General features: G+C 39.3%; 1 protein-coding gene across 1 annotated transcript; it reads right to left on the bottom strand.

Moving 5' to 3' along the window:
• Positions 1-33,122: 33,122 nt before the first annotated feature.
• On the bottom strand, positions 33,123-69,324 carry CERK (ceramide kinase). The gene is made up of 13 exons (XM_054178476.1): positions 69,071-69,324; positions 61,529-61,642; positions 60,206-60,328; positions 58,219-58,344; positions 57,624-57,687; positions 53,422-53,567; positions 45,797-45,871; positions 42,908-43,060; positions 42,019-42,124; positions 39,708-39,778; positions 35,439-35,644; positions 34,986-35,194; positions 33,123-34,141 (listed from the first exon to the last, which is right to left on the bottom strand). Exons 1-13 carry the CDS (start codon positions 69,207-69,209, stop codon positions 34,042-34,044), a joined length of 1,632 nt encoding a protein of 543 aa, XP_054034451.1. The 5' UTR covers positions 69,210-69,324; the 3' UTR covers positions 33,123-34,041.
• Positions 69,325-72,089: the final 2,765 nt, after the last annotated feature.

Here is a 72,089-nt window from a genome sequence, read left to right as displayed (position 1 = left end):
AGGAGACAAGATGTTTGAGTGACAGCTGCAGCATTTTTGCCAGACCATTCACTAACACATGGACTTTTCTATTGTCTTCCATGCATTGTGTCTGTTTATGAATTGAAGAAGTGCTCAATTTTCTGTTCTCTGTGTGCCCATGGGCAGGTCTCAGCCAGGCTCTGGACATCTGCAGCTCCAGCCTCTGAACACACCAGAGTCCTCCAGGACCTTCAAGAGCAGATTGCACCTGCAGAAAGTCTGGGTTTAGTTTAAACCTTTTTCTGACCTACAGTGATTATCTAGCCTATCACCATGGCATCTGAATGTCTTCCAGAAAGACAGAGAATGATAAAGTCAGCACCCAGCTTTCACTGGTTTCAGTGTCTCCTCTCTCATATGTATCATTTCACTTTACAAGTAAGATGCCTCCTTTTCTAGAGGACACCGGGCTATAGTTTTCTAAACATTTTTCCCCTCACACATTCTAGGTAGCCTCTTGTCACTCAGTGTTCAACATCTGTACAGCCTTCCATGAGAGGCTGATAGACATACACAAGACAAAGCCCAGCAGGAATCTCCTGGAATGGTTTTGAAGTGAGAAGCACCATTACACAGTACCACTGGTGAGCAGAGAAGAAATTAGCTGTCACTTCATTTAAGAGTTTGAAGGGTTGAACTTCAAGTCAGAGACTTGAAACTGTGAAATGACGAACGTCTCACAAAAGCAATTGTTAACCGACTGAGAGGTGAGAAGGAGGGAGGGAGAGTACGTGGGCTGAGAGCTGAGCAGAGCACAGGTGCTTCTGCTTAGGAGCTGCCTGACTGATGTGTTTGTGATGTCTCATAATTAACACCTAGCAGTTTTTAAGCTGATAGTAGGCGCTTGTATCGATTAGGACAATTTGCTAATTCTATGTCTGTGTCAGCTATGTCTCTCTAAAATTAGGATAAAACATTTACCAAAAGAGTAACATTAATGTGCTTGAGTGCTCTGAGTCTTTTCACATATCATGATGTCTGGAGCGCTACTGAGAGCTATAAACACAGCCACAAAACACCCTCTGTGGTACCCTTGGGTGTCCATCTTAGACCATCTAGCTGCTTCCACAGAGGAGCACAGATTTGTAAGAAAATGGGGATCTTGCACTGTCCTCATGGGCCACATACAAATGTCATCCAAACCCTTGAGATTTTTACACGACATTGGATACTTGTGTTTAGGCAACTGGATCAAGACACAAACGTCCTAGATTTTACACCCTTGACAATGTGGAAGAGGTTTTCTTTACATCCTGTAGAGCAGTCCTTGCATGACAGACACTGACATGAGCAGCTACAGGAGTTCAGGTTACCAAGACAGCTCACCAGTGCCCTGACCTTGTTTGGTTCCCAACACTTGGCTGGTCTTCTCTCACACTTACAACTTTGCATTGCTCCATCAGTAAGTCTTTGGAATTTATTTATAGTCAGAGGTAAAATAAGTTGAGGAAAAAAATCCTTAAAAGCTAAAAGCAATTAATTACAGGTTAAACCAAGGATATAAACCAAACTTTTCAGTGGAGGAATTTGCATGGGCTCTGAATTTATGGACAAGACATTTATGTCAGTGGGACTAAGGTGCATTCATAAGTTGCTAAATTACACATCACAGTTCATGTGCTTTCATTAACCAAATGACATTCTGCATACGTTTTACTTTACTTGAAAGTGGGATCCATTTTTGAAATGCTAAAGGAGGAGTAAACTTTTCCCCTTTTCTTCTCTCCAAAGGAAGAGAAAAATAGGTGTTTGGGCTGAACATTCACAATTGATTTTCAGTCTTGAATTACTTTGTAAAAGTTAATACCTATTAGTGTATCTCAGACAGAGCTTTTTAAGAACAAGAGGCCTGATTAAAAAGGGAGTGAGCTAGTAATGGTTCTGTAGGGTAAGTCAGGAGCAGCTATCATGGTCAGGCCAAATAATCTTGCCTTCTGCACTAGAAATGAAGTTACAGCTAATGATGAATTTGACAAATGGTAATAATTATCAAGCTCAATTTATCTGTTCTAATCTCAGTCAGAGACCAAAGTAGCAATTACTGTTGTTCCTAGTCGAATGATGGGGGTTGCTCTGCTCTAATTCCTACCAGCATCATAATAGCCCAGAGATAATGATAACAGAATTACAGACTTTGTTCAAATGTTGTCAGAGTGGGCTGAGTCATTACACTATTGCACTACATACATAAGACATGTTGGAAATACTGAAGGGAAAAAAATAAAAAAGAAGAGGAAAAAAGTAAAAATTCTAAATAAAATCAATTATTAATTGGTTGTTTAATTTGCCCTTAATGCATGAACCAATTTCAGGCGATTCTGCTTAAGCAACACTTTGGCAGGTTTAATGTGTGTGTCGTATTTGTTCTACAAATGTTTGTCTAGCCCCAGCCAGCACATTCCAGTTGTGTAGAAAGGAATCAAGGTGCCATTTTTCATTTCTTTGTTATTTACTTCAGTAATAATATATTTTAAATTTTAGGATTACACAAATGATGTGGGTAAAACATCTAGTCCCTTTTGCAATTACCTCTGCAAAGGCCAAGAAATGTATAATGTTTCCTTATCAAGTAGAATTTTTTGCAGAGCATTTATATCATAATAAAGGATTTCCTTTTTCTTCTTTTGGCTCTGTAATTGACTTGGCTCCTTACAGTCTTTGGCAAACATGACATTAATTAGATTTACAGATCATACTAAATTGCAAGGTGTTGCAAAACCCAGGATAGATGGCAAAATAATAAAATGAGAACTGCAGAATTTAGAGATATAAGTAGGCAATAAAATGAGATTCAGTCTGGAAAAAAGCAGGCAGGGAACAATGAAAGCAAAATGTAGAAACTGTACAGCAATAAGCTACATGAAAAGCACCAGTGAAATTAAAGATTGTAAAAAACCCAGGCTATTGGTTATAAGTTTAGACTGCAATTGTCATCTGGTTGTAAATGCCAGCCCCATAAGCAGGTAGTTTGAGAAGAGACCTATATCCATCCTGTGCTGTACCAGTACCAATCTAAGCTGAGTAGAAATCCGTTTATGCTTGGGCAGTTAAAATTCAGTCTAAGGTCCATTTTATTAATTAGTCTTTATTGCAACATACACTGCTGCAGTGCCTTAAATATGCCAGTTATACACACCCCTCTTCTGAAGCAGCTGGCTGTATAAAACAGGTACAAAAAATGATGATTCAGAACTGGAAAACCACCGCAAAATGAAGACCACATAAAGAAAATAAGAAGAAATACGCAATATCATCACTAGTACAAAACTAGTAGATAGTTCTCTGTCAGTCACAGTTGTATGTACTGTTGCAAATGAGAATGTATGCAAAGATAGAAGGTGCCAGGCTCATAGCCCAGCATGAGAAAATCTAATAAACAAACATCTTCACTGACAGTGAGAACAGTCAGCATGGATTTGCCAATGGCAAGTCATGCTTGACCAATTTGATAAACCCCTGAGATAAAATGACTGGCCTGGTAGCTGAGGAGAGAGCAATGGAATCTGTCTACTTGAACTTTGGTGAGGCTGTGGACACTGTCTGCTGCAAGATCCTCATAAAGAAGATGATGATGTATGCGCTGCATGAACAGACAATGAGGTGGGATGAAAAGTTGCTGAATAGTAAGGCCCAGCATGTCATGATCAGTAGCATGAAGCCCTGTTGGAGATCATCCATTTGTGGTGTATTGCAGGGGGTCAATAATGCATCCAAACCTGTTGAACATCTCCAATGATTTGAATGCTGGGACAAAGTGTACCTGCACCAGCTTTGCTGATGATGCATAGCTGGGAGAAGTAGCTAATATGTCAGAAGGATGTGCAGCCACACAGAGAGGCTTTGACAGGCTGGAGACATGGGTTTGTGTGAAGCTCAAGAAGGCAAAAAAGTCCTGCATCTGAGAGGAACAACCACAGGCCACATCCACCCAAATGGAAATCAGTTTGGCATAAAAGGCATGGCATCTTGGTGGACATCAAGCTAAACATAAGGTACCAATATGGCCTTGTGGTAAAGGTGGTAAACAGTATCCTGGGCTGCACTAGGCAATTGCCAGCAGCTTGAGGGAGGTGATCCTTCTGCTTTCTTCAGCACTAGTGAGGCCACACCTGGAGTTCAGTGACTAGTTCTTGGATCCCCAGTATGAGACGTGTGGGGCTTGCAGGATAGAGTTTAACAAAAGGCAGAAAAAATGATGGGTATGATAGGGAGTGTCTTTCATATGTGGAGTCTTCATCCCTGGAGATTCAAAAGCTGTCTGGCCATGGATCTGGGCAGCCAGCTCTAGGTGGCCTTGCTTCAGCAGGGAAGTTGGACCAAAGGTCCAACCAGATGTCCCCTCCAACCTCAACCATTCTGTGATTCTCTGACAGCACAATATTGAATCTCTGGGAGAGTAATATTTGGTAGTCATACACAACACTGCTATGGATATAACTTGAATATTCAGTCACAGGAGATGATCTCTTTGTTAGCTGGTTTTAAGATATTTCAGTTAAAACTTCTATTTAAGAAGTTGGGTTTGTATGTGTGTATTTTGAATTAAAAATTCTGAATCATATGAATCAGCCATAACAACATGATCTTTCTTATCCAGGATATGATGAACACAAATCAGAGAAGAAAATGTTCTGCATTTATTTGAAGCAAAACACCCAAGCAATTTTTAGGGATTATTGAAGTAATCTTTACATTTTCAGTGCATACAGGAAAGTGGGATTGATTCAGATTAGTGTATTAAGATACTGTACCTTTTTTTTTTCATACACAGATAGCTATCATCCCCATAAATGCCTGAAAATAGTTTTCTTTAAACCTGTGCATATCTAGTTTCACCAAGCAATTCAGGCCTCTGATAAACTTTATCCAAGCTGCATTCTATATCCATTAGAGGGAGATTGCAATATATTCAATTTTGGGGGGGAAAAATAGTTTTTATTTTCTACACTGCACCATAAAGTGTCATCAGAAAATTTCTTCTGCTGATAGCATCTGAAGTCCTGATGGGTTTTTCATTCTGTATCCAAAGGACCCTGTACTTCCAGCCTGGATGTGCAGTATCTGGGAAAATGGTAGGTGCATATCTATGTGCAAGCACATTCTTTGTCTTCTCTGTCCATCTTTTGCAGTTCATGCTGCAGTTTTCTAGCAGAGGGCTTTGTTCCAGAGATCCTTGTTGGTTTTACCTGCTCTTGGCCAAGCTCTGCTTTTGAACTCAGCTTTTTGAGCTCTGCCTTTGAACTCAGGTGGTGCCCATGATACTGCCAAGGGCTGCCTGATGCTGGTGGGCTGATGTACTGGGTGCTGAGAGCCTCCCTGAGATGGTCCCTAACTTTGGTGTTACTCCACATTGAGTAGCCTCTGGAGAACACTGAAGCCTCAGCAATGTCACCATTTCTTAAATATTAGCTGTTTATTTCTCATTTTTCTTACTGACTGATATTTTGAAAAGCAGGAATGTGGAGAGCTATAGAGTTTTATAGCATTGAGTAAATTGAAAGACAGATCGATTTACCTTTCCTATAATACAATGTTTCAGGTTTTTTTCAAATCAGAATAAATTTCCCTCTTAAAAAACTGTTTTAATGTGTCAAGAAGGAATGGTGTAGGACATGCTTCTTCAGAAAATTTAGCTATTGAAATAATCTCTTTGTACTATCTAATATATGTCATTAGGTTGTTTATGAAGAGTAGAAACACCTGAATAGACCTCATACTCAAAAGTCTTTGGATTGCTTTTCTAAACTGCAGAATATGCTGAAAACTAAAGAAAGTTATAAACCAAAAGGTGTGTTTCCAAAGCTGGAAAACACTTCAGCAAAACCCCAAGTATCCTCAGAACATGAATTTCTAAACACACAAAGCAGCACCTATATTTATACTTATTCATGAAAGAGATATTAACTGCGCTTCTCTTTAATTTATAGTGGAGATGTAATTTTTATTTGATGAAAAAGAAAAAAAAACCCCAAACTGCAAAGAAAGTTGACTTCTTAAAAACTGTATTTCTCTTCCCTGTTAAAGTAGTGGAATTTGTACAGTACAGAGTAAATTTGTGGTATGCCCAGGAGAAAGTTTTGCCACTGTAGGTGCCCCAGGAGATAAAAGCAGTCCTGCTGCAGTGGGAGCTCCACCAGTAGATGCCTCCCAATGTTAGCACAGTAGCTTGGGCAGCTGGGCACAACCCAGGCTGGGAGAACACAAGGATACATTGCATTTTCCTACATCTGTGTGTTCACCACCCTTCTTTCTATTTTAAAAGACCTGGTGGGGACCTTTTATCTGTTTTGCAAGATTTCTGCTGTAATCTCACGGAAAGCAGCAGTATTGCAAGTCTCCCTGAGAAGAGAGGGGCAGAATGCTGCCAGGGCTGTTTAGCGTGGCACATCTCCCACAGGAATCAGGCAAAGGGCATTTAATTGGGGTGAAATATATTTTGGGGTGAAATATATTTTGAGTCGAATGGTCTCTCTGAGGGATGTATGTTTCACTGCAGTGCCATTACTCAGATACATGAATCAAACCTGACTGTTGAAACCCCTCCTTGGAGATTTGTCAGAACTAAGCCTCCCAGTGAACCTGCTGGGTTTTGTTTGTTCCCAGTTTCTATAAATGAAACCACCACTCTTTGAATCAAAGACATGTGGGTGTCAGATAGTGTGTCTCATCTCTACAGGGGGAACAGATATACAAGAGCAATCTTTAAGTGTTTGTGGAAATTATATACTTACATCATCCATGTGTGAGTGGGAGAAAACACCTCACCTTCTTCCTTCCTGCAGTCATTCAGACTAATGCTTACTGAGGCTCACGTTTGCTGTAACTGTTATTAAGGCATCACCAACAAAAGAGCAATTGAAAAGTGGACATGACCCTTCAAATAAAGACAGATTTGATACAGCAGCATATTATGCAACTGATTTTCACAGAACTATACAGAACTATTTAAAAAAAAAAAAAGGATGGACAGTGTCACAACAGAAATCGCTTTTGATGAGTAGCCTGGAGCAAATTAGCAGGCTGGACAAAGTATGGATCTACTATGCGTTTCAATACATCGCCGAAATGTAATCTCTTCACCCACGTTGTTAAAGCCAGACCTGAAGTCTGCTAGATCTCAGACTAGAGATCAGATCCCCATTGTTAGCAGATAACTTTATTTTTCAGAATTAGATTCTACATGGGTGAATAGAGAATAGCAGGAGAGGATGGCACTCATTTTTACAGATGTCATTTCTGGAATGTACCTGCTGACACTCCAATAGAGGTTTGAAGCAGTGCGAGCTTAATTTAAAGAAGCAGCAAGTTAAACTCTCCTTTGAGGCTGGAAGTGGATTTGCTCATTTCATTAAGCATCAGAGCTTGTTTGACAAGTAAGTGAAGTCTGTCTGCAGTATCGACTAATCAGGATTATCATGTTCCTGGGGAGAAGATCCAGACTGAGCTGGAAGCTATTTTCCTGGTGTTTGTGTCCATGTGCACTTAAAAGACATATGTTAGGTAATAGGCTGGACCTGTGAGACAACTGCATGGATGACGATAATAAGAAGTACTTTATTTCTTTGCCACACATCAGATCCAGCAGAAACTACACTTTTCTAAATCACAGTTGTCACCCTGCCAGGCAAAATACAACCAGAGTCACAGTGCACTGTATTAAACACACTGGAGGCATGTGGTCAGCCAAGGTTTAACAGAGACAAAAGCGGCGAGGGCAAGAGCCCTGCAGCAGGGAGAGATGGAGGGACACAGCCCTTGAGGCAAGCCCAAAGGTTATTTGATTAGGTACTGTCAGCCACCCTTCTCCCAGCCTCCACTCCTGTGATACTCTGTAACCAAGTCAGATGCTAAGGAAGACCTCGCATTTCATGCGTACTGGTCTGATTTGCCTTTCTGAGAAAGACCAAACCCACAGCAGCTTCTTTGACCTTCCTCCAGTACTGAGTGACTAAGTCATGTCCTTAAAGCCACATGTGGTCTCAGCACAGGCTGTTTGATTGACAAAGACTTTGTGAAGCATATTCCTGTGCTGCACAGCACCATTGGCCACACTAGGTATCAGAGATGAGGAATGCTCCACACTTTGGGAAGCTGCTGTGCAGCCAGTCTAGCTCTCACTGCCATGGGGGACACCACCACCTCTTCTGTGGAGTTTGCCAGTGCTTTTACCCAGCAGCAGCTGCCTTTCTGCAGCACAGAGAGGTTACTTTCTGAAGATGTTAAGATACCATTAAAGCACAGCCTGAACTATCCAGGCTTTAATTCAGCCCTGTGGCTTCCTGGGGGCTTCTGGCTTCAGCACTTTACTCTTCCAGCTCCAGGCAGCCCTGTTCATTAGCGGTGACAACATTTTCTGTCAAGCATTTTTGCATCTGTCTTTCCAAGCAACGATGGTTCCAGAAGGAGCAACATTTTAAATCTGTGTTAGCTTCATGTTAGCTGCTGGGAGGTGAAAGCCTACTGGCAATCTAGTTCTATCCCATCTTTCTTGATCAATTCCATAACCTCAGTGAAAGAGTAAATTACATTAAAATATATGATATTGCACCCCTGACTGATGCTGATTTCTCCCGGAAACTTTGCCTGCTGTGTATGTTTGAAATATGTGGTGTGTTTGATGAGGGCTGGGCCTTGCTCCCGGCTAGCCGTTCCTAACTCCCATGAACTGCTATGGGGAGCACACCAGCCTAGGGCTTATCAGAGCTGTGTGTGCTGACGGGGAGCTGCTCACTTGCCAAACAGCAACGACATCAGCATTTCTGTATGTCTGTGCTAATGACTGCTACTAGTACAGTCCTCTGACAGAATCATCAAACTGGCACAAACTGGGCTCCCTTATTCCCTGATGTATTCATTCCTTAGTCTCACAGCAATACTGAGGACTGGAACTTAATCACAGAAAACTTGGAGGACTGTTAGAAACCTGGCAGCCAGATTTAAATTAAAACAAACAAACAAACAAACAAAAAACAACAAACAAAAAACCCCAAGCAAACAAACAGAAACCCCCAACAACCGCAACAAACAACAAACAAAACCACAACCCCCCAAAACACTAAAATATGGAGAAAATACAGGTAAGAATTTTCTGTGTGTTTCCATATCTGTGAAAAGTGCTTGTTAAGGCTACCTCTGGGAAGCAAAAGAAAAGCAGTCAAGTATTGAAATTAAAGTGCACGGTCACGCTATCCCAGCTAATTATAGGAGAGCTCCTGGCCATCCTGGGTTACATATGGAGCCCTGTACAAAAAGCATTTACTTGCTAAACACAATCTGAAGGTTTTGAAATTAAATAGAAATTACTTTAATGAAAACTAAGGAGAAAAATAAAGGGGGGTACTGAGTGTATGAAGTCCTCTTAACTACCTGGAGTTGAGAAGTTATGATGAATTACAGGCTAATTCATTTCTTGAATTAATGGTTATTATTTTCTGAGTGCCCACCTCAGTGGATCATGAAGCTTTTCTCCAATGCTAATATTTCTACTGTAAGGATTAGGATGTAAGCAGTGTTGAAAAGAATACAAATTGCATATTAAAATCTTTGTATCAGACAAGTTTCATCTTCATTCTCACCTACAGATTCATCTTTGCCACACTTGTTAGCTAAAATAATTTTCAGGATTCTTTAATCTTGCACATAGCCTTACAGACTTTTCAGAAGAGGCTATTTCCTATTTTTAGTATCTGAACATTTCAGATATTCTTCTTAGGCAATTTTAGATGCAATTGATGGAATGTTTTGGAGTTTTTCACTGATGATCATGATGCTAAATCTGATCCACCCAGCATATATGTCTGTGTTGCTGTCAGCTGGTAGCTAATAGCTAAGATTCAGTGAAATTTGGATTCATATAGAGATATGGAAAAACTGTCTCCTTCCCTAGCTCTTGCCTCTGCCAACCACAACATACTCCAGCAGTGCCAGGGAAGTGTTGTGTGAGCAGGAGTATTACATGTTGCACAAAAGACATATTTCTCTGGAGAAAGATAGGCAGAGTGAATGTGATGGGTTTGTAACCGTCAAATTGCTTCATGCACTGTGGGAAGGCTTTTGGGTTTGACATTGATGAGTAAGGTGTAAGATCTGATACAGAACAAAGCAAGTATTGAAATGGACTGTCTGCAAACACCTGCATTGGATTTAATAACTGCAGAGTTTACAGAAAGCACAAGGGAGTGGGAAGTGCATCAAAGTAAATTCACTCAAACATAAAGAATTTGCACAGAATCTTCAATATTTTTCATCTGTAGAAATGGCTGGATTTTTATCCTATTCAAATTAACCAACCCAAGTATTGATGACACCCAGAGTCCAGGAGAAAGACCTCCAGGTAAATCCCATTCAGAAGAGGCCCATGTTGGACCATTCAGATGTTTGTCTTCTCATGGACAAGTTCTGGTGGTTTGTACGCAGGTATGATCCATGTGTGACAGTTGTGAAAATGGAAGAGTTATAGGTGTTTCTGTTTTGCAACATACCTTGAAGACAGCCTCTGTGAATATCTTCTTCATCTTATGAGTTACGGTACTATGTCAGTACCTTGCCCCTTTCTTTCATAAAAAATAAAATACAAATCAAAGCTTATTTTTCTCCATCTGAAAGAATAATTTTAACAAATCTTATTTTCCTCTTTAAGCTCATCCAGGTTGGATGAGGCCTTTTGAGAGCTGGTCTAGTGGAAGGTGTCCCTGTTTGTGGCAGGGTGGTTGGAACTAAATGATCTTTAAGGTCCTTTCCAAACGAAACCATTCTGTGAATCTATGAATCTCCCACCTTAGAGGTGCATGAGTCTCTTTTGTCCAGATGCCTTCTACAGCAGCCTGGTGCACCATGCAAGCATTGCAACAGAGAAGAAAAGCTCATCTGCTTTAATCGGACCATCTCCTGAAATTGCAGCCCCTGCTCATTTTCTCACAGAAGCAGATCAAGTCTGTAGCCACCTCCCATTGTGTAGAATTTGGCTAATGTAAGAGACTGCTAAAGAAAACTTCAGCCTTCCCTTGTGATCTCCTTCATTCTGATGAAGAAGATTTTGGGTGAAAGGAGGAAGGTTACTATATTAACATAGATGAGTAGTTTTACATGAGCTAGAGTTTGCAGGCAATGTTTTAGATTTTGGGGTGTTAGTTATCAACAAGACGGAAAACAGACACTGCAAAATAAGTCAAATTTTGCTGAAAATGCCAGAGGTGGAAATATCCTCAGGTGGAAGTACAACAGGAACAGGTAATAAAGCAATGTCTTTCAAAAGTTGAGTTCTACAATGTTATTCATAAGAAGATATCATCTATGATTTTCATATATTTTTCCTCACATACTTGCTTATATTTTTTAATCTTACTGTACTGAATAAAAGGAGAAGATGGATATGATACCAGCTGTGCTCAGAGTACTTAAAAAATGCTGCTCACCTCAAGGGAAAAACAGCTATCCTTCTTGCAAGAAATTGGAAAGTCCAGGTGATCCTGGGTTGGGTATATGGCAATGAATTTGAATGTATTTAGCACTATGGAGGCTCGGTTCTGACTTGAGCTTCTTCATACCATAATGAAGTCCATAGGGTATTGGTGCAGCTTATTGATAGCACAATTAGTTTATTTTCCATAATTTGGATCTGGAAGTACATTTCCTTTTTTTTTTTTCTTTTGATCCTAAATACAGTTTCTCATATTAAGAATAGGTCTGTTAAGGAATTCAAATCAGGTATTGTTGTCAATTCATGTACATTTATTTACTTTTCTTTTTTTTTCAAATAAAGAATATGCCATTCAATGACTCAAATAGAATTTTCTACCAAAATATTACAAGTAGAATCTATGAAGTCCTGATGCATTATTTTTTTATCCAGAATGAGTTCCTGCTATGCAGTGACACTGAGTCTTCTGAGTATCAACAGCATCTTGCCTGTGACATCTGACTGTCATGCTGTAGTGAAGAATATCTGGGTGATACTATGAATATGTTTATGGGTGGTTTATTTTAGGAGCTAGGGTGACAAATCTGTGTTCCTTTTTTACACTCTAAAATGAGCAGTTCTGTGCTTTAAGAAAATAAAGGGAGGAAAGTATTTTAATATCCCATACAGAGTTGCTTCTGGTTTAGGAGCAAAATGTGTTTATTTTCCTTTACAGTTCTACGGACCTCAGGAAAGTCTTTTAACCTTGGCAGTGCTCTACAGTACTGCACATTAAAGCTGTCAGAAACCAAACTAATTAAAATGAAAAGCTGCTCACTTCTTTTTCTGTATAAGGTTAAGGGGAAAATATATATATATGCACAATTACTGGTGAAATTAGGGCACTGAGCATAATTTAAAACTATGGGAAGGCTAGAAACATTATGAATATGAAAACTTTGTTGTACCAATTATGGCCTGCATGCAGGCCTGGGTACCAACCTACCTGGGAAGATGATGACAAATTATTGAGAACTTTAAGAACAATAAAATGCAAAACATAAGGGCTAAAGAAGATGATCCATAGAGAATGTCTGTAAGAGCTAAATATTTTAAGATGCTCCACATAGTGTCCAAAACTGCTGTAACTGTTTACACACACTTAAAAGATGAAAACAATGAGGCATTAGTGTGATTGTTTAGAACACTTCTCAGGGATGTAATCGCTCATAAAGGTAGGAAACTGAGCAGAGCAGGGCACCTGCTGAAGGAGTGGTATTAGCAGCAGTGTTATTACTACACACACATCTTTGAAACACATGGAAATGATGGTTAAGACACAGAGTGAGGAGACCGGGAGACAGTCATGGTTTCCCCACAGGTTATTCAGTAGGGTTTGGGGTTAATTTCCTATTTCTCTCTAGTTTTGTGCTCTTTCCTGTGTAAAATAGAGGTAGTAATACTCATTGGCTGTGTTAGAGTGACAGGAATCTGCAGCAGTTTCACAGTCCCTTGAAACTCTTTGTCAATAAAGATCTCAGTGAAGGGTGAAGAGCAGAGCCAGCACTGGTTGTTAGTACTGGTCTGATGCCGGACCTGGCAAATCATTATGGGAAGTAGATTTTCATACTTTAAAGCAGAAAGCATAAGGATTCTCTTGGCAAGGGGTGTTCAGGTGACAGAAATTAACAAACAATTAACAAAAAACCCTGTTTTGAGTACCGAGTCTTAAAACCCTACACCAATCTTTGTCATACAAAGGAGTTATCTCACACCAACTCTTTTCAACTAAACATGAGAAAAACATGATTTGAAATTGCACAGTCAAATAAACAAGTGGCAGCAGTTTTGAAAAGCAGGCAGCAGAACTGTTTTGTGGGGTTTTTTTCTATGAACCTGCAACCACAAGGCCTAAGAAGTTTTTCTAGAAAGAGGAATACAAACTCAACTTTCAATTAATTGATAAAAATGAACTTTCCCCCCAGATGGCCAGGTGAAAAATGGGAAGGAATGCTGAGCTCATCTCTACAGATGATCAATACTTGATTCCTCTTGATAAATATGCTCAGACATTGGAAATAATTGCCTAAGCTCTACAATGCCATTATGTATTTGAAAAACTAGCTATAGAAAATGTAAATCAGTGGGAGAACAAATTAGGGAGTACATTATCATTAAAAGCTGCATGTTCACATAGATAAAGCAAAGCCACCAAGGGCTGGGCCACACAAGTCTGAAGAAATGACTGTTCAATATTGCATACTCACATTCTACATGTTTGCTTATTTAGAATCATAACAATTTAGTAATCTCATTACTCAAGATTAAAAACCTGGATGTATGCATTTAGCACTCAGAATAAAAGCTGCCACAATGAAATAATTTCTCCCATTTCATCCGGTCCATCACAAGGAATCCACAACAGCTGATGAGGTGGAAAGCCTATTCATATTATCTTCCTCAGCTTCACAGTTGAAGTATGTACTAGCAAGGCAAACAAATAATTAGTACAACAACTGAGGTCTCTTGGATGCAACTTGGAGCAGGGATTGTATTTTCCAGCCTCATGAAATCCTGGTGCAGTGAAGCCCTTTTGGCACTTTGAAATGACTAATTAATAGTCATTAAATCTCTGCCTGAATGCTGAGGCCATTAGTAAAAATTAGCAAAGTGGCTGAAAGAAGAAAGTAGGTGGTCATAGAAATGTAGCTGAGTGCCCTGGGTCTGGTATGCTGCAGAGACAGAGCACTGTCACAGCCCTGATTCTGCACACTGCTGGTTCAGCATCAGAGAGTAAGCCCTAGGGACATCAGATGTGGGGAAGGACAACATCCTGCTCAACTTCTTTAGATCAATCTGCACATAACCGTCCTCTGTTGAGTTTGGTTTTGCCACCTCTCTCAGTCCTTCAAGACTCAATCAGCAGAGCTCACACACAGATCTCTGACTGATGATATATAGCAGCATATTTTGTGATGGGGTATTAAATTACAGCAACACATTATGTTTGAATTTATCATACACCTTTGACCACTTTATCTGCTTCTCAAACCTGATCACCTAGAATTTATTTCAGCAGTCTCCAAATACAAATGCCTCCCTACAGCTAATACTCCCTCTTTTTCATTTCAGACATGGAGTTTTGCTGAAAATGACACCTGTGTGAGCTATTGTCAAGGTAAAAATCAGTGCTACTACAGCGACAAATTTTCTTTGCCTAGAAATGTCAGAGCTTTAATGCCCCATTTATACTATATTGGGCATGTCTAGAAATGGAAAATCTTATGCCAGGGGAAAGAAAAAATCTCCAGTCTCCCACATCTAGAAGGCTTTGAGATATCTGACTATTAAAGTACAAATTATTTTTAAGAATATAAATCCTATTTTTGAAACGTTACAACTACTTCTGGGCTCAGAATATCGGGACTAGTAATCATGAAAGCTGTTGGCTCTTGAGATGGGAAGATATGAATAATACACCTTCTAGGATATCAAAAATATCTCCAAAACTTTCTAAGTAGGTTCTTTAAACTTTACTTTCTCATTGGTTGGTTGTTTCTCTCTAACTAGCTCATGACTGACTTAGTTCTCGCAACCACAGGAACAAAACTGCAGACGAACACCCTGATTTTTGCCTGCAGCAAATAAATGCGAGATGTTTAACTGGCGTTGCTCCCCAGACAGTACATAGTCGCTGAGTTGTTCTTCTAGACTTTCCAAAGTCTTGTTCTGTATAAACTGGAACAAATAACAGACCATAATGCTCTAAGATTAATTTTTAATTTTTGCATTGTGAGCATGGCTTGGGGCAGGAAGAGGGAATAAATATAAGTGAATATTGCCTCTGCATCAGGACCAGCACCGGTGCCTCTTCCTCAATTAGAAGGTGGTGGATTTGTATTCACAGAAAACTCAGCAAACTTGTTCTAAAGATCTGCATGTCTCAGGGCCTTCCAAAATTAGGTAGTAAGCATTAGAAGCAGATAGCAGTTGGAATAAGTAGAAAATATTTCACAATGGTATGTGTTATTCGGAACTACAGGTGAATCAATCAGCTGGTCATTACTTAATGTTTTCCCAGTAACATGGCATTTTAACTCACCAGTGTCTCACTAACAACATCCTTACTAATGTATGACTGTTTCTTGCTCTTATGATCTTGCTTCACATCAGAAATATTGTTCCAAGGTCTTTGAAATATGGTGTATTTCCTGCTTCCCCTGCAGAACAGCTTTATTGCTCTGCAAGAATTAGGTTGGTTCCTGCCATGCTTTGAAGGCAAAGTAATGTGATACTAAACAAAACTTCTTACATCAGTTAAAAATGGGAAAATATATCTGTGCAGGCTGACAGATTGTTATGTTGTGATTTATCTGGAATAGAAACATCAAGTCAATCTACTTACGCTATCATACCACAGCAGTCATCAGATCATCCTGTCTGCCTTTGACACTTAAACAAGCATAAATCAGCAAGACCACCTGGGCAGTTAAGGTGCAGAAATGACTGTGTGAAGATGAGAGGAGCACATCAGCCTTAAAGCACTTGGACAGTGATGCACCCCAGTACCTTTTCAGATGCAATTTCCTGACTGCCTCCTCTGCAGAACCATCACTTCACCTTATTGACAAGCATCTAACCCATGTAACTCCGCATTTCTGAAGGTAGTCTTCTGAGACAGAGAGGCTGTTTACATTGGCACTTCTGCTGCACACTGCTACGCTTTACATGTCTTGCCAGATATTTGTGATACCCCAAATGACAGGTGTGTGTCTTAATAAGTTCTACCAGAGGCAAGAATTAGTAGACTAGGGAGCCCGCAGCAGTGGAAGCATCTGGTAGGAAGAAAATACTGTCTTGTACTCTGTCAAGTGTAATTAGAGTTGCCAGTTGTTATTGCTGCTAGCACTTAGTTAAGCAAGTTTCTCTGATAAGAAACTATCTGACAAAGACATGTAAACTTATTAATAACATAATAACAAAATAGTACTACTGAACATTGGAGCCAAGTGGTCTCTGACCACCTTCTTTTGGTTATGCAAAGAGTGGAGGCTGTGATGCTTAGTGTCAAAGTTACTTATTTGAAGATGTTACATGAGATTTCTGATTAGCAAAGTGTTACAAATTATACTGAAAACACAATAAAAATGTAAATTGCATTTAGTAAAAAATCTAGCTATTGCCATCACAGTTCAATGACAATATCAATGTGATTCCCATTACCAGTCCTTCTAATGTGCTCACTGCCATGATGGGAGATATTCCCAGTCACTGAGAAGGAATGTGTAGCCTGAAGCCAACTCAGCATCATTGCTGTCTTTGAAATACTTTTGCTACTTGTCTATTTTTTATACAATATGTGAGCTTTCTTCCACTGCTGGCTTATACTGGTCAGTCTCAAGCTATCAACCACTATGAAGAAGAGACACAGGTTTCAGCAAGTTAAAAAAAAATACACTAAAAATGCTCTCAGAATAATTTGCTTGCAGCAGCAAACATTGAAGGAAGCTGGTGATAAGGGTTCTACAGTCTAATTAATAAGGATAAACATTTGTTGTTTTTAATTGTATCTGGCAGTGCATTTGATTTTCCTCTTCCCAGAACACAGCACAGAGGGGCCCTGGCAATCCATACCTCAGCAGCCTCTGAAGATCTCACACTGAGAGAGCAGCAGTGCACCACATCCAGCTGCTGCAAACAGTATCTCAGCTGTTGTTTTAGATGACCCCTACATTCTAATTACTTGGTAATTTTAACTAACTATAAATATTTGTTGCAGTGTTGCTATAACAGCGTGTCATTTTACAACTATTTCTTTGTTCCATGAATTTTCATTGAAAGTATTTAGAAAGAACAAAAAATAATACAAAGAAGTGAAGATGTATTTTGCTGTTTTCTTGACTAATCTAAATGATGGTTCTTACACAACAGTCCACAGCTGGACACTTGTATGCCCAGTGCAGCCCATGTCCTGTGAGGTGCTTGTCTTAATTTTGAGAGCTGGGCTGAATAGCTGGTGGGAGACAAGAAGCATCAATAGAAACCTTTGAGCACAGGGTTTAAGGAAGAGGAACAGATTAAGAACATATTTTGAAAGTGATGGCTGTAGAGAAAATGTGTATTAGCCAGACACGAACCGTATGCAAGTAATGAATTCCTGCAGTAATCACAGAAAACAGCAACCTGTCCCCCACCCTTAGCCCCATGAAGCTGCAGGGAGTATTACTGACATCTGGTTTGTGAGGTCAAAACACCCACATGAAATATTTTTTAAGAACAGGAACAAAGTAGTGAAAATTGATGAGCTGAAATGACATAATAAACCCTAAAATAAAGAATACAATCCTGACACTTTTGCCTTGAAATGGTCCAGTCTCTTCAAGACATTGTAGACTGCATTATTTGAGTTAGAATTATTTGTCTGATTTATAGGAACTCACAGAGTCAATAAAAGTCTGTGATATTTGTATTATTTGTGAGAGAATATAATTCTTCTGTGTTCCTTTTAAGGGTAGACTTTGGCCCCAGGCTAGGTACATGCCAAGCCAATGCTAGTACCTTCCTTTGGCATGGTTGGGGCAGGCAGCACCTCTGAGCTTTATGCTGCTCTTTGAGCTATGGGCAAGCTTTCAGAGACATTTCATCAAGTTGTATTGGCAGAGAAAAAATATCACAAGCAATCTACTCTGTACATGAGTACAGAGTACACTACAATAACAAAGAATGTCTCTTCTGGAATAAAAGACAAAGACAAAAAATGGCTGAAATGTATTAAGAGTATTATGAACTGTATGTGGACCCAGTGACTGAGTTGCAACTGCCCTAGTTTAGGATTCCAAAGTAAACTGCTCCCTCTGGGTATGTGTCTACATTTAGTTAAGATGTAATTGACTACAGATCTAATTTCCCTGGATTTCTAATAACACCCTAGATGTCTAGACATTCATTTCAAGTAGCTCAGTCCCACTTAGGCTCATTTACTATCTAGCATCCCCATGCCTGAGAAGTGACTGCTAGCTAGCACCATGGCTTGACACTTTCATCCCCTGTCTTTCTCCAGCTCAATGCACACACCCTCTTCTCTCACAAGTGCCCAGCAGGCAGAGAAGGTGCACAGCAGTCAGAAAAGTGGCTGGCCACAGACCTGAAAGTCATGCCACAATTATCCATCCTGAAAGTCCAATTAAGGATGGGGATGCCTGACATGTTGCCTTCCCAGTCACAACTGCTACTCAAGCATCAGTCTCTGGAGAGCAGAGCAGTCTCCAAAGCACACATTCCATGTTGAGTTACCAAGGCTCTGTCCTTCACCTTTATTGCAATTTCCATGTTTTCAGACTATCCCTGGAAAGAGAAGGCAATGTGCACACACTGTGGGCTTTAGCTCTCCTGGAATAATTTGTGGCCAAGAGAAGGAAGGGAAAATGGGGGATATTTAGAGGTTATGGAGGAAATAAAGAATTTCCTATACTCAAATCCTCACTCCTCTAGAGGAACTGCATACAGAAGAGCTCAAGGAGGAAATATTCCTTGGCAGCATGCTCAGCTGCATTAGAGAGTCACACTAGACCTTCATACTCCAACCCAGTTGCATTTCTGGCAAGCCTTCCCTTCCCATGCTGTGCCATGGAATCATAGACATACAATTGCCTTTACAGACCACACTGGATCTATTTTCCCACTTGGAGGAAGCTTCCATGCCTTCAATCTCCCAGGCACACAAACAAGCCATGCAAGCAGCCTGTGGATCCCTCCAGGCCAGAATTTGTGAGTGACCACCAGCTCATCTTGTCCTGTGCTCAGATGCACACCTGCATGCCAGCCAGCCTGCCCAGAAGCCAGAGGCCAGAGTGTTTATGATAGGTTTCACTGTCATCTCAGGAGAGGTGGTGACAGTAATTCTACTGACAGCCTGTCTAAAGGCCATTGCAAAGACACTGCATAATGCACATGCCCTGCTTGGCCTGGGGTTTTTGATGAAGAGGCCAGGACAATGACAACTGAGATGTGAGCTGAGCACAGGACACAAACAAAGCAGCCACTATGGCAAGGTCTCCAGATCTGTGGACTCCATATAGATGAGGCATCTGGGCCTGAGTGACTGGGCACAGTAGCACTGAGAGGCTTACACTAAAGTCTGATGCTGCCAAAGGATGGGAAAACATGGCAGCATAGTGATTTGCAACAGAATGCAAGACACAAATGTTAACTCTAGCTAGTAACCATGTGTTCTGTCTCAAAACCTGTAGAGAACCTAAGAATAACCCAGATTACATGGAGTCATAGAATCATTTCAGTTGGAAAAGATCCTTAAGGCCAAGTATCGTTGTTTCTTTTTCCTTTGTAATTCTTTACCATTCTACTTTTGGGGGTTGGGGTTTTTTTCAGATGTTGTCATGAGAAGATGGCAATAGCATGGTCTTATGCATTTAATACCATTTTGTGAACTATAGGTTTCATGGACATTATTTACTTCTGGCATGAAGAATGTATTAATTATTCAGTGTGGCAAGAACTGAGTGTCAAAATGCCTCTGGTAAGTATGAATTATAGATTTATCTAGTTATATACATGTTTTGTTGCTATGAGTTGAGCTTTTAAGACTTTCTCTCAGTGGATCATTTGTCATCATGATACTGATTCATATAAGTAATCAACTATCAGTGCAGGTTCATGCTTTGCTGTTGTCAGGGTACATTGTATTCTGCTTTTCTCTCTCCAGCATCAGGAACTATCCCTATTTGGGAATATACATGCCACCTATACAGCAGCTGCAGCCACACACAAGTGGTGTGGCCACTGAAGGTCTCTTACCTTCTTTCTCTGGGCGGTGCAGCACTACAGCTTATGCTCTGTGCTGACTGCTGGGAGGGGAGCTGGTGCCATCACTCTCTGCTTAGAAAGTGTGAGGACTCTCCCAGACACACCAGAGTTATCTCAGTGCAGTGTCCCCTAGCAACCTATCCAAGCACAGGGGCAGCTGGTCAGTAGAAATCTGGCAACAGTGGGAGATGGAAGATGTTGCCTCTCAAAGAGATTAGCGACTGCCACTTAGTGGTATTTTACCCCTGTGCAAGGCTCTTCAATTCCTGCTGAATTTGTAATTTCTCCATCTGATGCCCTCCTTTTAGCTCTGTAACTAGTTCTCAGCACTTGTCAGACCACACCTGGTCTGGTGCATCCAGTTCTGGTCCCCACAATTTGAGAATGTGGACAGACTGGAGAGGGTCCAAAGGAGGGCCATGAAGATGACCGGAGAACCTGTCCTTGAGGAACAACTGAAGGAGATAGGATTTTAGTCACCAGAAAAGAGAAAGCTCAGGATGGATCTCTTCAGAATATTCCAGTACTTAAAGGATGGCTACAAAGAGGGTAGATGCTGTCCTCTCTCTTCACAAGGAGTCACACTGAGAAGAAAAGGGGCAATATGTACAAGCTGAACTAGTACAGGTTTCATCTCAACATGAGAAATAAATATTTTACAACAATAGCAGTCATTCACTGTGACAACCTTCTCTGAGATCTGGTAGGGTTCCCATCACTGGAAGTTTTAATGATGCAATTGGACAGGATGCTAGATAATACCACCTAGGCTCCCTTTCCCACAATGATTGGATCAGATGATGTTTCAAGCCCCTTCCAACTTGGGCTGTTCTTTGACTGTGATTATTGTCCTGTATGAGAACAGCTTTTCCAAAGTTCTGCTGTCTTAATGATGCTATCACAACTGTATACATTCATGTCCTTTCAGTTTAACGATCTCCTGGTGTTGTGTATTTTCTTACAGATGAGTAACATCAAGTGGGTGTTGACCAGATGATATGCAGCTGTCTGCTTCTGTGTTTGTGAGACTGGTGACATCCACTGGCTTAGGAAACCTTAAGTGAAACCATTTTTAAAGCCCATGAAACAACACAAACTTTTAAACATCAGGTGCTTGATACAGCTGAAAGTAATTGCTTCAGTGCTGAAAACAAAATTGTTCTCTAGGGATGATAGTGTTCTTTAGTTAAAATCACAGAAAAATAAATACTTGCTTTTCTTAAAGAAAGCAAAAAATGTCATTTGGAGGTGAGCAATCATTCTTAAAAGGCAGCACTTGTCTGACACGGCTACAGGAACAGCACTCTTCTCAGGAAGGAGCTTCAGTGGTTGTTATTGTAATTCGTGCAGGTCCAGCTGCTTTGCCAGCAGAATGCAGAGTAGCTTTAATCGCAGCTTTAAACTAATGTGGCAGATATTTATGATAGAAGCAGTGGTGTCAGCTGTGTCAGATGCTGTAAAAAAATCCTCAAAACAATCATCTGTCAGATGGATTAAAAAAACCCAAGTTTCCTCTGAAAGTGCTAAGGTAATTTAAGCAAAATTATAAAAAGCAAAATGAAATTTAATCAAACTATTTCAATGACAAATTGCAGATGGGGAAGTCTCCTGGGGTTGCAAAGAATATGTTTATACTGTCAGGTGTGTCAGAAGGAAGATTAGACAGAAACATTGTAATGGCAGGAGAGAAGAACAGAAGATACTTTCTCTCAGTTCTCTGCTGTTACAGCATCCCAGAAGTGCCATCTTCCAGCTAACATGGTTAAGTGACATACCCTTCCTGCTTTCTGCTCCCTCATACTTGCACCAATGAGAACACTTGATTCTGTAAAAAGAGCAAAAATAGTCAGAAACAGTAAGAAGTCAACTAATGACTTATTCTTCTGAGCCTGGTCCTAAAAGTACAGCTCTGGGTGCAACTGTGAGACTTGTGCTGATGATGGCTGTACCGTGGGGCTGTATAAGAGGGCCAACATGTGACCATGCTTTGCTGTTGTATATCACCCCTCCTCTCACTGCTTTGCTGGGAGCTGGGCGAACTGGGAGCACCTTACTGTGATGATGTTGGCAGGAACAGCTGCCATCCAAGGTGCAGGATTAGGGAGAACACATTTCTGCAGGGAAATGGAACCTGTTCCTGTATGTTTGCTACACAAATCATTAAGGCAGTGGGTGAAGGCGGGGCTAACCAATTTGCTTCACATGAAATATGTAGTCACCCGAGACCTCATAACTACTAAACCATGGCACCAAGTTCCACATCTGATCCCCTCTTGAACACCTCCAGGGATGGTGATTCCACCACCTCCCTGGGCAGCACATTCCAACAGTTAACAGCTCTCTCTGTGAGGAACTTTCCCCTCACCTTGAGCCTAAACTTCCCCTGATGCAGCTTGAGACTGTGTCCTCTTGTTCTGGTGCTGGTTGCCTGGGAGAAGAGACCAACCTCCACCCGGCTACAACCTCCCTTCAGGTAGTTGTAGACAGCAATAAGGTCTCCCCTGAGCCTCCTCTTCTCCAGGCTAAACAACTCCAGCTCCCTCAGCCTCTCCTCATAGGGCTTATGCTTGAGACCTCTCACCGGCCTCATTGCCCTTCTCTGGACATGATCAAGAGTCTCAATGTCCTTCTTCAATTAAGGGGCCCAGAACTGGACACAGGACTCAAGGTGTGGCTTAACCAGTGCTGAGTACAGGGGCGGAATGACTTCCCTGCTCCTGCTGGCCACACTATTCCTGATGCAGGCTAGGATGCCATTGGCTTTCTTGGTCACCTGGGCACACTGCTGGCTCATGTTCAGCCAGCTGTCAACCAGTACCCCCAGCTCCCTTTCTGCCTGGCTGCTCTCCAGCCACTCCGACCCCAGCCTGTAGCACTGCATGGGGTTGTTGTGGCCAAAGTGCAGCACTTGGACTTGTTGAATGCCATCCTGTTGGACTCTGCCCATCTGTCCAGCCGGTCAAGGTCCCTCTGCAGAGCCCTTCTGCCCTCTAACCAATCAACACCTTCTCCCAGCTTGGTGCCATCTGCAAATTTACTGATGACTGAATCAATCCCCTCATCCAGATCATTAATAAAGATACTGAACAGGATGGGGCCCAGCACTGATCCCTGGGGGTCACCACTAGTGACTGGCCTCCAGCTGGATGTGGCACCATTCATCACCACTCTCTGGGCTCAGCTCTCTAGCCAGTTCCTAACCCAGCACAGAGTGCTGCTGTCCAAGCCATGGGCTGACAGCTTGGCTGGGCGTTTGCTGTGGGGAGCAGTGTCAAAGGCCTTTCTGAAGTCCAGGTAGACTACACCCACAGCCTGCCTCACATCCACCGGGCAGGTCACTTGATCACAAAAGGAGATCAGGTCGGTGAGGCAGGACCTGCCCTTCCTAAATCCATGTTGGCTGGGCCTGATCCCTTGGCCATCCTGCAGGTGTGCAGTGATTGCCCCTAAGATGATCTGCTCCATAATTTTCCCTGGCACTGAGGTCAGGCTGACAGGGAAGCAGAGAAATGAAATAGGCTGATCACTTAGTGCCATGCATTAAATGTTATCATTCAAGAGTGTTGTACACAGAAGACAGCAAATATTGTAGATATGTCAGAGATGATTCAGTGTAACTGAAATAACTTGAGAACATAAGCTCTCCTTCACTATTGACAGAATAGCTAGACGTGTTTGATTTAGTTCATGCTGCTGTGCTGTGTCGCTCTGCTTTGTAAGTCCACACTTTTTCTGTTAACTCCTCAATTCAACCTTACAAGTGGGAATTCAGATAACACAGCCCTTCACTTCTGATCTTAGTTGAATACCAATGCCATAATTTTATGCTTCCTTGCTTTCTCTACTCTCTGACCTTTCATGCTTCTTGAGGGACATCTCATTTCCTCTAGCTTTCAAATACCTTAACACTTATTTCTTCATATTGGTGATACAATTAAGTACACATTCTTAATTGAGTTACAAGCAAATACATAGAATAATAACAGGGTGTTTATCTTTGTCAATCCTAGACAGGCAATTAAAGTCTCCTTCACACTCTTCTAGGCAAACAGAACCCTTTAAACTGATACACCACCTTTACATAATGTCAATAGACTGTCTTCTACTCACCTCTGTTTAGATGAGCTTGTGTATTCAATAGAAAATGCAAATTTGCCTTACTTGAGACCCAGCTGGAAATGAACCTAACACTCCTGTTAGTCTAGTCCCTCCGGTTCAGAATAGACTGAAGTAGAATAAAAGTGTTGCTTCTTTAGTGGAGTTGACAGAACACATTTCCAGAGGTCACACCATGAATGACAAGCCAGTTCATAGTTTTGGTGCATTATTTCCTGATATGTGCTTGGATTAAGTATGTATATCAGCTAACCAGAGCAGCAGATCTTCACCTATGGTAAATTGATGTGGCTCTATTAAAACCAAAGAAGCTAATTTCCATCAGGTGAGGACGTAGCTGTGCCACCACCCATGTCTTGTCCTTTTGCCATTTAGGTGAGGAGGAAACCCTCTGGTGTTCAGCATGTTTCAAAGGCTCTGGTGAAGAGCAGTTGAATTTCAAACATTTACGTAAGGCAGTTGAAGAAGAATGGTCATATGCCAAAGGTTCCAAAGTGCAGTCAGTTTGGATTTTGCAATCATCACACCACTGGCTGAACCTTCAATACAACGTGGGATACACAAACATGCAGAGGTCTGGCTTTGCTTTGTACTTTTCTCTGCTATGTATCATTCCTCTACTGCTTCCCCTAGGGCAGAGGGATTGGTATTTCTCCTACTACCTTTTTGATAGTGTTGTGTTCTGTCATAATTTCCCACTACAGGCCCCAGGGGTCTTAATACTCCTGAATTTAAAAGACATCCACATGCAGCACAGACTACACAGCCCTTTTGGCTGTAGGAACAGCCATTTTCCCTTTTTACAGCTTGTGGTTTCTGATGAAATCCAGTTACAAACATTAGGATGCACTTCAGTCAAGTGTTGTGTGGATTATGGATCCCATTGTACACAAGCCAGCTCATAGCAATAAATGCTAGTAATATTTGCACTGAAATCACTCTATCCTATTTTCTGCAAAATTGCTTTTACACATATATCATTGCTCTGCTATACAGAAGAAAATATGTAGAGCATAAATATTGACATTTATATTGTCCATACTTGTACATGCTAAAGAAATCATTATTTTTTTAAAGGCTTTCAATAAAGATGGCTGTTGGAAGGTTAAGAGAGGGAACAAACATCTTAGCAGCACCACACAGTACTTCTGTTTCCTTGGAGATTCCTTTTAATGTAGAAAAAAGTAAGAAAAGCTCACTGTTCATAGTAACGTGCTTTTTTTCAACCCAGTCTTTTAGATAGAAAAGAAGTATGAATATGGCAGTGCATCACCCTAACAGTGACATTACATATGTCTCGTGTCAGCAATACTTTTAAATGCTTCCTTAGAGAATATGCACTTATTTGTAATTGAATTCCATATAATGAATAATAATTCCCTATTGCTATTGCCATTCATTTATTATACATCAATATTTCCCCTTGATAAGAGGAATTTTGAGAACTGTCAAACACTCAGGCAGAAAAACACTCACAAAACCACAGACAAAACTGATTAGTATGGCTTGGATATACCATAATGTAAACCACTTGGGTGCCCAAAGACATGTCCAGATGCCAAACTTCTCTTCTCAAAGATACAGAAGTAAATCCCTGGCTTCAGATGTAAGTCTGCATCCCAATATCAAGCAGAAAAGTTCTAGAAGAGGAATAACATAGAGAAAAGCTTGATAGCCCATGTGCTGGAGTAGTAGGCAGCAAGACTGAGGGAGCACCGAAGGTAGAACAAAGGAGATCAAAGGAGCTGAGAAAATGTCATCAGGATAGTACTGCATGTATCATACTTGAATCTGAGGGGAACCAAGAACATTCCTAAGTATTGCTACAATCATAAAAGGAGCAAATGGGACTGAGCCTGAGACTGAGGAATTGGCAGGGAGAGGAAAGTCAGGTTTGTCCCAGCCTCCCACATGCCATGTGGCACTGACTGAAAATCATACACGATATGGTCTATCCTTGCAGATTATCAGCTTAACAGATACAGAAGTTCATTTTATTTATGACATTCTTCCACTCTTGCTTAGGACAAAGGACAGCGAATGCTGATTCAGAGAGATGTAGAACTACCTGAGACGTAATGGAAACAAATATTTAAGCCACCTTTACTAGAGTGCCCAGTGCTCCTGCTCCTGATCTGAGAAAATAGGTACATGAAAAAGAATCTAAAGGGCTCAGAAACCAAAATTTACAATTACACTTTCCCCCTATTTCTATATTTTGCCCTTTTTAAATGAAGACATTGTTTGAATCATTCAGCATTCACTTGTTTGGGAGAAAGAACAACTGTGCAGCATCTTTCACTGTTTGACCACACTAAATCCTGTAAAGGAAATTAAAACCAGGAATTACCAGTGTGAATTAAAGCATAATTTAAACTGAAGCATATTACTGCAAGTCTCATCAGTAGGAACTATAGGAAATTATTTGCCAGGCTACCTTAAAATGAATGCTGTATTTGAAGTGTACAGTTATTTTCAAGACAAGTAATTTTCAGTAGAGGGAGCTGCAGGACTGAGTCAGACTTAAAACACTGAATAGCAGTTACTGCAGTAAGGTAGATAAAAAATTATTTACATTAACATGCAGAATTATTAAACAGTCTACCCGAGTTTATTATCATAAAATAATTTAAACTTTAGAACACTTCTCTGCAGCCTAGGTTGCAGAGAAAACAAGTGATGTATTTAACTGCATGTAACTGCATTGCTTGACATTTCACTGAAAAATAATCTTCTCTTTTCCTGGATTATAGGCACTGATTTGTGATACAAAGATTCCAAAATCAAAACAAGGCTATATTTCTTTCCTTATTGTGGTGGGTTTAGGCTATGCCTTTAAAACTTAGTAACAGATTTTGAGCAGAAAAATAGAAAAATATAAATAAATCACTATTGGGTGTAAAAAGGAAAACAAAAGATTATTCTAAACAAATTCATTGGGTAAATACCTAGAATAAGATGAGCTGTAATGTAACAATTCTTCCCTTTTTTATGTTCTGATCTCTGGCTATTTTTGCTTTGCTTGGGAAAGATAACATGCTTTTGCCTGGCCTTGGCTAAGTCTAACTTCTCTGCTCCTTTCTCTTGTCCCTTTTGCACAGGGGGGCAAGGGGAGGCAGGGAGGGAGAAGCTAGTAGCTTCCCCTGGTCATTGGCCAGAGGGGCCCTTGTGCTGTTTGCTAGTTCTAAATAGCTGTAGAATATTGTAAATACTGTATATTGTGTACATAGTCATTGCATTCCATTGTAGAGTGTAGACTTTGCTTCTAAATACAGCTTCATATGCTTCTGAGTTGGTCTGGCAAAGTTAAAGTTGGGGGGGAAACTTCAACCCACCACACTTACTGAAAGTTAATGGCAGTATTTCCAATCTGGTAACTGCCGTTTCAGAGATTCAATCAATGTGCACATCACAAAGCAATAAGCAGAGTTATCTGCACTGTCTGTGTCCTGCTGTATTTGTATGCAAAATAATATGCTACTACCCTAAGGCAAATCTTGTGTGTATGTGCAGTTTTCTCTAGATGTGTCATTTTCAAGTGTTATCCTTTAGACTCAACATGCTCTGAGTCTTTTTTCTCTTGAGATTGCTCTACCAGTGTAGGCCAGTTATTGGCATTTGAAACACTGCCGTTTACAGATGTTAAGCATCATTCAATGTTAGTGAGCCCTCTCCATACTGACACCACTGTGTCAGCAGTGTCAGCCAAGACTGAAAAACAAGACCTTGATAGGCATCTGAAGAGAGGAAAATGAGTTTACAACAAAATATCCAATGTTATTTACAGGTTCCCCAGTATGTGTTTTTATTTAGAACTGAGCATTTCCTCTGGCAGTCTTACATGAAGAGGCCTTGAAAATACACCTTTGTCACATTTATTTTTGTCATGTCAAATAACTCCCAAATACTCATAGTAAAAAATATGTTGTAATACTGGGGCAGCTGCAGTAGTAGCTTTGCTCTTCAGTCACTCCTGATAGCTGCTTCATGTCAGTAGGCCCTTCTGTGACACATCCGTGACACCTGGCACGCAACACAACCCAAAGGGCAAGACTCTCTTCCTCCATTTGAACTCTTCTGCACCATGTGGACACCACTGTCCTGTGTAAAAGCCTCTGATGTGGTAACCTCTCAGTGCCAATATTCTTCCTGATGATTAGCAGGTTGCAACACACTGGTACCCAGACAAAGAGAGAAAGGCAAAAGAGCAAACAGGAGCATGGAGAGAGCTTTAGGTAGGAAAGCCATCACATTAAGTGCCACAGTGCATCTCAGGAGTTATGCTGCCTCAGCCATTATTTAAACACTGTAGGATGGCTAAGTTACTGGAGGCTACCACTCATGCGATGAGGATTGCTATCTCAGAGACTTGGCACTTGCATCAGGACCTTTCAACCTTCCAGGAACAGCATAACCATGTACAAGTAATTGATTTTTAGATATTTGACCAAGATCTGGAATGACAGCGCACTTGTTTTTGAGGCCTTCGCTCTAGCTCAGAGCTAAGTTGCCTGCAGTGAGCTCAGTCCCTGCAGCTCTATCAAACAGCAGTTTGCAGTCAGCAAGTCAATTATAGACATCATTAACACAATCTCTGTCCTGTCCTCTATTTTGTATAACCTGTCTGTTCCCTGTTGGTTGCTGCTCCCAGTGTCACTTCTGTGTTCTGGAGGTAGAGCATAACTTGTATCAGAGCCATCAATGAGATGCACATCCAAACCTAAGGTCCCCTGCAAAGTATACTGCCCATCAGTGCTCCTGATGACTACAGCCACTCCTGCTCATCAGTATTGACTGCCCACAGAGGATGCCCACATCTTTCTCCTGGTACATAACCAGGATTTGCCAGCACACATTTCAACACATACAAGAGACAACTGCACGATCATCAACACTTCCTCTTGTGCTAAAATGTATTGTCTTAGCTCAAAGATAATGGCATGCCTGTTGGTACTAAGACATCAGTCAATGTCAGTAGAAAGGGCACTGCAGGGGTTATTGTGACCTGATGTGTGTTTCCCAGTCTTTATGAAGACAGACTCCAACATGAGTGGCTTTAGGAAAAACACTGAAACCACAGTAATTGTAGTTCCTTTTGCTGCTGCCATGCAGTAAGAGCATTGGGAAGCATTCTCCACTCCACAGGAAGCTCTGGCTGTTAGCACTAAGGGATGTATCCTGTGTACTGGGAGTGAAGGGAATTCATATCCAGCTATTTTGTGCTTTTGAATTAGTAAGTGTGATTTCCTTAGCCTTTATGCATAACAAGTGGAGAAAGGAATCCTGATATCTCAGTAGCCTTTGTTGGAAGGTAGAAATCAGAAACCTTAGCAGAAATCAACACAAGCAGCAGTAGCCACCCTCTCTCTTTCCACAATCATGTTAGGTTCCTTCAGTAAAGTACATGGTGAATCAACAATCCTTTCACCACCTCTTTTTCCCTGTCTTTTAGCTCCAGTTAAAAAACCTGAACACAGCCTGCTTTGCTAATAAATTCCTGCTGTGCTTTTACATAGTAGTGCTACAGGACAGATTTATCCCAGAGCCATGCTATTTCCCCCAGTAAGTGAAGGCAGAGCAGGTAGCAATGGCCTTCAGTGCCAAAACCAGATGCAATGCAGTGCAATGTTTTGCTGACTGGGAGGATGACTTTGGACTGATGAATACATAGACACAGATCTTCATGCTCCTGCTCACCTTGACCCCTCTTCACTAGTCCATTCAGAGGAAGCATAGCGGTTCCCACTGTAACAGCCTCCTGGTGTACTCTGAGCACAGACGGCAGCAGGCCTGTGCTTCCTCCCCTTCTCACCTTCCTCCACCAAGTCTGTAAATTCTTACACAGGAAAATGTACACATTTTTCTGCTAGCTCAGAGTTTTGCCCACATACAGAGAAGAGCAAACAACACAATCTTGTTCTGTTGAGAGAGTACACCTGTATTTATTTTTACCTGGTCCTTTGTAATCTCTTCTTTGGTGATAAACAGTAGAGGAATTTTTCTTAATATCATTATGTACTCAAATGCTTTTTTTACTTCTCTATCTGAGTATTACTAGGCAAAGACCAGAAGACTGACAGACAATACAAAAGTGTAACACAGAAATCCCCTGAAGGCAGCTAGCCTCTCTCTGCTCACTGAAGACAAAGCAAGCACACTTCACAGCAAGGAAGATTCAGGTAAGCAAGTCACCACCGTTTTCCAGCTGTAAGACCTTCAAGCAATCTGCTCTGATGGCATCTTTTGAAGAAAAAAACTTCTTGACAATTTTGGTAGGCATGTATTAGGAATCATTTCTAAGCAGCAGGAAATGGAATTTTAAAAACCCAGTTAATCCGCTCATTGTGAAGGATTTGGAAGGCATGACTGACTTCAGAATGAATGCCCTACCTTCTTCTAATTAATGGGACTAGTCACACATTAATTGAGAACATGCATAAGCTTTTCCAAGACATACATCATGCGCATGTCAGTGAGTAAGACAGAAGTCTGGGGACACTGTTTCTTCATTATGGACAGAATTTATTTATCACAACTTAAACAGTTAGAATCTATTAAATGTACTTAACTATGCTGTTGAAAATTTGAAATAAGAGTGATGTGACTAATGAGAACTAAAATGATGAATTCCTACTGCTCATTTACTTCACAGGGATTAAGGCAGAACTTCCAAGGAAACTGATTTGCAAGGCAGAGACATTCAGAGAAATTTATGATTCTACACACCATTTTCCACTTCATGCCCTAAACACCTCTGCAAACATTGCTTCATTGTGTAACTCTATGTGGTCAGTTGACCTTGGCTGCCAATCCTGTGCCCACCCAGCCACTCTGTCCCTCTTCCTCCTCACCAGGAAAGGGTGAGAAAATATGAAAAGCTCACAGGTATTTTTGCAAAGGTTGGAAAAGAACTCAAAGATCAAGTCCAACCTATCACCCAACACCTCATGATTACTAAACCATGGCTTCAAGTGCCACGTCCAATCCCCTCTTGAACACCTCCAAGGACCGTGACTCCACCACCTCCATGGGCAGCCCATTCCAATAACTCTTTCTGTGAAGAACTTTCTCCTTATGTTGTGAAAAGAAGAAAACTACTGTATTGCTGTACCATGAAATTTTATTTTTTTCAATGGAAAGCCCCAGCATCATAGAGCAGAATACATTTTCTAATCTTGAAGCCAGCAAGATTTGGGGAAAAACAAAACCAAACCAAACCCTGAACTTGGGTTTTCCTACATATAATTTCCATATTGAGATGACATTCAGAGAACCCCCCCTAGAAATACAAACTAAACAGACATTACTTAACCATCTCTCTCCTTAAAAGTAAACTGGGCACATCACACAAGTCACATATGGTGCTTTGCTTGTAGAATATGCTGCATATAGAATTATTCAAATGAAACTAGGCAGCTTTTCTATTACCTAAGATCTTTTAATATTACATTGCAGTATGTTTATTACTTTACAGTTCATTACTGTACTACAGAATGATTTTTCTTTCATAAAGGGGGCCTTCGCTTGTGCCTTTCTTTGGAAACACCAAGCACTCTGTTTTCAGATATCAAAAATATTCAATACATATTCACAATGAGGTGAAGCCTCCATTTTTCAAGTAAGGGTCTCATGGCTATCTAGGAAACTAATGGAAAGAGCTCATATTTACTCCTGGTCACATTTCTGAGAACATGATCTGGATAGCTGTAATGCCTCATAAGTAATGCCCTCATATGTTGGTGAGCATGTGCCATCATATCCTGCGTAAGAATTACAGCAACGTGAAGTCTGGGTTCTCTCACAAGATTCATGGATAGACTGCAACAACTATAGAACATTTGAACAATCAACACTTCCAAAAAATATTTGTAGAGCTGCATGATCCAGTTTTCAATGGGATTCTTAGTTGAAAAGTACTATTTCTCTTACTAAATATGGCTTTAAAAATACAGTATACATCACGCTTGTGTTACACATATCTGAAAAACAAATCAAACCAATCAACATTTTAACTCATTGCATTAATAAGGAAAGTAAACAGCAGGACTTTTGGAAAAGCATTCAAGTATTTCTCTGAAATGTTGTAAAATGAAAACCAGATCCTAAACTTTGTATGGCTGTACTTCAAGCAAGTATTATTTGCAAATGTTATTTGTCTTATACAACAGTATAATATTCTGTATCCAAGATACAGATACACAGCATTTTGATACTGAATAAAATTGGAATGTAAATACCTTCAAGAGAAAAGAAAAAATAAATCTGCCACTTACAAGAATTTGCAGTAATAAAACGTCCAGTCACCATGGCTGACAGACCAAAGATATGAGACATGATAGTAATACAAGCTGAATGAGAGAAGTACCAATAAATATACATGAAGAGAGGATCATTAGCTGTTTAGACACAAAAAAACCCACCCTCTCAGATGCAATACATTTTAAAGAGAAATACACATTTAAAAAGCTAGAGGAGAGCAGGGGCTAATTTCTGATCCTCAAACAGGAACAGATCTGTACAAGAGCAGCAAAATGTAGCCCCAAGCCTACACAGATCACATGTACCACAATACACAAATGCATACACAACTTAAATAATCACTCCAGGCGTATAGGATAGTCTAACGTTTTTGCTTTAAACACAAATCAGCATAGTGAATTCATGATTTATCAGATGCCAGTTTCTTCCCTTGTCTTCACTAAACTAATTTGTTTCATATTTAGTTAAACATCATTTAAAATTTTTTCAATCATTGGAGTGTACTTTTAAACTTAATATTCCAAGATTTTCTTTTGCAATGACATTTTAACATATGTAGTTAGATTTCCGAAGAACTGCATACTGAAAAGGGAAGCTTTTCATATCTTAATTTTAGCTATTTAAAGAACAATTAAAACTTGCTGGTGTTTCAGAAGGCATTTAAAATTTCCTTTGTGCCTTCCTGATATAAGTTATCACTGAGAGTTGCTTACAAGATATTTCAGTTACAGTGTGTGGTATTTGGTGTCATCTACACAGCCACAAAACCATTTATAATCCCAAATCGCCTCATGCAAGGCAGCCTTTATAAGTAGATTATGTAGGATAAGGTATGACCTGTATATAGATGTGCTTTTATTTGTCAAAGTTATTTCTAAACTCTTACTGTTGTTACTTAAAGCCAGGAATGTGTGTTTGAATTGCATTGATAAGTTGCAAGGTATAGTCAGAATTATAAAACGAAAGAGTTTTCTAAAAACAGATGCAAATGACAACACTGTTGTCCAGTATTTTAAGCCACATGCAACTATGTAGCACTCCCAGCAGAAAATATTTTCTCAGACATTGAAAATAACTTGTTTTGATGGCAATGGAAAGTGCAATGTTTTATAACATTTAGATATTACTGGAACACAACTACTAAAGTAGCTCTCCAGAAAAGCACAGAGAATTTATCAGTTAGCATGAACACATATATCTCTGACAACCCTGTCTTTTCTAACATAACTTAGATTACATTGCTCCAAGATACATGTTCATGATTTAAAAAAAGACACAAAGCAATAATATGTCTAAAATTATACTGAACCCATAAAAAAAAACAGAACTACAATTTAAAAATACTTGTCAATTTGACTAAAATGCATATATACTCAATTTCCTTGAGCTTTTATGTTTTCTTCTCCCCATTGGAGGAACAATATCTATAGTAATTGTCCAATGCTACTCTGGCTGTAGGCAGCTTCATCTTTACAGTTTTCTTCAATTCCTCTTGCGAATAGTTTCATTAACTGGCAGTGAACCCTGAAAAATATCAAAAACATTTAATAAGAAATGAGTATTACATATTCAGTTCTAATAACTTGCAAATTGCAAGCAGTGAGACAGTTTCTTTTTCCAGATTACAGATTCTACTCTCTCATTCTTGATACAATTATCCTCGGCAAAGAAGGCACAGTGCTTTCATGTATCCCTCATTCCTGTTACAACTCTTCTTCCACACAGAATGTTCTATGGGGTGCAGAGATGAGCTGATTTTATTGATACACAACATTTATAAAAACCACTTTGGATTGCTAAGGGGTGATGTTTAAACAGAACTCACCTGCATGCAAATACTTTGTACTGATTTTGGTTCCCTCTGTTCTAAAAGCATGCAAAATCAAGCAACCAAAAAAACTTGTGAAACAAAGGAAAAAAGCTCTACAAATTCCTCAAACCTCTACTCCATTCTAATTTGATTATTTTCACAACTGCAAACTTTCTCCATATGCCAAGGCTGGAGGTAAGACTCTGCTGTGTGTGAAAAACAACACAGTGTGGGTCATAACTCAGTATTTCTGTAAGACAAAAATGCTTGCTTGAGCTTAACAGGAAAAGATGTTTAAAAAGAATCCCTCCAAACATCCACTTCAAACACCTGTTTCCAAGATGTAGAAGCACAACTCTGAAGTCATACCATTGTTTCAGAGCAATCGCTTATAATATAAATGATTGGAATATTCTCTGGAAAGGACTCCAAAAGATAACAAAAGAAAAAGAAATCTAGTTTATAATTGGAAGACTAAAATTTGCTATGTGGAGGCACCTTTTTGGGATGAAAAAGCTAAATATTTTCTGCTGTACAAAGAGAAATATCAATATTTACCTCACTTCAATTGCTGAGCTGTCCAGAGTTTCTCCATCACAATTCCAGGTGCTATTAGCAATATGGCAGCAACAGGATGGATGATCTCTGCAGAACTGGCCAAACCGTTTCTTTCCTATGTCTGTGACACTGCTTTCATTGTCTTCTGAGAACTTTGATGTAAACTGAAAACTCTTCACCCGATAAACATCAACAAATGAGAAGTCAAACTACAAAGCAAAAATAAAAATAAAAATAAAAATCAATTACTTCAATATTTTTGACATGTTAAGCAACTCAGTATGCAACATTTTGTGTTCAAGAGCCTGTCCACTCCAATTTTCTAGAGGAGCTTACATACCTATGGCATAGAGTGATTTTTGTTTTTAAAAAACTGCAGAAGTCACCACCAACAAAGTCGAAGTGGAACCCTAATCTGACTCCAGAGAACACATTGTCAAAGGGAATACACACCTGATCATCTTGGTTTGTATGTCTGACAAGATATCGTAGAAAATCTAATCTTGAGCATTTACGAACTAGAATGAGGTCAGCTGAACCATCGGCCAAATGAGCTGCTGGTGAAAGACCTTTTGGACTTCTTGGACAGGCACAGCTCATATTTACTGCATTGATGGCTAGAAATTTCCCTTTAATAACCTTCCATTCTTCTTCATCTTCTGAAAGACAAAGGCATGGAAATAGGTTATTTGATCTACTCACAAGAACCTTTAAAAGCAATCACTCTTGGCAACTCAGAAGTTTCTACTGGGCATATTCATGCATTGTCAATTATTATCTAAATTAAACTGCTTTTTAAAAAATCATCTATTTTTCATATATTGAGAGAGGAAATAGCTTTCTCCCTTCACAGCGTGTGATAATCTACTAAAACTGCTCACCACTTCTGACATATGGATGTCAAGTTCAAGATCAGTGCTATTTGGGTAAATCCACAGAGCTCTAGGCAGGAAAGAAGACAGAGGCAAGCTACATCTCTTAGTGTGAAAGCTCAAGGGGGTTTTTAACTTTTTATGAATTTTATTTTTGCTCTTCAACATGTTACTCTTAAATTAACAGTGATGCAAAGACAGTGGTTTAGTATTTGGCTTCTAAATCAATATTCCTCTTCTGACTTCATGTCATAAATTGTGGTTTTAGTTTAAAAATACAAAAAAATAGGAAGAGATTACTCAGGGCTCAGCAAAGACCAGCAGGCAGCAGAGCTGTGAGTGTTTCCACCCTAACCCCAAATGTCTGAAAATGAATACTTTTAACTGACTTAAACTTTTGGGAAAATAATCACAGAATCACAGAATGTCTGGAGCTGGAAGGGACGTTGAGAGATCATCTAGTCCAACCCCCCTGCCAGAGCAGGACCACCTATACCAGATCACACAGGAAGCCATCCAGGTGGGTCTTGAATATCTCCAGAGAGGGAGACAAGAAAGAAGTCTTTAACATGAAGTCATTCTGTTAAGAGATTAGATCTAAATCAAGCTCAGATATGTGACAGCATCAACACAATCAAGAGGACGAACAATTTTCTGGAACAAAGAAACACTGGCAGATACTGCACAGTGTCATCTAAAGTGTATTTACTTGAATATGGATAAAAATAGATTTAAAATACTTTTGTATTTTTAGATAACACATAATTGCCTTCCCCCCTACAGTATGAAACAGGCATAAAGCAGCCATAACATGCCTTTTCTCTCCCCACTATAACTAGGCTGAGATATTTCAAATTAAAAACCACACAGAACTCTATGGAGATACATGTTCGGTGCCTGGGGTTCAGAGGCAAAATGCCATTGTTGATAATGGGGGTAAAACTGAGGAATGAACAAGAAAAAATATGATAAAGTTTGTTTATATGAGCTTGTTAGTTTCATCATCAAACTACAGCAAAGCAGAAGTTTTCAAGTGTTTTAACTGGTATGGACTTAAAATCTAATATTATTCAGTTCTCAGCATTTGGGTTAAACTTAAGTTATTTTCAAGGTGCTTCTTTGATGGAACTAGAGATAACATTTATTCTGTATGTTTCATGTCCTGAAATTCTGATATTCTTTACTGTCTTAGTTTTAGGAACTTCACATTTATTTTAGAGAATCATTATTACAACTTTCTATATAATTTTGGCCCTATCATCTATGATGCATTCATTTTGAATTGACCTCTTCAAAGCTTTATTAAAAAAAAAAGTCCTTGGAAAGTATATTGCAGTTGTTCTTTGCTTTTTGAACTCTTCTTGCTTCCTCAAATTTTTATTCATTGGAATTTCTTACTATCCACGCTTTAATAACAGAGCCAATAAAAAAAATAGAGCAGGACTACCATATGACAAAAAATTTAAAGGAAAATGATTTTACTCCTTTTCTGTTGATGCAATCCTTTTAAATTCAATATTTGAGTCATCTGCCAGAGTAGTTTTAGTTTTGCTTCCTTTATTGGTGATCTTGTTATGTTGCTTTCAAACAGGACATTAACTCCCTCCCCCAAAAAAACCAACCAAACCACAAATAAACACAAAATAAACAAACTCAGATTCAAAATGTGTATCTTCAGAGGTGAGAAAGACTTAAAATATGTGAAACTACAGAATGACATTGTTCAGGCTGCAGATAAATAAGGCCCTGCCCTCAGATGAAGGTAACTGAACAGAACATAAACAATTTGAGCTAGAACTATGTCTAGAACTATACAAACTCTTATTTACAAGAAATTTGGGGTTTCCTGATGTATAAATGGAAACTGATAGATCCTTTTGTTGCTTATCTGAGAAGTATTAATAATCTAGTCTATAGTGCATCTACCTATGTGTTTAACCTTTGAAGTAGTATGCTCACTGTATTAAGCCTTAAACTACTTAAAGTAGCATGGTTAGATATGCTATTGCACCAGACATTTTCACCTAGTGGGAAATACCATTCAGTACAAATTTCAGCACAGTGTTCAAAAAAGCTTCCTTGTTAAAATAAGAACAAAGTCAGAGTATTTATCACCTTTTAAATGACCAATGTTTTCATAACCTTCTTCAGGGTGCATCTCTGGAATAGCACAAATTACTCACAAAACCTATCTTTCATATAATATACAGGGGGGCATCAATGGCACTCATTTCAGCTGTATATTGTGTACATATACTGCAAGTTTCTGGAATCAGCATAAAATACTAACATTCAAAGTTTACTCAGCATATGTGCACAGATTTCTGCACAATACAGAGAAATGTGCTCCGTGATAGGCAACGCAAGCATCCTTCTAAACTTATCTAACAGTACACAAACCAAGTACACACAACCGACAACGCAGCCAATACATCCAGCTGACTAAAATGCTTATCTGAGGTGGTGATTTAAAAATCCTTTTTATTGCAAATCAGGAGTAGCTGATTGCTAGGGTTTGCTTACAAGTACTGCATGGAGAAGAGACTGGATTGCAGAGAAAGCCCACTACTAGGAGTAAAATGGATTGAAATCAACAATATCCTACATAATCATCTGTCTAATGTCTGGTGCAAACCTGGCTGAAGCAGTCTTGATTGCTCACTAATCTGCAGATTTCTTCTGCCTTTGCTCCTTTGCTAAATGAAAGCTAACAAATGACACTATGATATTCAAGATCTGAAAGCAGTAGCTGAGATGAAAGCACTATATATAAGCATATGTAACAGTAATTCAGGTTGGCATAGAAATCTATACACAGTTTTTATGCTACCAATGAATTTCTATAGCAATGCTACTCTGTGCCTAGAACCTGGCACAGATACTGTGCAAAATGACTGCAGTTATAAGAATATCTATGTCATATGTACCAATGTTGCATCAAGAAAATTAGTTTTATGCACTGGTCTCTACAAGAGAAGAAGAAAAAAAAAAGAAAGAGCTGCCTGCTGTTTCAGAGGTGTTTATCCAAGACAGCAGGCTGGGACCAGAGGCAAAACTTGTCCAACTGAATCTGCTTATCTTACTCCAGCAAAGCCACAAGTTTATCAGTATCAATGCATTCAGATTAGAACACAGTAGTCAGACATAAAAAAAGAATTAGAAGGATGACTGCACAGAATCTGGTATATTAACAGCTCCTTTAACAAAACCAAGAAGTCATGCCCCCTCCCAAAAAAGGAAAAAAAACCAACAAATCCATGTAAGTCTGCACAAGAGTGGGGGAAAAGACAGACTAAAATAGCATGACTGGAGAAAGAGGAAAGAAATCTCATTAATCATTTCTACTGAGTATTGGTGGGGTATTGCAAAGAAATAATTAGGTCTACCAGATCAGTTGTTAGTTGTCCAAGTTCACTGCCTCAGATTTATTTAATAAATGGCTTTACATAGGGTGACTTTTATGGTAACAAACACAACTTTTTCATCCTGATCTATTTGAAAAGTTATCTGAATGAAATGCTTGCCTCTATACTAGCCCACAGTTTATCAGTTAAGCCCTTCTAACAAAAAGAACACATAGTCTTAGGTCACTGGCTAATTTTTCCTAAAGAAACCAAACACTTCAAAATGTTCAAGTAATCAGTAGAATTTTACCTGATCTTTTTGAGGTTTAGGTGGAGAGGCTTTATGCATTTTTCCACATATTTACATGTATTTTCCTTGAACTTACAGAAACAGTGGGTTATCTAGTAACTTGCAATGTTTAAAAAAAAGTAACAAAACACACACACACTTGAATTCTGAAAAGCAATTTGCATAATACATCATCTTACTCTTTATAACAAATTACCTTCATGTTTTAATCCACATTCCTTGCGCTGTTCTGCCAGCTGCTGCTCACTTTTCTTGCAAATGTAACATCTGAAAACAAAAATGTCAGTTCAGCTCTTGAAAACAAAACTATTAGTCTCCTCAACTTCTTTGTTTTACCAAATCATTATAAGACCTTCCCCTACCACAAGATGCAGCATAGCATTGACAACCCTGATGTAATGTGAATCATGACAGCCCTGCATGCTGTATAGGTACTTGAATACAGTGCTGAAGTAAAAGTAGCAGTGGAAGACACTGCCATACTGGAACCAGTCCTTCATCTCACAAGTGCTAAGTACAAGGGAAGAATCACTTTTGAGCTACCAGCTTCTCTTTTGCTTAGAAAGCTCAACATACAGTTAGGCTTCCTTGCTGCAAGGCACATGGCTAACTCATGTACAGCTGTTGGCCACTAGGACCCTGAAGTTCTTTTCAGCAAAGCTGCCTACCAGGTAGTCAGTGCCCAATCAGTACTGTTGCATAAGACTGTTCACCCCAGATACACAATGTTTGCCTCTCCAGAATTTCAGGAGGTTCCTATCAGCTCATCTAGGTTCCACTGAACAGCAACTCTGATTGTCAACATGTAAACTGTTCCTCCCAATCTGGTAACATTCATAAAACTGATGAAAGCACACTCTGTCACCATCCCAGTCATTAATAGTATTAACCCCAATACTGATCCCCAAGGAACACCATTAGTAATGCTGTGGGACATGGAACTCAACCATAGTACTCTAGGCTGTCCTACATCCATCCATTTATGTAGTCCAGACTTCACTGATCTGGTTTTAAGAATACTACAGGCAACAGGCCTTGCTAAAGTCACAGTGTGCAACATCCAGTGTTTCTCACTCATCCACAGGCTGTGAGGCCTGGGGGCTGACCTGATCAGTGAAAACTGAGGCAAAAACACAATTTTCCAGTCTTTTTCATATCTTTCATCACTAGGCTCTCCATACCATTAAGCAGCAGGCCCACATTTCCTTTAGCCTTTTGTTATGATTGGTATACTTATATAACTCCCTTGTAAGAAGCAACATCCTTCACATTCTTAGTTGATTTCAACTCCACCTGAGCTTTGGCTTTCTGAATTGTGTCATCCCTTTACATTTGGGCCATGCGTTTGTGATCAACCAAAGTCACTTCACTTCCACCTTCTTTTCACTTTTCCTTACTCTTTCCTGTTGGTTTTCTATCATGCTTACTCAAGTATCTGCATAACAGAATGGACTGCTCTTGTGCTTTGAGAAGCTATCAACCAACTTTCCCAGGCCTGTCTTCCAGGCCAGTCTCCCATGGAAACTTACCAAGATTCCTGAATAAACCAAAAGCTGTTCTCCTAAAGTTTGGAGCTGCAACTGCTTTTTTTTTCTTTTACCTTGCTTACTTCTCTCAGGATTTAATAGTCTATGATCTCATGGTCACCACTGCCAAGACTGGCCTCAACTGTCACATCTCAAAGTTTCCTTTTCTGTAACAAGACCAGGAAAGCATTTGTCCTAGTCAGCTTGTCAAATGCCCACACAGTCATCATCACACTCCACAATTCTCCTTAACTGCATGTGTCCAGCCCATGGTGAGCAGCTGTGGAGCAGAATTCTGCCTGTGGCTGGTGAAAGACCAAAACTGAGACTGGTTTTTGCCTATGACTGTAACTGGTGAGAGAGACCTCCCTGTCCTTATCTCCACCCTCTAGCCTGTTTTAAGTTTTCTCTTCCCCATTCCTCCAGAGGCAGGGGGTAGGAGTGTTCGAGTGGCTTCGTGGTACTTTGTTGCTGTCTGGGTGGGCTTAACTCACAAGAACAGCATAGTAATAGACCACAAAAAATGACTGAATAGGCTCATTTTGAGGACAAGCCATGCCAGCTGTTGCAATAGCACTAAAACAATCGCTAAAATTGCTAGATCAAATTACAATGTGAACATTTGAAATTTTTTTATTAATTCTTCCCATCTGTAGAAGCTACAAGGCATCTGGACTTTTCATGTGTTAGCAGTAACACAGCAGAGTACCCTCAGCACCTTGTAACGTCTACTCTACCGCTACACTTTGCTTCATTTAAATTGAAGGCGGGGGGAACAGCTAACAAGATTTTATTACACTTTCATTTACTGACCTGATGAAATGAGGTGTTCTCTTTAACAAGTCAATAAACTTTTTTACAAGGTTGTCTCTTTTAGAGCAAGTGTTTTGACATTAAAGCCAACATTTCTGTTACCTCTGTTTATGTACACATCTTTTCAAACAGTTCATGTCAACAATCAGGAGGTAAACATTAGCCTACCCTGCTCTGCAGCTATCTTTATCTCTTGGCGATCCCAGTGCGTGTTTTGCTGGTTGAAAAGAAATTGTTCCTTCATAGTAATGATGAGAAAGAAAAGTCTTGAAGCCTACATTAAAAAAACATTAAAGCATTATAAATCCACATTGCAAACACCTCTACATACATCCTTTGATTGCTCTTTTCTTCCCTTGTCTAAGGACTTCAAAACGATAGTTGCTCTCCCCAAGCTCTGTTACGATGTTTTAGACTATAAAGGACAAGGAAATACCACATCATCAACTCAATTTTTTAACATTTACCAATAGTGCCATTACCTTGCTTGATATCTTTAAAAAACAAATAAAAATTTTAGCTATATGTCACCACCAAATCTTTAAATTGGCCTACCCTACTTAAATCCTGCTAATGCATCCTCTTTCCCTAACACAAGACAAACTGAAAGCAAAAAACTTTCCAGTAGCATAGGATTTATTCAAATAAGCTAATTAGGCTACACCTATCTCTATCATCAGTGCTGGAAGAAACACAAAATTAACAATTCATTCCATCAGCTCAATGTCCAAGACAGGAGTGCCTATCTCTTGCTAACTGACTGAAAAGAAAGTCAAAATGATTAGCATAGAAAAGCTATTATTTTTAGGCAGCTATCACTAGGTGACAAGGTGACATATACTTGATGTGGCTTTAATGAATATGATGTTAACATTATCCCAGAAGTTAGAGCTTTACATAATGTTGCCTCGTACTTGCTACTACAAGGAGTTGGAAATCAGGTTCAGTTTTTCTCTCATGTTTAAAAGCCTCAGAGAAGCTTAGTTTGGAGAGAGTACATCAATCACACCAATGTGTTTACATGCTGACAAAAGAATGTGATAGTTACACCAGTTACCTGAGTAATCATATCTTATCGGACCCATCCACCGCTTCTTTTCGCTATCTTTTAATAGATCTCCATAAAAACCATAACCCAGCAATGATACAGAGTACTTCAAAAACGTGTTGTTATGATGTACAGAAGAGACATCCAAAGGCTGGCAGTCACCTGTGAAGATTAGAAATGCAAGGTTCAGTTATGGCTTATCTTGTTTGTAGCTGCAGCCATGGTAATAGCTTCAATGTTACACTGTTTTTAGAAAAATAAAGAACAGATGTTGTGTCTATGTCATAGTATATATGTCATGTACCTATATACATTTCTTATATGTGCAGAAAGGAAAACTATATAATGAAGACTTTACACCCATTTGTTATGTAGGCAGTAGATGTTATAGAAGAGAACAATGCAGTATCGGTACATCTGTGGATATTGTCTACCTAGACTTTCAAAAAGCCTTGACACTGTTTCCCACAGAATTCTTGTGGTCAAACTGGCTGCTCATGGCTTGGATGGGCACACACTCTGCTGGATATAGCACAGGCGAACAGGCCCAAAGACTGGTGGTCAACAGAGTTAAATCCAGCTGGCAGCTGGTCACAAGCGGTGTTCCTCAGGGCTCAGTGTTGGGACCACTTCTGTTTAGCATCTTTATTGATGACCTTGATGAGGACAGAGTGTGTCATCATTAAGTTCGCAGATTACGCCAAGTTAAGCTGCACAAGGGTAGTGAGGCTCTACAGAGGGACTTGGATAGATTGGATCAATGGGCCAATGTTAACGGCATGAGCTTCAACAAGGCCAAATGTCATGGTCACAACCACCCTAATCAATGCTACATGCCTGGGGAAGTGTAGCTGGAGAGCTGTCTAGCAGAAAGGGACCTGGGGGTTCTAATCAAGAAGCAGCTGAATATAAGCAAGCAGTGTGCCCAGGTGGCCAAGAAAGCCAGTGGCATCCTGGCTTGTATTAGAAATGCTGTGTCCAGCAGCAGTAGGCAGGTGATTGTCCCCTTGTACTCAGCTCTGGTGAGGCCACACCTTGAGTATTGTGTCCAGTTTGGGGCACCTCAATACAGGAGATATACGGAGGTGCTGGAGCGAGTGCAGGAAGAGGGCAACAAAGCTGATGAAGGGCCTGGAAAATAAACCTTACGAAGGCTGATTGAAGGCGCTGGGGCTGTTAAGTTCAAAAAAGAGGAGGTTGAGGGGAGACCTCATCGCTCTCTACAGCTACCTGAAAGGACATTGTGGAGAGTCTGGTGCTGGTCTCCTCTCAGAGATAGTGATAAAACAGTAGGGAGTGGCCTCAAGCTTTAACTGGACATTAGGAATCATTTTTTTCACAGAGAGTGGTCAGGCATTGGAATGTGCTGCCCAGGTAGGTGGTTGAGTCACCAACCCTGGATGTGTTTAAAGGTTGTATGGATGTGGTGCTTGGGGATATGGTTTAGGGGTGAACCTTGTAGAGTAGGGGTATCAGTTGGACTTGGTGATCCCAAGAGTCTTTTCCAACCTGGATGTTTCTGTGATTCTGTAATCTACTAGATACTACTTCATACTGTATATAACGCTATCAGAGTACAATCCAAGCTAGAAGGGGCCTTAGGAGGTTTCTGATCAAACTTTCCACTCAAAGTAGGTTCAGCTATAAGGTCCAATCAGGTTACTCAGAGCTTATCCAGTCAAGATCTGAAAATTCACAAGAAGAGAGTACACCACCTGACATCTTCATAGCTTATGCTTTGGACTGGTGGTGGGTTTTGCTGGGGCAGGGAGTGTGTGTGTTGTTTCCTTGATCGTTTGGGTTTTTGGTGTTTCGGGGCTTTTTTGGTTGGTTTTTATTGCAGTGGATGTTTTTTTGTCATTTTATCATTTTTCTTCTGTTTCATTTTATGCCCATTGTCTCTTATCCTTCTAACATGGACTATTATGAAGAAACCTTTGCATAAGTGAGAAAGTCAAAAATCTAAATATGTGTATATATGCACAATTTATAATCCAGCTAAAATACTACGATACACTAAGGTCACTTGTCTCTCTAATCAAACTCCAAATGCCTAAACTCTACATATGCTGAGCAGATGTAACTATAGGTTACTAACAGCAAACCACATATGCAAACCTTTGCTACACTAGCTCTTAAAACAGCAATCCTTAAGCAGTCAATAACAAACAATAATTACTGTCAAGTGGAAGTTCAATCCTTGATGCTTATGGAACATCATTATAACTAGAGACTTGCACAATTTTTCAAATTCAGTATCAAGAACTGTGTGACTATGACTCTTCAGTATGTGGCAAGGTAAGATGCTTGTTATCACCTACCACAGTGCACTGGAAATGACAAGCTGTTTCCCTGAACCCCCACTGGAGTTCAGGGACTCTGTTACTCAAGGACTTTGAGAAGTGGCAATGTCAGCATCCCTACTGATGACAACATATCAAAAAGCATTACTGAGAGTCACCCTTTTCCTCCTAGTTTGTCCTCAAAAGACTTACAGATAGGAAAAGTAGGGAATTATCAGCTAATTCCAGTCAAGCAGAAGCCGTACTTCTAACTTGACACAGAAACACTGAATTGCACAGGAGAGTTGGGCTGGTAGCACAAAATACTATGATTCAAGGGTATATACACTTGTCGCAGCTTTCTCAAAGGTGGAGGGGGAGAGTCCAACAATTTATACTGCATATTGTATTTTACTGCTATTTTTCAAAAGCATACCAGAATGTACAAAAACCTTAAGCAACAGATGTAAAATTTCAAACCAGTATGGTCCCTTGGAAACAAAGAATTACAGCCATTATGTTCAAACTGTATTTCAAACATATATAAAAGGCCTACAGGGAATATTACTTTTAGCTAATAATTTTAATATAAAAATAGAGAACTGTGACCACCCACCTACAATAATATGAAGAGCTGATGTTACTGGATCAGAAATGCCAATAGTTGAATAACATATGCAGTCTGTTGATCCTAAAAAATAAAAAAATTAATTAATGTCTTTTCAAAGAAGCATTACCATCAGAGTCCTCCACATAAAAGCATAAAGTTCCTTTGGCCTGCTCCTTTCTATTTTATGAAGTAAATACAAGGATACAAGTATTACTTAAGTTACAGCATTTTCCCCCTACCTCGATGAACAGAATTTCTTTCTTTCCATACAAAGATTTGCATCATATAAGTAATAAATTTATAGCAGTTAGTTAAAGGAAATAAGCTAATTCACATGAAAAATGCCAGGATTACATTACAGATTTTTTATCAGTTAAGGAGAGAGGGGAAGGCAGGCATATGCTGGTTATTCTTTGTTTCTTACTCATTGAGATCTCATGAAAAGAAGTTGACAGTCTCCTCTTCCTTTTTTTTTAGAAAGCAATCTGAATTCCAGACTGTCAACATCACCTCCTCCTCAAGCTCCATCTTAAAACAGAAACTCCTGCTTAGTTATTTCAAAGATAGTAAATACTTGCTTTCAGGAATTAGTTTATAGATGGGGAATCAAAGTGAACAGAAATGTGCCTTTTCAGTCTTGAGCAAAATACCTACAAGAAAGGTGGAAGTTTTATGCTTCACCTATATTTTTGCCTTTGTTACTAAGTAGCGTCAGGCCACTTCTCACTCAGAGAGATCCTAAGTCTGAAATGAATTCTGAAGATTTTTAAATGAGAGGATTGGGAAAGACATCGAAGTGTTTACCAACTGTCAAACCATCCCTCTTTATCAGACATACCAGTGGAGTATCAACTACACAGTAAAATATTATTGGGTTGGTTTTTGTGTGGGTGGTTTGTTTTTTTTTCACTCTCAAGAGTTAGTAGTTTGGAGCAACAAAATCAGTATCATTCCCTACATGCATTTCAAGAGAGTGTAACTGGTCATAACACTGCACCAAGAATAAACATTGTGGTACACTTCATAACCAAATGGGAATTCTAGACCATTAGGTGGGTCTTGAATAGATTTGGAATCTACTGTTGCTGAAATAGCACACAGAGTAGATGCACATCCAAACCCCACCAAAATCTTATTTTATCAGTATAAATCTGAAAAGGAAGACAGGATTAAAATATTAAGTATAGCTTGACAAATATCCCTTGATTGGGAATTTTTAAGGCTAACAGTCTGAATGACAGAAAATAAAAGAGGTTTTTATGGATTGCACAGAATGACATGTAAATGTGAAGAAAAGTGTCCTGCTTGCTAACTGAACCCTAACTAACTGGAAAAAAACAAACAACAACAAAACTATCTTCAGTGTGGAAACTTTTGGCATTGGAATGCTAGAAGAGAAGAAAATTGGCATTCAAGAGAACGATTAAGTTTCCGGTGAAGACATTTGGAAGTAGCTACATGTGTACATGTAATACTGCAGACTATGTCAAAACTTTCAAGGAGAAGCTTTGATGAAGATAATCTTGTCAAGAATGCAGACAACAGATTAAGCTTGATTGAAGGTACTCCAGCACAGGCCTTATTTAAAGGGACTCAGGAAACAAGACAGGTAGATGCAACACAAGATCCACAGGTTCTACTGATCATGTTGACCAGATGCCCTCTGGCTGTAACATCAATTTAGATGCTCATCTCACCTGCAGATATGTAAATGCAAACATGAAAATTTGAGCATCAATTTCAAATTGAAACTCACTCCAAGGAGAGCTATTCCTTACCCTACAATGACACCAACCGCAAGTGTTAAAGTGCTGCAGATTACTCCACTTGGCTTTCAGTTGCTACTCTAGTACAATATTTTGTACAGGTCTAGTACATTTCAACAACGGTAGCACCATACCACTGTATGTAGGGAGCTGAATCCCAAACTAAATGTCTGAAACCTCCCAGCTAAAGAAAGCTCTCATCTTAGATATTCTGACATCAAGAGTCTACTGCAAACTTAGAGGCACATATAAATAGGCTTTGTTAAAAAGAGTGTAATTATTTGAATCTTTACCATATGTCATCTACACTAGAGCCATGTTTCATTACTAATTTTCCCCCAAAGTCTGTTATCAGGAGGCATCACAGAGCCACATAGGTATTACATATTGAAGTTCCTCTAAGGTTTTTTCCCCTCCCCAAAATTAAACACTGTAATTTAAAAATAAATTTATTTATATATTTTAAAACAAATAATTTTAATTAATCACAAAAATTATCAAGATATTCATTTAAAGTATTAAAGTATGTACTCTTCATAAGATATTTTTGCTAAGGCAAGATTAAGGAAACCAAAGTGATGAGCTGCACTACATAGAATACAGTACAGCCAAGTTACTAGATTTTCACTTTACACACAAATATTTGTGAGTAGAAAAGTCATGCAAACAGGTGCGCAGACACGATCTTGTAAGCTTGGAACTGGGTCAGAGAACTTCCAAAGTGACTAGCAGATGACAGAATCAAGTCAAGTGGATGTTGATCCTATAGAAAAGAGTGAATTTAATAAAGAAATAGAAATACTTTTGCGGCTTGTGGGCACTGTTTTGTGAGATACCATTGACAAGGGTAGGTGCTCCCACAGCCCACACAGAATCCTCAGAGGCAAGTCAATATGGCAACAGAATTCTGCACTGCAAACAGGCAGAATAACTTCAGTGGGGGTCCTGTATGGTTGCAGTATTTTTGGGAAGTCACAGTCCCTACCGTTACCTCATAGACAAAATATCAAGTGAGCCATGCTAATGACGGAATAACTGCATACAGTGTTTTGAAAAATCTAGAAGGTGACACTTTGGGGAAGTGATTTTCAAATGACAAGGATCTGACAGGTTCAGAAGTAATGAGGATAAGCTACTGCTACAGGAAGAGATGAATGGTCTGAACATACAGTCATGTTCCCGCTCAAAGTTTTATAAACCTTCTTTTCTGCGTCCAGAAACCAAGAAATCAACATCTGCAGGATAAGAGGCTAGGTTGAAAAGAACAGTTCACAAGGACTTTGGTCTCTCTTTTTGTTTTTGGTAGATAATAACTTCAGTAGAAGTTCAGTATCACAAAAATGCATTAATATAATAATAACAAGTTTAAGAGATGAAATTAATGTAACAGGGAAAGTAATCTTGAATTAGTGTTCATAGCCCCACCATAGTAAATGCAGTATTTAGCTCTAAGACAGCAATTTCCAGAAGTATGACAGATTTAAAATGGAGGAGGAACATAAAGCATTGCACTTGAGATTTCAAACCTAGAAATGAGATGCTAACTACACTGCAAAAATCATTAAATAAAACAAACACTGTAACAAAAGGCACATCACTTTGAGTCATCTAAAGGAAAAAGAAAAAAGATTGCATCCACTGTTTTTCTAAACTACCTTCACGTGAGAAACCTGTGCTGTATTTAGCACTTTTAGCTTCCATAGCTGCACAGCAACACACTGATTATAATCATACTGCATGCTTCAATCCCAGACATTAGAGTTTGCATCTTGACCATGAAAGTGAGAGGGATCTGGACATACAGAAGCCTAAATCACTACTGCAATTATTACTCTGTACCTATACTTTACTCAATCTTCCCTAGTCCTTGAGAGGTTTTTTCCCCTATACACAGGGTAGGCTGGCAGAATTGGTTTTCTGGAAGAATGAATGCGTTACTCTTATGCTACAGCACAGAGAGATTTATTTATTTTTTCCTACCTGCTGAGATCATAAGGGTATTTAGTCTATCTGTTCTCCTTTACTAGATTTCTCCAACAGCAGCTCACAACTTTGTTGTCCTGTTCTTTGCCAGATTTATTAAGGACAAACTACTTTAACTTACTCCAAAGAGCGTAATTTTACTACTAAAGCACAGTTGAAATCTCGGTAGTTCCGCATGTCATAAGAGAAACGATTCTCTGTTTTTAAGTTCTATGGTGGCATTGTACCACACCAAATACAGTGAGAAACCATGCCTGGATGTGCTTTTAAGGCTAGACAGCGCTAGTAAGTAATTTTGTAAGTGTACCAACTTGTAGTAACCTCATTGCAGGGAAAGACTTTGTCAGGTTGCTACAGCCTCTGCTCTTAACAGCAAATCTCTTTACAACAGCAGTCAGTCAATTTACAGTGGCAGATTTGAAGAATGGCTGCAACTAAGAGAAATTTAAGAGTGCCAGGAGTTGAAGTTGTTATTAATGTGAATAAAAAAATACAAATTATTTTATTAAAATGTACCATGAAGTATAAGTTATGCATTTTAATCAAAAGCCACAACAAGGAGAGACTGTCTGGAAACAGACGCATCTGCTCCAAAGAAGGGGCCAAACAGGGGATTTCTGCAGCAAGTCAGGACCAGAATTTTAAAAGTAGCATCCCATGTTAAAAAACCCATAAAATTTAAAAAGTCTGCACAATGGAATTCTGCCTATGAAATAAAGCTAATTGCTCAGAAATAGTCACAATGATGAGAATGTTTCAGCATTAAATTTCTTTGTCATTTCCAACTTTTGTACAATGAAATCAATGGCTTCTGAAAAAAGGTCCACTGATTTGAACATTTGTTTGAATGCAAACAATGTTTAATCACAACCACAGACCACAACTTGCCATGGCTTTGTTAATGCAGCTTGATATAAGAACTGAATGATAAAGAAGTCAAAAACATTGACTCAGTGTCACCTTACCTCAGCCTCCTCTCCTCAAAGAGTAAACTGTTGCTATGTATCAGAAAACACACAGAGCTTTAGAACTTAATCTCTAAACTATAGGTAAACTTGTTTTCAAAATCTATTAATAAGATCTTAGCCAAAAAAAAAAATCTTAAGAATGTCACTTATTTTAGAACAGACTTCTTGCACAAGGCTATGAACTAGAGGATATGTTGGGGTCGATACATGGTCAAAGCTCTATTACATCAAGTGAAGATGAAAAGAGAACACCAAGGGGCCGGAAAAAAACCAACAAAACAAAACAAAACACCACCAAACAAACCAACCAATACCAAACTCTTACTGCCCTGCTGACCACACTGCAATGTGCAAGTCTGGCCATTTCATTCACAATTTATGTCCCCATAATGGATTGATGTATTAAGAAGGAGTTAAGATTTGTTCAGAGATTTTTCAGGAAATAAGCAACTTCCTGTTTTTTCAGTAATGGATGGTTATAAATGCTGTACAATACACAAGCATATCAAGATATATATCACCCTCTGTACTTCCAAAAACTTTATTCATAGAACTTCAAGGCCAGCTTCCCTATATAACATTATAAATACTTTTTGAAAGATCTGAATCATACAATAGATTCAGATATTTTTTTCCTGTTGGAAAAGACCTTTAAGATCAAGTCTAACCATTATGAATAATGACTTTGAGAAAATATTTGACCCATAGCACTTATTACAAGCCTGTACCCCATGTTAGTGGACAGAATAGAGCATACTGCATACATTCAAATAGCAAGCAGTTACAATGGAAGAAAAGACAAACAAACCACTGAAGAAAATTACTTGACAGATGTTAGCAATATTAAAATATCAGTGAAGATCATACATTTGGGTTGGGTTCAGGCTGGGTGCCTCCTGGACTGCCACATGAGTTATACCTCCAGTGTCCTGAGTGTCCAACCCAGTAGGTGGACACAGGAAACAGTGTATTTCATACCCATAGATTCTGCGCCCTATAAATCCAGCTGCAAAGCCTTTCTCTTCCTCTTTCTTCCCTCTCTGCTCCTGTGGGAGATGCTCCCTATTGGGTAACAGTGGTGGAGTATCTCAAAGCCTCTTGGGCCTGGCTAGTCCTAATGCCAGGAGAAGGCGGAAGGCAGTCTCAGACCTGCCCAGTCTGAGACTAGCCTTTGGGATTCTTTGTTACTATGCTTTGTAGTTTCTTAAAACACTTCCTGTTTTTCCATTTAAACTTTCCATCACTTTGCAATCCATTTGTGTGAGCATCATTCTTTTGCCCCTTTCAGGGGCAAGAGAGGGTCTATCCAGCCTCAAACCAGGACAGGTTGCAATTGGAAATAATGCATTAAGAAATTCTTGGAAAAGCAAGGTTAATATTTCAATTTTTGACATGCTTGCAGCTAATTTTCTAAAGACAAAGAAAGCTTTTAACATTGCAATTCTGTTTCTTTTTCAATTGTTATTTTCTTACAGACACTAACACCACTAGCAGGCAGAATCTTCCGAAACTAATCACGAAAGCAAAAATCTTCAGTCCAAGAAATATGCCCAAATTAGGGAAACAAAGGGTACAGCACTTCAAATTATATTCTCACTAAGTTTATACAGACTGATTGCAGCACAAAGAATATGATTATAGTAATTCTGCTATACAGAACCCTTAATGTGCTAGCTAACAAGGAGAATGAAAAAAACATATGGGGATATTCACATGGTAACCACTTCTGTACTGCAAGCAGAAAGGGTTATGCTTCTTCCAAGCAGTAATTCAAACCATTTGAGTTTGCATACATTCTTTACAAAGGTATAATGACTATAAAAATTGGTCACCTACAGTCTGAGAGTACAAATATAATATTTAATTTTATTATTTATTACAACCTGTGCTAAATTTTCTCATAAAGTCTGTGTTTTAGTTCTAGTTAAAAGCTCATGTTTATTTCATATTCCAATTTCTTGAATTAAAATCTCAAAGCATCTGACAAGAAAAAGAGAATAGCACATAAAGGAACTGAACTGTTTGTCTTTCCACAGAGTCCTCAAAACTGCAGATGCCAATGAAGAGTTGCAACACTGAATTCAGTCCTGGAAGAGAGTAATCTCTAAATTCACTTTTGAAGGAAACTTGCAGACCAGCTGGACAGGGTGAGATAATACCTGTAATACCTAATTTCACAGCAAGATTGACACAGAAAGTCTGTGGTCATTAAAAAAGTTTAGCATCAAAACTGGAATGCATCTCCATGACAGTAGTCGGGATTGCCTGAAAAAGTGGCTAGCATTGAGAACTATGAAGGTATAACACCTCCTAAAAAGGGGCAGAAACTGCAGTTTGGCCTGGTACCTGAGGACTGTTCCTCAGCTGTAGTTGCCTTATGATTTCTGTGATGAGAAATGAAGAGAGAAAAAGAGTTAAAACCAACCAACCGAAAAAAAAAAACCAAAACCCAAGAGAAGAGATTTTAGCATGTTTAGAGCTTGCCAGACCAGTGGGAGGCTCTCATTTTAACTAAGCTTGTGGAGAATATGGAAAAGGAGCACTGGAACTGGAAAAGGTAAATCTCTGTTCAGTAAATTTCACTCACAGATGTGTCCAGATGGGCAGTTATAATTGCCAACATCAAATCTTGCATTAACACAAACTAAGCCACAAAACAAACAAACAAACAAACAAAAAAACACACCACCAACCAAACAGAAAAAAAATACTAGCAGTAATGAAATTCTAAAATTGCACATTAAGACTGCATTTCTTTCACAAAGTAGTCTTCACAAATAAAACTGCACGTGATCAATAATTATACCGGCATATAAACAGCTTTAGCTAGGTATCTTTTACACTTAGGCCTAAACTCATGAAATTATGAATAAAAAAAAAAATTAAAATAAACTGAAAGTTAACCCTTTCTTACCAGCAGGAATTATGCCAATCCTTATATTGCACTGGACTAACGGTGCTTTGGGATTATTTTGGTCTATGCCAGAGTCCTTCTGCATTCTTCCAATGAGACCATGCATCACTTCACTGAACATGCCGTCCCCACCAACACAAACAACACTGCCAGGAAACACAAATTAGAATGCACACTAACAGTCAATAAACAACACGGCAAGTGTTCTACTTAGGGCATGCACTGGGCACATTCAAAACAGTTGTTCTATTCTCCTCCTCCATTTTAAAAATGTAGTAGCACACAGTCAACTTGGAAATAAATGGAAAACAGAAAAAAAATGAATTCAAGCTACACAACTGCAAACGCACCTAGACATGTCTCTAACATCAGGAAAAAAAATGTTGAAATGAAACCTAAAAACCCCATGTTTATACTATACTGCTGTGTGTGGACAGACAAGCATCAGTGGAAATTCACTGGAAAACACTGAAATTCACAAGGAAAACACTGAACAAGGCTTTATATACAGCTTTCTAAGTAAACAAAATAGAAACAGGGTACATTTATTAAAAAGGGAAAAGTAAGTTAATACTTGTGACTTCAGGCAGAAGTGTATTTTACACCCTTAATTTAAAAGGGATATATATCATATGAAAGCCAGTAACAGAGAAGTGCATGCTTGAATGCTATTTTGAACATGCTGAGCCCAAACCAATAGAAGTTATGTGTATCTGCAAAACCATTCATAAGGAAATGCAGGGTTCTAATGTTACCAGATGCAAAACTCTGATTTGCACACTTAATTCAGGTCAGAGCTGGTACAGCAGCTACATAAACCCTCAATTTGTTAAAGCAGACAGTCCACAGCCAAGCAAATATTAGGAAGTAAAAGACTGATTTACAGCAGTATACATTTCATGCACAATAATCCAATGCAGACTCAGCACTCTAAAAGCATAAGCATTATTTAACTGAAAGACATAATTCAAATACACTTGAAACGAACACTTCACAAACCCAAAGTTATGCATGTGGACTCCAGCATACATGTTAAGGAATGTTTACTGCTACCTATAGCAGTAATTTCCATTGCGTAAACTAATACTTACTCTTCCACATAGTCAGCAAAAGATATTGCAGAATGAGCACTTATTTCATAGGACAAATTAATTTAATTCTCAAGTAATGATGATCTACATTTACTCATTCTATTTTCAACAGAAGCAAAACTTGGAAAAACCCAGCCATTTCTTCGTGAATGGAGAGGACAGTCTTAAAAAGGTACACTGTCCATCTCTAGGTCAAGACCAAAGTGACTGGGAAAGAAGGGAGAAAAGAATGTTTGATTTTCATTTTTATGATTAATTTCTCTTCTCATAGCTTAACTACATCATTCCTCTTTAACCTGTTTTGGATTTCTCTACAGACTTTAAGAAACAGATTAAGTGGACAAAAATTTCCATGTAAATGCAAGGTCAACATTGTCTTAGTAGTGTTCTATTTATAACAAATACTGCATCCAGGCTCAGACGTGACAATGACATGAACGTCTGTACCTAGCAAGGTTAATATTAACAGATATAGAAGTTCAGGTATACAATAATCAGCATGACTACATTCATTGCAAACATCAGATGACCAGTGTGGAAGCCACATATATGAAGACTCCTACTGAAGAACTACTGTGTAAGACCTTGGAGAGATTCTTATGTTTTGGGTTTATTTTGTTAATGGACTAGTATTTCACTTTTTAGAGGGTAACAAACTACAAACGCTAAAAGACTTCAGAAGAAGCAAGCCCACAAGACAAATGAGTTTTAAAATAACTATGGTCCTTTCTGACATGAAGCAATCTGTGAACTAATTCAAGAACCAGGGAAACTAACAATCTGAAATACTTTTTGGACTTGTGCAACAGGCATCTGAGCAGAGAAGCACAGCAATTCAGCCATGTCAGACTTATTCTAAACATGGTAATTACCTGCACAGTATTACAGCATGCTCTAGTTGTTCTGACAATGATGTACAGACACCTGCTATATTCTAACTGAATGAACATACTACATAATTCTCTTTAAAAATAAGTTGTTCTATTGCTTTAAGAAATTCTTAAGGGGAAATAGGAAGAACAAACAGGAAACACATGCAAGAGGATTAAACAAGCTGTTTGAGGTAAATACACTTGGAAAGCAGCATTATCCTTAAGAATCCTCCATCTAGTTCCAAAATTACAGGTATGACTGCCAAACAGAGAATCTGGAGATTAAGTGAAGAAACTCAACACTGAATGAAGGGAAGCCACTTATCAGTACCAATCTAAGAGCACAGATGAACAGCAATTAGATGTAGGAATGCAAAGAAGCTTTTCCTTTATGTGAAAACAGTCAAACTTCACAAAACACAAACACTTACGCAACTCAACCATTTTTAAAACCTTCCCCTATCACTACTAATCTGTTATTTAAAAAGCAGTATTACTAAAAGAACTCCTTCCTAACATCACTGTTCATCACAGAAACACACTTAAAAAAAAAACCAACAAAAAATACCAAAGCAAAAATAAAATAAAATTAGAGACTGTTTAGATCTGCCATAATCACTTCAGATACCAGTACAATTGGTCACAGCTACTTGTCATAAAAACTTGCTTCCATTTTCTCCTCTGTACTGGAATTTCACCAACTGCCAACACTATCTAGTTCAAAAATCAAATGAGAAGAAAAGATCTTAACTAACTAGGTTTTCATAGGATCCTACTATAGTCACAATTACTTATTTAAAGCCAACTCATTTCCAGTCACGTGAAGCCTATGAACTCAAACTATGAATATAGTTCCTTACTACCACAATTTGTCAATATCATGCTCTCAGTCAATTTATACAAACTCTCCTGGCAAAACTACTCTGAAAAACATCTGAAATGCTTCATTTTTGCAACTTACTAGTTCAAATATACTGGTCAACAAGCACAAGGTGACACTATTTTAAAATACTCTAGTTGTGAGAGTTTAACTGCATAGGTTCTGCACAGATTCTCATTATTTTCCAGTCATGTAACTTGTTTCATGTTATGAACCAGAAAACAGAATCACTAGCTTATTAACATACTCTGCTCTACAATAGATTTAGTAACAGTAATACCACTAAAGAACAAACAAAGCAAGCCACATGATGTAGCCATTATTTGAACAGTCCTCCTACACAGCAGGAAGAACTATATGAAACATTTCTAAACAGTTCATGGTTTTCATATACAGGCTGAATGCTAGTGGTAGGTACAATGTTCTTGACTCGTATGGCAAGATAACCTATACTAACAAAACATTTCTGGGTAGTTTTTGAGCTACCACAGAATGCTGAACTTCTGAATGAGCAGAATTAAACATACATTCATCTTCTGAACACAAATCTCATGTAAACATTGTTATACTACCCTTGAATATATAGATTTGAATAGGTTTAGTGAAACTGTTTGGTGTCCCTTTGATACTCCTAAATGTGGATCTCCCATGTGTGATGGGTTATGCCCATCCTGAAAGCAGGGGGAGGAGGGCTTGTGAGAGCTTTGCCCTCCCTGGAGGGGGTTTTCCCCCTGGGAAACTGAGGTAGTCTGTTCCACTCCCCCACCCTGTTCAGCAAGCCTATAAAAAGGAAGACACTGCAGACATTTGCTCTTTGGGTTTCTGCCTTGCCTGGATGACAGGACTGCTACTGGCTTCTGGCTTCCCTGTCATATGCTCAGGCCTGGTCCTTCTCTTCCCTGCTACATCCAAGCCTCTTCAAAGGACTGGTTTTGTATACATATTCTCCTCATCCATCCTTTTTCCTTACCCTTGTGAACCCTTCCTGTTATTGTATTTATATATATATATATATATATATGTATTGTTTAAAGAAAATATTTTACCTCTCTACTTCCAAACTGACTCCAAATTATTTCTCAGTAGGTTTGCTCCTTCCCTTTCTTTTTCTCTTGATCGGGAGAGAGGAGGGGGGAGCAGGAGAGAGATTCTCAGCCTTGCCCTCCACCTGAGCTCTTAAATCCCACTTAAGGCTCAAACCACCACACCATGTAAAGGAGTATGACCCAGAACTTTTCAGCTGTTGCAATAAACGTATCAGCAAAGAAGGCTACTATTTTAAACTAGAGACAGGAATAGACAGACTACAGAACATACCAGCTAGAGAAGAAAAAAAAAAAGACAAATGAAATTACTTACCCATCATATTTATTAATATTAACTTCAAATAAATTGTCCTTAGCATGGTTAGCATGTTCAGTTACTATGAAGAAATAAATATATTAAAAGTTACTACTATAAAATTACTATTTAAAAAGGGTACATGGTACAGAATTATAAAATGTTGTTACTAATTCACAAATAACCATTTTTCTACTACCTGTGTGGCCACACACACAAAAAAAAAGCCCATAAAATGTGTTTTAAGATATTTAATGCTAATGAAAAAAATCAAGAGAGACATGCAATGGAGTACATACAGAAAAATATTTCACTAGAAAAAAATGTGTGAGCAATTGTTTTTAACAGTAAAACTGAAAACCAAAATACAGTAGCTCATGAATTAAAAGATAAAACAGCTTGACAGTACCAAAAATTGTAGTTTAGTACACAGAAATCAATACGAGGTCTCCATTTAACTGGCTACCCATGCTTTAATTGGAAAACATTCCCTCTCTTAGTTTCATTTCCCTAGTAAGAAAAAGTAAGTAACAGAAAGAACTGAAAGCTACTCAAAGATATTTTAAGGAGTTTATACTGTGTTTATTAAGAAATTAAAATATTCATTACTCACTAACAACATCAGTGGAGATAGAAGCCAGACTGAAGAGTGGAGCAACTTTCTGTTCATAAATTCTCTTCCCTTGTCGTTTTCCTCCATATGGATTAATATACACCAGCAATTGCTTTGGTCTAGACTCTGGAGTAAAGAAAAATACTACAGTGTTCTTTGCACACAAAGCAAGAATTCAACAAGCTATACAAAAACAGATCTGTAAACAAAGCAAACACAGCATATAAGCCTTTTAAAACTCTATATTAACTTGTAACTGCATCTGTAACTCTTTCTCAGTGCTATAAAAACCTGCTTCATTGATCCTCTTTATATTGAGATATAATAGGAACTTTATTATAACTGAGGGTACTGACAGTATTGAAGAATCTGGCAGCAGGTAAAATTTAGAATCATTTCATCCAACTCCATGCCTCACACTCTTATGTGTATTATTCTTGCAGTACCTTACCACTAAATTACATTAGTATCACCGGCATACAAGACAAAAGACAAACCAAGTTCAGCAAGAGGAAAGGCACTTCTGAGTGAAATAAGCATAGAAATACTATTACATTCATTTATTCAAACAATGTCCTTGCCTTAGTAACTCTTAAAAATTTATTTCCTTTCTAGGATAAAGACACAGCAAGAATACCTGGCAAAACTACATGCAGCACAGCAAGCACCTGCCCTATAGCGTAACACATTCTCCTCAAAAAACACCTTGGCATTCTAAATTATTATTTTAAAAGCAAAGAATAAAAACAGTTAGTAGATAAGCAAGTAGATAATCAATCCACTCAAGACAGAGTGCTTGAAAAGTTTAAAGATGCCACATATTCAAAGCACCAATCACCCTCTCCAAGAACCTGTTACTTTTTCTGAAATAGCTTGTTGCCAGCACAATGAACATCTGCATTCAAACAGAGATGATGAATCAGGCCACATCTCTCACAGGTGTCCTGAATGGATGCACAAATCTCATTTAAAAAAAATATTTTATTGGAAGCCAGATACCTCCTGTAGTATTTACAAAATCAAACCATTAGTAAGGTGCATGCTTCCAGTGGCTGTTCAGAAAAACATTTTTGTTACGTACACTTTTTGATTTTGTAAGCCTTAAGTACTTGCTTGAGTCACATAACAGTGTATTTGTATCAAGTCTTTTCCCCAGCTCTGTATCTCAGATGGGTATCAGCCTTACACTGTAGGTAGATTATCCCCAGTCTAGCCCCCAGCTACATCTCCCACTGCTCCTGTCAGGCCTCCCTGGATGGACCTGATTACTTTAAGTCTTCTGCGTTGTAAATGGGACCTGCTGCTATCCTCATCCCTGCTCTGCCCACTCTGCTCAGATTCAGTGGGACTGCACCTGCTATGGTTGTCCCTAACCCCCACTTCTGTCACAAAGTTATTATGCTTCTGCCATGCCCTGACATCTACCAAGGTATCTCTTTCAAGAATAACTTCTGCGAAATTACTTTTAGACTTCCAAGAAGTAAAATGTCCAAGAGAAAATTATTAATGGGAAATCATCAATAGGAATGCTTACTGTGTAAACACATTGTAGATGAGAGAGAATGGAAAGGTGAAACATACACACAAAAAGCCACCCATAGACCTCACAATTGCTACATCCTGTCTGCAGATGTCTAGAGTACCTCAAATCTCTGAGCTTGCATCTGCCCTTTCCTTTCCCCAAAGCTAGTCATTTATAGCCTCTGCTAAACTTCTAATGTGTTCCTATGTTGTGAAAATAACCTAAGTCTTGGCAAAATTATAAAACACCTACAGTCCTGAGTAGACTAAAACACTCAATACAAGTTAGTGAATATGTGAGATACAAAAAATAGTGAAGAACGTATTAAGAAGTAACTCTCAGTGCCCTCAGCTTTTGAGCCTAAGCTGCTCTTAAGAGTTCAAAAAAGCAGATATATCAAAATATAAACTGATATACAAGGCTGCAAAACAATGCTGCAAATGTTAGTAGTTTAGTCAAACTTACTCTGCATTTCAAGTAATTCTTTCAGCACCTGTATCCACTGATTACACAAGTGCTCATCAGCACACCAAAATGTCACATCACTGCACCGCCAGCGGTGATTTCGGGCTTTTTTCACATAATAAACTATTAAAACAAAAACAAAAACCAAGCAAACAGAGGCATGAGACAGTTCTGTGATATAACCACCTTTGGGGAAAAGTGGTAATTAACAGCCACTACACATTTCTGTAAATGAAGCACTCAAAGTGTCAACAGGACACTTGTAAAAACTCAAAATGAAAACATAAATGAAAATACTTGCTCTAGGATATTATCTTCCAGCAGATAAACATAACTTCTTTTTAAACCACATATAATTGATTTTGCATAAAGTGATTAAAGTCATACAGAAGTTTACTGTACTTATATATTATTTGTATTTAAGTCTGCAATGTCTGCATAATATAAAAAGCTGTAAGCTTAAAAGGATATGCCAAACTCTTGCATCAGCTCCCACGTAATCTGCAATGTGGATTAAATTTCATAAAATTTAATGTAGAGTTTTCTTGTTTATTAACAGCTAGACTGGTGAGGCAAAAAGCATTCTTACCTTTCTCTACCTACAGCATCACCAATCATTGTTGAAGGACTAAATGTGAAAAAGCACTCCACGACATATAATTCTGACGTAAGTCTCCACTTTCCCCAAAACAAACAGAAACTTCTGACACTTTAAAAACGCAGCCAATAATACAAAGAACCTTGACATATACATATTATGATGATTAGGGATAACTTCAAACCCCCAAACATTTAGGACACAATTTTCCAGCCTCTCTTTTCGTTTTCTAGCAGAAAGCAAGTGTCCTGCTGCAGAGTCATTTGGAAGGAGAAACAGAAGACATTAAGACTTCATTACATAACTAAAACGATGATGTGTTCTTAAAGGAAGGGGTTTATTTTTCAAAATAAGGATCTTTAAATGTAAAGTGGCAGATTTTTGGTGGATTTGTTTGGTTTTGTGTTGTGTCTTTTTGTTGCTGTGTTTTGGGGTTAGTTGTTTGGGTTATTTTAAGTTTCTTCTGTTTGTTTAGTTTGGGGTTTTTTGATTACTGGTTTGGTTTTTAGGGAGGCGGGGAGGGAGTGAGGGTGTTTTTCTGTAGCTTTGGTTTGTTGGGGAGATTTTTGGTTAGTTGTAGGGGAGTTTTGTTTCATTTGTGTGGTTTTTTCCCTTGGTTTTTTTTTTAAGAATATTATTTTTGTTAAAGAAGGTTCCTTTGTCTGCCCTAAAGTACCTCCAACAAAGCAATTAGCAAAAGCATCCTCAGACTGTACTAGCCTTACCTGTGAAAGCATGTGGCTTTGCCATTTTTTGCCATTTGCCAATATTGCGCTGTTTCTTGTTAAGTTCAGTTTCTTCTACAGCAATGATCTCAGAGATTGGTAAAATACGGTTCTCTGTGCAAAGACAAGATCATATAAATGAACACTTTCAAACAGGATCAGAATTAGTATTTCTATGTATAATAATACAGGCATACAATTAGAGTAGCTGCTCAGTAAGCACAAGACCATAAGTAGAAATTTGCTGAATACTTTCATTTTTGTTTTGCCTTCAAAGCACAAACTACCTCAAATATTTACAATTGCTAACATTTCTCAGAAAATTACATATTCGAAGTATAAAAACGTTCTTACACGAATCCAAAATCCAGCAACATTTACTTCTGAGTAATGACACTGGCCCTTCAGTGACCTCTAGTCCAGATTCTCAACAGTGAATAATACAAGCTATTTCAAAGAATGTGCAACTAAATCTAGTGCAGAGACTACAGAGGCTAATTGTTATTCTCAAGTAGATGGCTTATGAAAGAAGGACATTCATGTGAACTTCTAAATTTTAAGTCCCCTAAGCTTTTAAACTTCTGTATCTCCCAAGAAGCAAATTCTAGATGTTATGTTCATGTACTGTAATACATGTATTTCCCTTTCTGGCTTTGTTCAAATATTTTAACTATTTATAAAACAAGTTTTAGCTTATAGTAGTCACAGAATGTCTTTACAATGATCCAAATGCAGAGATGAACTCACTAAAAATACTTCACAGAATCATAGAATTAACTAGGTTGGAAAAGACCTCCAAGATCATCAAGTCCAACCTATTACTTAACACCATCTCATCGACTAAACCATAGCACTAAGTGCCTCATCCAGTCTTTTTAAAAACACTTCCAGGGATGGTGACTCCACCACCTCCCCAGGCAGCCCACTCCAATGGCCAATCACCCTGTGATGAATTTCTTCCTAACATCCAGCCTAAACTTCCACTGGCAGAGCTTGAGACTGTGTCCTCATTCTGTCACAGGTTGCCTGCAAGAAGAGACCAACCCCCACGTGGCTACAACCACCTTTCAGGTAGTTATAGAGTGCAATAAGGTCTCCCCTGAGCCTCCTCTTCTCCAGGCTAAACAGCCCCAGCTCCTTCAGCTGCTTCTCACAAGGCGTGTGCTACTTGAATATAGGTATCATACATATCTGTATGTGTATCAAGTATCCCATATTTGATAATAGAAGTGAATTGGTCTTCCAAACATTCAGGTTATGTTAACAACTTCAGGTCTTGAAACCACTTCTGAGCTCTCCTAATTCTTCAGATATATTCACCCTGAAAGTTCTGCTTTTCCAGTAATTGTCTTCAAAGACGTGGCAAAAAAGCAAAGAGTAGATGTTTTAGCTAAATATGTGCATTTTTTGATCTTAAGCCACATTAAAAATAAACAACCAAACAACAAAAACATATCCTCAAAACAAAAAGGAACAAAAGCAAAGCACAGTGAACCCACTCTCTAAATCTTTGGATTTGGCAAAGGTGTGAGAAGTTTCTGATCTCTGAATACAACCTATGTTAACTGTGGCCCTTAGTACTACTTGACGCTGTACCATCATCAAGCAATTCCACTGCCCTGATGGTATACTTCATTAAATAGTGTGCAGTAAAAACTACACACTAATACAGTAATTGCAGATGGGCAGAAAGATGCAAAACTGTCTCAAATACAAGCATTTAATAAGCTGTAGCAACTGTGCTAAGTAACAAAAAACCTGAATGCAGTGGTATTTGCATTTGAACAGAGCTCAAGAATTTCTCCAAGTAGACTATCACTATTTGAGTTAGTGTTAATGTAGTATATTGTTTTATCAGAAAGCAAATCTACTACTTAGTCCTCCTCTCCTTCCTCTTCCCCAGAAGGGAAAAGTTTCCAATGCAAAGAAATCAGAGACCTTCAACACAAGCAGCCCTTCTATAAACACAATGACATCATCAGCCATTTAATCACCAAAGCCGCCCTCTTTTGAGAGTTTGACAAGGTTCAAATATGTACACGTATGAGACTACACTCCTACTTTTGTAGCATTTACCCTATTATTAAGTAGCATGAGTAATGTCTTTCCTTTACCTTTTTGAGTTTCTCCCAAAACATGGAAAATCTTATTGCCATATTAACAAAAAGAAATTGATACTTGCATGAGTATTACTAGATGAACATTAAAGAGGGAAAAAAATATATTGTCAAACAACAGACTGATTGACATCAAACAAAGAACTGTATTTTTCTGAGTGTAATACACTCAACCAAGTAGCACATAACAGCTCCTATACAAACCTCCAAGCAAACTACTGTGACTTTTTCAACATACACATCTAGATTCAAGAGACTGAACTTCAGGTTCAGGAATCCTGAAGTACATTTTTCTTATGACAAACAAACCAAACAAGGCAAACACACTAACAGCAGCCAGCAGTTGTTAGATGTGTTGTGTGTTAAGTGAGGCTTTTTAGTGCACCATCACTGTCTGCCACTCCTACAGAACACTTCCTGAGTTTATAAGCCTACCCACTCAGAACGCCTATCAAGATTTGTTCCTTCACCACTGCCAGCTACATATCCTACAGGCCAAATTCCTCCCTCAGAAATGTGTTAGCTGAACATGACAGAAACATGTGCAAAAGCATAGAACTGCCCTTGATCTCAGCATTTGCTTAATTCTTAAAATTCAGCTCAGGCCCTTGGATGCATTCAGATTAATTAATTTGCATATTCTTGTGACTTAAAGTATTAACAATTAAAAGGTTGGGGTGCAGATTTTAAGAAAATGTATTTTTTCAGTCACTTTGAAAATTAGTTTATTGTTACAGAGCACGTGAACATTGAATTATCCTGTCCCAAGTTTAAGCTTTGCCCTAGCCTAAAATTAAGAAAACAAGAACGTTTTCTGATATTCATCATGCACTACAGAAAGTCAGACCAGAGTAAGAAAAGATGAAAGACAGGGATACAGACTAGAATTACAGAGAATTCACATCCTGAAAGAGGAGGAAGAAAGAAATGGCATCATGACTAAATGATTTAATTAAAAACTATGAAAGAGGCACAGAAACATCTGAAGGCCATTACCTCATGATATACAGCCACGTATAGGGAAATAGGCTTTTTTTTTTAAAGTAAATCTTCAAGTACTTTGTAAACAAATAGACAATAGATCTGTTCCTAATACGATCAGACACACACTGGCTATTTCACAGTAAATACCTGAACTTGCATCAAATCAAAGCAATTTGAACTTGGATCAGTTTGCATATTCAAGTCATTCTATAGAATGTTCTCCCATTGATTGATTTTTTTTTAATTCTCAAATCTTTTCAACTCAGCTATTAATGTTTTAATCACAAAGTGAGAAATAATACACACTGCTTCAACTTAAGGGAAAAAAAAAACAAACCAAGGAGGTGTATGCTGGAAAAGCATGTACTGTTTAATGTAGTGCTCATGCATATTTGAACGTATCTTCCAGAAGACACGATGCAATAAAACAATGATTTCTAAAGCTGTTATTTCCTATATCCTACTGGTTCAACTGAGTCAGTGGAACTACTTCCAAGAAAAAGTGGTTCAGATTTCTACCTGTGCCCATTCTCAATTGTGAATGGCAAAATATGAACCTGAATAAGGATGTGTCAGCACACTACTGGTGCTGGACAGATGTTGCTTCCAAACAGGTCCACCTCTGCTATCTTGGTACTGTGTTTATTCATCAAACTGAAGAATATTTAGAATACTGAGGTTTCCTCAAGGAGTTGTTTTGAGGACAAGACTGCAAAAGACACACCAAGGGAGTGCACACAAGTGAAGGTGAGCAGTCTGGTACTTATTCTGACTGCTGCCTTCATGCTTGTACCTTACAATTAAAATGCCAGAAAAAATGTAATTTCATTCTGTGCTCGCAATCCCTTATTACTAGCCATGATAAAAGTTTCAGACAGTTATTTCTAAAATCCTTGTTAAGTATAGATGTACAACACATTATATGCTAGGAAATTTCAAACACAAAGCTATATCATGTATTATTTGAGAAAAACTGGTGTCATCAATATCAAGAAATAATAAAACAACTGATCTGCCAAGCTCTGCAAATCAACTCAATTTCATGGTGCACTGTTACAAGGTTGAAAACAATGTTCTTCAGAATATTTTACTATGAAGGCACACCTAGGGAAAAAAAACCCAGGAGCATAGCTTAAAGTAAGAGAGAAACATGAAAAATTTCACATAAAACTTTCCCTCTAAATTCCAAAAAGTCTAACCAACCAAAGAATGGGAACCTCATTATGTTGCAGAACTTCTAAATATGAAGCTGTTAAACACTGTCTAACAGTAGGAAAGAAACAGGATTTAGGGTTTCAAAAACGTACCATGACTGAAACATTTTATGTTTTTGTGAATGCTGGTATCTTCTCAATGATAGCATTAAAAATAATTCTCCTCAATTAATATTCTTTTTTCATAAAATGCATTTTAACAGGATGTGTTCTAAAAAAAAAAACAAACCACCACAAATTAAAAACGGAATACCATTCTACGAAGATGAGGAAACATAGGAATCTCCCCATATTCTGTAAAACTATTTTCCTGGATAATAGCACAAAGCCTGGTGTTTCCTGTTCCTGAATACCAAGCCATTTTTACTTTTGTAGTTAAATCCAACACAGTAATAAATACTCAGAAAATAAGCAGCCCTCGCAGAGTTGTTTTTTCAGTTTAAAGGCAACTGTTTCACTGTAATAACTACCTATTAAGCAAAAACTTTCATACTGCATATTTAAGTCTGTATATAGGCATAATACACAGTAATCATGAAATCAAAGGATAAATGGTAGAAAGATACCAATCTTGGTCAAGCAACTCCTCTGAAATTATAGGTTTCTAACTAACCATCTTTCATATTATAATGTTTATTTATATACCGTCACGTGTTACTGTCACGATGAGTTGTCCCGGGTCTTAGAAGAGCTTAAAGACAACAGGGCACCAATAATATAAAACTATGATGGCATTAAAGCACAAGGAACACATTCATTAATCAAGGTATTACAAGAAGGAGGTTCGCCATTATTGTATTGCTCTCTACATGAACCATATTTGTGCCTCTATAACACTGAGGAATTTTTTCCTTCTTCTCCCCTCCCTTTTTCTCATCCGATTCCACCTTATTTTCCCAAATCTTGCAAATAGCTGTGGTAGAGGACAGCAGCGACCCCCAGCAACCAGGTTTGCCTCCTAAGGTATCTCCAATAGGGTACTGCTTCAGAGAGTGCTTCAAAAAGAGACAGGTCAACCATGTCTCACACTCCTTCCATCATTCTTAGCATTCTGACATCCACTCGGGAATATGCTTCAGGACAGGTTCATGCTCTGGTCAGCCCACCAGGAATAAGTCAAGCAAGTTTACAACTTAAGAAGTTGAGAAAAACTTGAAACTGTAAGGAGCTGTAAACTTTAGAATGCTAGTAAGAGTACTATGGTGATTTTGTGACACTCCAGCATGCTCTAAGGGAAGTCATCACATAGTAGATCAGAGGTCCCATTGATCTTGCTCTAGCCTACAGAACAGCCAGCAGGTAACTTTTCTAAGGCTTCTACACAATTCAACAGAACTCTCTCCAAAGCAGGAGCTACTTTTTCCAATGGGAATAATTGTCTCAAAAGGCTTTGGAACTCTGTATTTTAAAAGATCCAGACACCTTTCTCTAGACTCACTTTGTTTCATTTTGAAAAGCATAAAGGTTATTTTTCATATCCCTATCTTCAAACTTTTAAGTTCATTTAGTTGCACATCTTAAGTAAGCTGAGGAATTTTCAAATACTGTTTCAGCATTATTGCTGATAAAAAATACATTATGTCTAATCTTATTCCCGTAAAAGCAGAAGGATAACAAACTCTGTTCTTAAGAAGAGATGTTTTTAAAAACATGATCAATTCTCAGTCATGTAAACTAAAACATCAAATTCTTCCAATTCTTTTGAAACTTCCTTCTCCTTTCCCCTCACCTTTTTCTCAAAAACTCCCAGGCCAATAAGAAAATCAGGAAAAGATTTAAGAATAGTACATGGTAAAGAGAGCTATTTAACTATAAAATCTTGCCTGAGACTGGAGACATTTAAACCTTTGTCAGAGAAACTTCTAGTCAACCTTTCTATTATTAGTTCCCCCCTGTCTCAGTTTCTCCAAACTCTAAAATAAGGATGACAGCAGTTCTTGACTCTACAGTAGATGCTGCGAAATGAAGGGCACCACACACTTTCAGATGTTCATATAAAATGCTCATAGGACTACATTAACAATGGTAGCAAATAGTATATAAAACTCCAAGGTCAAAGACGGATAAAACACCACTTGAAGTGTATCAGAATGCCTGATGTATGTCTGTAAAGGTGCTTTCACAAGTTATCCTGAAATCTTGTCACGTATTTTCAGGAGAAACCTCTCCCACTTGTACTTTTGTAAACTGACACTATACTAATTGTACAAAAGGGGAAACAATAAACTGCTTTGTTACCCATTTCAAACTATTAGCCTACATCAAATATTTCCAAAACAGTAACTTGCAAAACTTTCTTTGGAAATGTCCACAGAGAATTTTAGAAAGCAATGAGCTTAAAATAATAAAAATTGCCTGAAACACTGCCTCAGTACGGAAGTGTTTTTTAACCAAAACAAAGTTTAAAAGTTGCTCTCGAAGTTCAGTAAATCTACTCTGTCCTGCCATTTTTAATTTGCATGCAACATGGCAAGCTACATGCTGTTACCTACTCACTGGGCCAGGAAAAAGGGGGTTCAGTGAAACAAACCTGGGCATTCTCTCACCCGCCTGCAGGGACGGGTTTCCTGCCTTTGTTATCAGAGGTACACTCTCAAAACCAGATGCTTAAATTGCCTAACCGGAACCAAGGGGAACTTGCTGCACTCACACGCAGGAGTGTCTGCAACTCATCGCGAGTTGCTTTCAGCTTTGCCTCGAAGCTCTCAAGGTTCAGTAACTGGCCGATATGCTCAGTACAGGCGGCTCTCCGGCGGCGACAATACCCGGCTTAACCTTCCCCGCTCCCTTACGGCTCAGCCTGGGCCCGCCTGTGCTTAAACCACCTTCTGCCTTTCACCACCGGACTCTGAACCCCAGAAGCGACTGCTGGAGCGAACACCGGGTGACACCGGGTGCTGTCTTTCCTCTGTAAAGCGAAAAGGCTTCCAAGTACAGGAAATACTCGGCACCGACAGACCACTGAACGCTCAGCGTACTCTGATCAGACAACAACGGCACGCCGCCACCGTGAGACCGGCCCCCGCAGTGCCCCAGCAGGGACAGGACCGGCTGCAGGCCGTCCACGCCCAGGGCCGCCTTTCCCCACGCCGCCAGGGCCGCTGCGAACGCCCTTCCTCCGCTGCCCAGGAGAGGCGGGTCCCTCCGGGGAGCCCGGCGACGCGAGGTCGCGGCAGGTGCGCTCACGGCCAGCGGGCCGCCCCAGCCCGCCCCGACACTCCACTCACCGCCGCCACGGCGCGGCGGGCGGGGGTTGCGCCAGGCCAGCCGCCCCCGCTCCTCGTCTAAGGTGACCTCCCAGGAGCGTTGCCCCAGCCCCAACGTGGAAACCAGCCGGGGCCGCCGGCCGCCCAGGAGCTGCTCCATGGCCGCCGAGAGCCCGGGCCCGCCGAAGCCAGCTACCGCATGGCACAGCGAAGCGGGCGGCCGCGACGGGGCAAACCGGGCAGCTAACGGCCCCCCTCGCCCGCCACTGCACGGCCTGTCCCCGGGGCGGAGCTCGGCGTCAGCGCTACGCCATCGCCGCCGAGGCGGGGTTTGTGGGGACCAGGGTTCCCCGGCACGACGTCGGCCTCAGCGACGTGGGGCACGACCCGGCCAGAGGGGACAGCAGAATCTCGGAGGCTGCTGTCCGTTGTAGCTCTTTGTGTGTTTGCTCCGCTGGCGTCGGAGGCTGCGGCCCGGCCATGGCTCTGCGCAGAGAACGCGGTGCTTACACCGTAAGGCGTGCGGATAGTTTGCATGCTTCTCAGGGAGGGCTAAGCATCCATCACCGTAGCGACGAACTCTTCCGTTATCACAATGGTGAAAATGTAGTATCTCAAACACAAGTACCACCAATCTCTGATCTAACCTTGCCTTCTTTTCCATGAAAAAAGCCTCAAAGATGCTGACAGTATTTCACTGTAATTAAACTCAGAATTCATTGCTGTCTTTCTTCCATGGTACCCCTTATCTCTCACTATAGCTGTTAGCATCCTACCCGAAACAGAGGCCAGAGCCAGCGGCAGTTGCTCTGTCTCTGACCCTAACCCAAACCTGCCGGTGCTGAATATGTCCTGCAGAGTTGAGAGAGAGATGTGACCAGTCTGATCTTAGTTAGGTCTAGCCCAGTGCATCTCTTATTCATGAGCACAATACAGAGATGCTCCATCTGGCTCACTCAGACATAAATCCTTTCACAAACACTCATGAATCTCTCTATATTGAGGCTTAAAGTTTGTTACAAAAGTCTGTTGTGAGCATTAGTCTGCCAAATCCATGGCTGAGCAGTCATTAGCATCTCACGGATTCTTTGCATTTTGCTATCTGTCATCTGTTATCATATGTTTTATACTTGAATGATAAAATCCCTGGGCCAGGAACACTCTTTCTGGTTTGGGTTGTACCATATGTACCTCATGTAATTTCCATTATTTGGAACCACTTTTGCAAGCCAGAACAGCTGTGTGGAACCCACACAGCTTCTGGTACTTAGGATGCAACAGAGACTGCCGCTGTTGACCCTTGCAGACACGCGCCAGGAGCTAATGGATCGCTAATATAAAGCTGTATTCTTGAAAATATTGCACAGGGGTACTTATTTATCATTTCTCCACTGGGCAAATTAGATATAATCTTTTACAGCCTGCAGTCACTTGAATTAATATTCCTATGCTGTGATCTATGCTAGCTGAAGAAGTAAAAAGTTCATTCTTTTTACCACCCTTGCCTATGATTATTTCCATTTATTCTTATGAATTTGACAAATCTTTTCAGATTAGCTAAGGCTAAAGCCTTCAAGGGTAAAACACAGAACTAATAAAATATTCTCTGGTCTGGTAGAAGCCTACAAGGGTGTACTAGCACCACTAGCAGCATTTTGAGCCATGATTTGGGATCCTCCACGCTACTACAGTAATGTCTTGCGGAAATTCTTACCAGTGCTGTGTGTGGGCCACTTTGGCACCCTCTGGTCATCCCCTGAATACCAATGTGTGCTTCTGACCCTAGGTCAGAAGGTCAAATTTGAGCCAACAGAGTACTTTTTTTCAGTCGTCTCTTAACAGGGAATGAATTTCTAAAGGATGACTGTCTTGCTAGGCTAAAGTCCAAACTTGTCAGTTATTGTTTTGCTGCTGATTATGTGATTCTTCAATTACTACTGAGGGGAGAGAACTGCAGATACAGCAAAGCCAGTAAACTTCAGGATTTATAGCCTAAAATCTTGGTGCTAAAGTTGGCTGATCACAGGGCTCCACCCTGAGAAATGGCAAGGTGGTAAAAGCACCCCACATTATTCACAGGTACACAGAGGCCACAGAAAGGGTTGCAATTGTAGTTAATTTGGGAAAAATAATATATTCCCTAACAAGTATGATTCACAATGTCATATGGGAAGAATGCAGGAAGGTAATGCAACTTACAAAGCTTACCTTTGTGACCTATTTGCTACCTGTCTAGCAAAAAATGTACATTTTAAAGCCAACTCTCCTCGATATCTGAATTTATAGTAGGTCATTCACCTCAAATGACATCAAGAATAGAATAGAATACATAGAATAAACCAGGTTGGAAGAGACCTTCAAGATCATCGCGTCCAACCCATCAACCAATCCAACACCGCCCAAGCAACTAACCCACAGCACCAAGTACCCCGTCAAGTCTTCTCCTAAAAACCTCCAGTGATGGCGACTCCACCACCTCCCCAGGCAGCCCATTCCAATGTGCAATCACTCTTTCTGTATAGAACTTTTTTCTAACATCCAGCCTGAATCTCCCCTGGCGCAGCCTGAGACTGCCAAGTGGTGCAGTTGATACTCTGGAGGAATGGGGTGCTATCCAGAGAGACCTTGACAGTCTGGAGGAGTGGGGCCATGCAAACCTCTTGAAGTTCAGTAAGGCCAAGTGTAAGGTCCTGCTCTTGGGTCAGGGCTAATCACTAGTATCAGCACAGGCTGAATGAGGAAAGAATTGAGATCAGCCCTGCAAAGAAGAACTTGGGAATACTGGTGTATAAAATTTGTCCATGAGCTGGCAATGTGCATTTGCAGCCTAGAAAGACAACCATAGACTGAGCTGCAAGAAAAGAAGGGTAGACAGCAAGTAGAGGGAGAAAATTGTCCCACTCTACCCTGCTTTTGTAATACCCCACCTGGAGTACTGTGTCCAGCTCTGGGGCCTCCAGCCCAAAGACATTGACTTTTTAGAGTGTGTCAATGAGATCTTATTTTGTCCTATAAGAAAGATTAGGATAGACTGTTCAGT

Source organism: Dryobates pubescens, chromosome Z (assembly GCF_014839835.1).
Source record: "Dryobates pubescens isolate bDryPub1 chromosome Z, bDryPub1.pri, whole genome shotgun sequence".
NCBI classification, from domain to species: Eukaryota; Metazoa; Chordata; class Aves; order Piciformes; family Picidae; genus Dryobates; species Dryobates pubescens.
Note: the sequence above shows the minus strand (reverse complement) of the source record. Positions and strands in the feature narration are given on the sequence as shown.

What these genes read in the sequence shown, in the direction of transcription:
- CERK (XM_054178476.1), bottom strand. Translation starts at nt 69,209, where the DNA reads ATGGAGCAGCTCCTGGGCGGCCGGCGGCCCCGGCTGGTTTCCACGTTG. An exon ending in AAAGCCACATGCTTTCACAG is followed by an intron (nt 60,329 to 61,528) that starts GTAAGGCTAGTA and finishes TTGTTTTAATAG; the next exon opens with TTTATTATGTGAAAAAAGCC. An exon ending in TATCTCCACTGATGTTGTTA is followed by an intron (nt 57,688 to 58,218) that starts GTGAGTAATGAA and finishes ATTTCTTCATAG; the next exon opens with TAACTGAACATGCTAACCAT.